We start from the raw sequence: 64,390 nt of genomic DNA on the forward strand, positions 1-64,390 counted from the left end.
ATGAGACAGGGGAGCATGTCTTGTATTTTTAGCACTAAACCCAACGACATATAGGCTAGCAGTCAACCTTTTCTGGATCATGCATGGGCCCATTTGAAAATGTCAACTCAAAAGTGTTCATGACCCAGCCATGTGTCCACTTAACACGGCAGCCAGCAGACGTGACAAGTATGGTCAGTATTGGTGGGCCGCATGCACTTTCACTTTATTTTAATGATTAAAAAAATCGACGGTGTTCTGTCTTAGATCACTGGAGCTAACATAAATTCCTATTTATCGGTATTGCCAAGGAAACTCATTTTCATGCAAGGTTTTAAATAACACATACAGATATATATATATATATATTATTTTACGTGTTTGCTCCAGCCCACAGTTTGGTAACCGCTGGTATAATGGCATGTATTCAATAAAGAGTCTTGAATCTTGACCTCTGCCCCTTCCCCACCCTCCTCCCTCCTGCGTCTCCTCTACTCCCCTCCTCTCACACACCTCGGGGCGCATCGATGGAGGCTGTGTAATTGGAATGATCAAACTGTGTTTTCCGATAGACACCCACCATGGCCTTTAATAAAGTGGATAGTGGCTCCGTATAGTGGGGCCAGGGGGCCGGGGGAAGGGGGCTTATGGGAAGTGCACCCAGAGTCTACCGCAGCTTTGTGCCATGACACCTTGAAAGGCGCCGTGGCCGCTGAGAGAGAACGCCTCATGGGCTGAGGAGCGCCGTGGATATCACGTCCATATAGCGCTCAAATACAGTGTTTATTAACACCCACATCCCCTCACCGCGCAGACCGTCGCCCCCCAGGCAGTCAGAAGTATAGACGGAGTGATAATAACACTGGTGGTGGATTGTGACAAAGTACATTCCAAGTAAAGTCCAACTAAAGTCCAATACAAGTATTGGACTTGCGTATCATTTTGAGGTACTTTTACTTTACATGATGAACGATGATGATGATGCTCAAAACAGCTTTTCCCCTACCATTCCCCCTTAAAATAGTGAAAATTGCCCACAAGGTCTCATGATGTGAGGCTTGTGGATGTGCTATTTTCTCTACTTTTGTGTCTTGTATGATGAATGGATGGATGGATGATTTTATTTTCTCATTAAACACAAGTGTACCACAAAAACGTCTTGATGGCATCAATCCAATGCAAAAGGAGTGACAGAATGCATAGATGTTAAGTAAAGTAGGCCTACTGTTAAAAGCATAGATGTTAAGTAGACTTAATGTAACTGTAGCAGCATCTGTACTGATAAATACATAAACGATAACAAAGTCAGCATACGGTATATGTAGTATGTACAGTGACGAGTTCATTACTCTGGGGGGTTTTGGGTATGTGTCGAGTATATCACTTTACGGTTAAGAGTTCAACAAAATAATAACAGAGGGGAAAAGGCTGTTCTTTGATCTGGTGGATGAGGTCTTGAGACATCTTCGCCTCTTAAGGGCCTTAAACTGACAGCGTTGTTGGTAGATATAGACTTGATTGATGGTAATGAAGAGCCTATGATATGCTGAGCAGTTTTCACCTCCCTCTGCATTGATTTCCGGTCCAAAACAGGACCGGAACAATTTTTATACCAAGCTGTGATGCAGTAAGTACTTTCAATTTGGTGCTACTGTGAGCTTGTAGTAGTACTACTGTATATAATATATATAGTCCATTTGGTTCCATTTGTATACTCTCAGAGTTACAGACCCATAAGGGTCCATTTGTACCCCCTGGTGGGCCCTGGACCATACACTAGGTCCAGAAACTGTGAAATATATAGTGCTTTTGCTGCTGCGTCCATGTGCATATAGATTTATAGTTGAGTTCAGTAGCACATACATACTTGCATTACGAGCATTAATGAAATATTATGGGGGCTGTGCATGGTAATTTAATTAGTAATACCAATCACATTTGTATAACTATTTACATTCGATTAGTGCAATTGCGTTTGCTAAAGACATTATAATAACGCATATAGAATCTCTCACTGAATCATTAATAGCCTATCGTCACTGTCGGGGGGGGGGGGGGGGCTTCGTGTATATCAAACCAGTTCACCCGGGTGTGATTTAATTACGTCAGAAATTATTTTGAACATAGCAACCATGGTCATTTTTTTATGCACACAAAAGCCAGTTGTAGGAGTGGTTTACACCACTCAAAAAGTATGCGGAAAGGTCAATTTTTAATACTTTAATACTTTTCATTGGTTCAAAATTTATTTTATTTTTATCCCACGATTTTGTAGCCCATTTCTCACCCGGAGCCAATTGCCTAAACTGTAATCCGGGGCGCTACTCTCCTTCTGCCAACCTGGGGAGAGCCCCAAACTGATCTCACCCTTCCTTCAATGCATGAGGAGTGAGCAGGCCACTTCTCATCACCTGACAGGGGGGAGTTTCCCCGGTAGGATGTAGCGCGTGGAAGGAACATGTTATTCCAACCAGTTCTCCATCAGGCTCACAGGGGGAGGCAGTATAGAGACCAGGATTACTGCATGTTCTTTGTGAGGGTACAATTCCCTAGGGACGCGGGAAGAACATGCAAACTCCACACAGAAATGCCCTTTTGTCAATATTTATTAAATCCACCGGCCTGGGCCATGGCTCAGTGTTCCAGGCACCTTGGCTGGTAACCCAGTCTGGCAGTGTGCCGCGGGTTTGACTCCAGATCCCGACGGCCTTTACTGCATGTCACCCCCCCATCTCTCTCCCCATTTCCTGTCAGCCTACTGTCTATCCCTCCATAAAAAATATTAAATAAAGGCGAAAGCCACAAAAAAAAACATTTAAAAATCCAGACACGCTTTTGATTTACATTCTTCGATGTGATCAGATGCATTGTGAGCGCGTTGATCAGCAATATTTTGTTAATTTTGCCTCACACTCTTGTATGTCAAAGTAGGACATTCATTTACCGACCCCCACCCCAACAAAAACAAAAAACAAAACATAAAATGCTGAAATACGGAGATACATTAACGCCATACTGTAAGTAATCTGAAGTCAGTGGCTTCAGCGTATAGTTCCCCACCCCCATCCCTCCCTCCCTCCCTATATGATTCACCGGCAGCCAGGCAGTGTGTTGGCACGCTACTACAGCTCCATTTGTAGCGTCGGACTGTCTGAACGCACAGCTTGTTAACGGCTCCAGGCCAGCGAGCTTCACCGCGGTGCGCTGAAGAGACGGCAGGCACGGTAGCAGCAGGACGACGAGCTCCACTGGCCCAGTCTTAATGGTCATCGTACAGACAGACGGACGCCCCAGTCAGACAGACATAGAAACAAGAGACACAGTGGTTGGTAGTGTCTATCAATTAGACACTCCATGAAACATTGAATTTGTGGAGATTTTTTTATTTTATTTTATTTTCGTATTCCTAAGCCAATAATTCAATAGTCATCGGTGAATAGGCTACCGGAGACTCCACTGGTCATCAAAGTATTGACATAGGAATGCGACAAAAAAAACAAGAAAAGGACGACTTAACCCGTTTACAACATATCTTCGTACAATTGGTGCTCACCAATGCTCATTATAATAATGGTAAAACATTGTTCTAGTACTCAATCTGTGTCTCGGAGGATCGAGGGCTGTGAACCAGTGTTGCCATGTCGGCTTATTATAAGCGACTCTGGGCTTCTTTTTCTGTAAAATTGCGTGTAAATATTGGTATTGTGGGTTGTGTTTTTTTGGCTTATTCCTTATTCCGAATGTCGTTTAAACCAGTGTTTCCTAATGTTGTTTAAACCAGTGATTCTGACACATTTTCGAGGACCCCCAGATTGATGTATTTGTAACAGGATTTGTCCCCATACAAGATTCGTGTTTTTTTTGCATGATCATTTTGAAAATAGCAGATCTACAAGCTCACAACACATCGCATTGCGACGTGTTGTGAGCTTGCAGATCGGCTATTTTCAAATAGCCTAGTCAGGCTATTTGCTTATTTCTCTTTCTTGCTTATTTCTCTCACAATCTTATTTATTTTACCGCATTGCCCGCACACTTCTGTAGGCCTACAGCACTGACGTGACAATAAAGTCTTGATTCGTCTACTTTTTACTTCTACTCCATACTACCATTTGGACTTACACTGGTTCAAATTGTAGAGCTCTGCAGGAATTAATGGCCGTGAAATTATGCTCTGTTCAGTTGCAATTCAACTTTTTAGATCAGAAAAGTACGGCTTACACAAACAGATACACATTGAATGATTTCTTTCTAATCTAGTCGGTGTGTGAAAGTGCGCTGAAAGGTATTCTCATCATTGTCAAAATGAAAAAGTTATTGAATAGCGCTCTCAATCACAGTGCTGTTCGACGAATATTGTATTGCAGGTATGGACGTGCTTTTATTAAAAATAAAATAAAATGCGTAGCCTCACATTTATTCAGCCTATAAGCCCGACGTCTTCATTCCTTAAATGAACCTGAATTCGACCCTGAATCTTCTTACAGGTTTCCGTCACGCTCCAGTTCACACTCGATCAAATGACTCCCCACGCAGGGAGTATAATTAGCAAGGTGTTACTGTAAGTGTTCCTTACTTTTTCAATACGGTACAAAAGCGGTTGCTGTTATTATCTCACAATTGCAGCTTCAGTTTTTTGTAAATAGCCACAACACAACATATAATTCACCAGTCTTTCTGTTCCCACGGGGCCTCTTGTCTGCCAGATAATGCTTACACTGTCTATTGTTGCCCAACAATGTTCGACATATGGACGCTAATGTACAAATTAGCTTCTCTCTCTCTGTGTGTGTGTGTGTGTGTGTGTGTGTGTGCGTGCGTGCGTGCGTGCGTGCGTGCGTGCGTGCGTGTGTGTTGTGATGAAAATGTTATGCCTGATATAGGCCTGTGCTTCGTTGTATGACGAACATATCCGATCTACAAACTCACGACGCGTGCAGCCTCCAGATCGGATATTTGGTCACACGACACCATTGTACAAAGACTCGCTGTGCGTGCGACTCTCCCACTTCCCCCGGTGCTCTTTGCATAGTCAATTACAGTGATGTAGTGCGTTACACAACAACAAACACATTTTCCCTTTGTTTAGTGAGTCAGAATTCCCCAAATCCCATGATAAATGTTGGCTTTGATAATAAACCTAGCAGGAGGCGCAGTTCAACTATAACAAAAGTATTGTTGAATACAGCGATTCTTTCAAGCATTAATAATTCTCGCATTATTGATTTTTTGTATTTTTTATTTTTAGGGGGTGGGCGTTTGAGGTGCTTTTACCTTTCTGCAAGGCTCTCTCTGGCAAAACTCTGGAAAATTGCAGACTAAGCTTATAAAATGATTGCAATGCACCCCATCAAAAGTGAGCCTTACATTATTTATTAGCTATTTGAAGACAAAGTAGTTGTATTTGTTAACTATTTGAAGTTACAATAGCTTTTGAGGACACTGTCTTTTGTACTGAATTATTGGGATATTTTGTTTTTATGCTGTTGTTTTTGTTTTTTGTTTTCAAAAAACATTTTGTTCAGAGACCCTTAATAGGTGGTTAAGTGTGGACTGGCTCAATTATTTGAATGGAGAAGTTATGTATGCAAAAATGGGAGATAGCATGTTTTTGCCACAGATAATGAGAGGGGACGTGCAGACAGCTCCCGTCTGCCGAAGGGAGAGGACCAGATAAGGGATAATATTGCTCTGAGGGCTTCTGAGAACTCAAAATCGTCCTCTTTTTGCTCTATCTCAGTTTTGCCTTTCAGTGTACTAGATTCATGCTACTGCCAGAAATTCAAAGAGTCTCCCCCCCCCCCCCCTCAGAGAGAGGGGGGGGTCTCCATGCACTCCTGGAATCTGACGCTTTGCCTTGATGGATTTGCTTTCTTTGGGCAGATGGAGGGAGGAAGAGACTCTTCTCAATAGAGCAGATGCACTGCATTTAGGCAATCAACTCCCGCTCTGAGTTGGACTGACCACTGCACTCCAAACTATGACGTGACCAAGGTTTTAAGCAACGAAACAGCTTTGAAGGATAAAGACAGATTCATATTAAGACATCTTGGTCCAGGTGAATTCCTACCGTAGCTGATATCATTAAAAGTTGTCATGGTTTTTGTCATTTTCTTCATTTCTTCTTTTGCTTTTTACCCCATACCGGGCCGTTAATATATATAACAATATTTTTGGGGTTGTTAAAGGCATACAGGAAACGGGTAGAGAGATGGGGGAATGTCACGCAGCAAAGGTCGTCAATGGAATTGAACCCAAGACTCGGCTGCATTTAGTCGTTATACCAATTTATTCCTCACCATGCACACACATTTGTGTGTTGTCACTTCCGTTTGTATCCTACTGGCTCACCTGCCAGTGAGGACTGAGGAGCCCCCACCAGGAGGACGTCTAGACAGACAGAGCCTACGTCCTACTCCTCCCGCCTAACACTCCCTGCTAGGTGCAGCCTAGCCTCGGTCCCAGGCTTACTTATCTGCAAAAAGAAAAGCCTGGTCACAACGTAAGGCAGAGAAGGTATCGGCGGATGTATCCTCCGGAACATCCGTCAGATGTATTTCCCCAGGATACGATATTTTCCCGACCAATCACAACACTTGTTTCAATCGCGGATAATGTAAACTGATTTGTAAAGCATCAACGTAATTTCCTTGGGCGATACTTCCGCTAAAATCCTGCAAATTCCGCCCAAACAAATGATAGTCTTTACAGCGTAGGTCTTGCCCAGGGTGGGTGCCGCCCCAGCCTGTAGTAGGAGTGTGTGCAGTGACAAACATCACCCTTCCCCGCCTGGGGTCCCTCCCCGAATGCGGCCCAATCGTGTTCGTATATAGACAGTCGACAAAGCCGGATCATCCGGATGCACCACGTGGATTGGAACCCAAAGCATGAGCAGATACTTTACCACAGCACCACCCGAGGATCTCTTTATTTCGAAGGAAACTCGCTGGTACCAAACTCACTTCTCCAATCTGTAAACTCTCAATCAGACACCCCGATGTCTGCCAGTTTTTCAACTTGACAACGCCATTTGAGTCTATCGAAATAATATTTTCCCCCAGCCTCAGTGATGCCATTGTCCATTTTGGAGTATGATGAGATTTGCCCCGAAGCCTAGGAGATAATGACATCTGTACAAGATGAGTTGGGGCTAGACCACTGAAAAGAAAATGCCCAACCATTATTATTAAATTATGTCATTTAATGTTATTTTTTGTCATTTGTCGGCAAACAATTCTGGGTTATAGTGCACAGTTTTCTCAAGGATTATTCTCTGCATTCCATACCTTCCATTGTAGGACTGTAAGACTATAAAGGCCTATTCATAGTCTGGATTTTCGGTGGTGAGGTGACCCCCCGGTGGTGAGCTGACCACTGGAGCTGAAATAACGTTGAGCGGTGGTGAGTAAAAACAGAGAGAAGGGCTGGAGCGGTGGCGGTGGTTTGCTCGTGACGGCTCGTGACGTCATGTTGTAGTTCTGTGGTCACCCCACCACCGAAAATCCAGACTATGTATGAGCCTTAAGCATAATTATCTTTATAGAACAGGACATTTGCTTCAATTAGCTTTACGGGGGTGTTTTTCCGTTGATATTGACTAGTTGTTTTATCATTCTCTATAAAGATGGAGTGGGAAACACAAACGAGAGTCATTATCTTCACCAAAATGCTATGCTCTTAAGTACCCGCTCCCTTTTCTTCCACCTATTTGTTGTATTTGCTGCCACCTCTCTCAAGATTGAGCGCTTTGCATTAAAAACTGGGCCACCGTGGCAGGCTGACAAATGAAGGCAATAGCATGTTTAGAGACACCTCATGCAACAGTTATTGAAGTTGATAACTTATAATTTGCATATAGATAAGGCATTCTTACTAGCTAAACTAAATGTTTAGCATATAAAGTAGAATGGCATTCTCTCTCTATCTCCCTCTCTCTCCCCCTCTCCTTTGAAACTGAGTGCAATTGAAAAATCATGCCGGTGGTATTCATAGGGGGATTGATGTGAAACTTTGGGTAGCACTCGGAAATTTGGTTGAAGGTGAGGATGTCGGTGTGCCACATCCAGACATAATCACACTGGACAAATACTTATCAGCGCTTAAAGAGAATATGCCAGAATGTCCTCTTCCATCTAATGTGCAATTACCTAATCACATGAAGCCTCAATGTCAGTACGTAAATACCAGTGTTCTAGGATGAGTCACGCATGAATTGGCTGGAGACTAATGCCCAAATTACGCTCTGTGGTACGACAGTATCGCATGCAAAAATAGCAGATCTATAAGATCACACTGCGTCGCAGATACAGTATGATGCACTGTGAGCTGAATTATAATTGTGGGCTATATTATAAATCAGGCTTAATACATAAACACTAGCAGTGAGGGAGGGGCCTTTAACCCCGTTACAACCAGGAAAGCATCTGTGTCAGCTAGATTTGAGCTATATATATATATATATATATATATATATATATATATATATAGCCTAGATATATATAGATATATAGATATACAGTATATGTGTGCAAATCTTTGAATATACTGTCTGTAATATATTTTAAAGTGAACATTTTTAACTAATCTTTGCTTAACCCATGTTGGGCGGGAACCCCTTTTGGTGTTTTAAACATTATGTTATACTTTAGCTATTGAAAAATAGCAGATCTACAAGCTCATAGCGCACCACCGAGTGGCGCGCTACGAGCTTGTAGGTCTGCTATTTTTGAAAAATCGTGAAAATATTTATTTCAGAAAACTGGAGGATTTAGAAGATTTTTTTTAAATTTCGAGGTCAGGCCTAAATGGGTTAATACAGTAAACACAGTGGTTCAACAAACCATGTGCAACCCAGATTTGGCTCAAACAAGGGATTAAATTAATTCCTCTCTTATGCCAATAAAATGTGGAACGCCGTACCAACAGCCATTAAGACATATTAATCCCTAGACTCCTTCAAAACCGCTCTCAAAGAGCACCTGCAATTCGAAACTTCCCCATACTTTACACGCTTTTCCCTTTTTTAATATGATGAACGATTTCCTGTTTTTCATAGAAGTGCATATTTGTACGTCTTTAAATGTTCTGATGAATTGAAAATGGAGGACCCTGATGTAAACAAGTATTAGTGCTTTTCATGGTTTCATCCTCGTAGCAGTTTTTGTATTGACTTGTGCTTTCGTTTGAAATGTAGGCTACCCATTCTACATACTGTGAATAAAATGCTCAATCAATCAATCAAACAAACAAACAATCAATCAATCAAACATTAGCAGTGAGGGGCCTTTAAGCTATTTGCTCACATGCTGAACTCTAAAACAATATCCACTGAATATAGCCTACTGTATAAAGTAGGCTAATACCCACTTTCATAGGAGCTCGAACCATAATGTTGTGTTCCCATCTCGGTTGCAGCCGAAGTCGTTTGTTAGTTAGTGTTTGATAGTGTTGCTGCTGGTTTGGCTTTTCCACGGGTCTTGATACGGGAATTGCCCTCCAAAGTAAAAAGTCATTGGGCGGGCTAGGAGGGATAAGGAGCTCATCAGACTCAGCGGGGATAAGCCATGGTTAATACCCATGAACTAAACATTAAACTGTTAAACTGTTAACCCATTCAGGCCTGACGTCAAAATTTAAAAAAAAAATTTTTCTAAATCATGACAATTTTCGGAAAGATTTGAGGCACATTTTAACGATTTTTCAAAAATAGCAGACCTACAAGTTCATAGCGTGCCACTCGGTGGCGTGCTATGAGCTTGTAGATCTGCTATTTTTCAATAGCTAAATTATAACAATGTTTAAAACACCAAAAGGGATTCCCGCCCCAAAATGGGTTAATGGTTAATGTGGTTAAACGCTAACGTGACATGGATGCGTTCCAGGTCTCAATGGATTAAGCACACTGCTATTTTACACACTGCCAAGGATGTGGACATTGCCACCTGAGTGCAACTGTCAGGAAAAAAGAACTGCATCCAATCCAATCCACTTTATTTACAGAGCACATTTAAAACAGCAGTGTTGAACTAAAGTGCTGTACACTCAGAAACCTGAAAATGGTATTGAGCCCAGGCTAGTTGAATACAAATTATCAACAAGCCTGATCTCACAGCAAATTTATACCAAATACTGTACCTTTTTGTGTGATATACTGTACAGTACAAATCAAACACACTGTTTTAACTCAAACCAGAGTTTTGACAATCAACTCAAATTAAAACCTTATAACCATAATCAAATTAACTTTACTTTTCTTTTTGTTGATTTGACTAGTATTGCCTGATAGCTTGGATGGGTCGTGGATGTTGGGTAGGACGTAGTGTTGTAGTCGAGTATGTCCACCTAAAGCGATTCCAAGTCAAGACCAAATGGAGGGGGGAGCGAGTCGAGACCGAGACCAGGTTTTATTTTTTATTTTCTGTATAACTATTTGATAGTTATACAGAAAATGCAGGCGCATCAGCTGCGCTCTGTTACTTAAAAAGATAGCGGTTTATAAGCGCCAGACAGCTGACTTATAATATTATTTCATTGCATTGTAGTCACTCACTCGTGACTCGGATGGACTCGTGGGCGAATGGTCCCGAGTCCTTTAGTCAGAGACAGAGTCAAGACTGAGTCCAATTATAGGCGAGCTCAAGATGAGACAGAGTAAATGAAAATATGGACTCGAGACAAGTCAAGGACTCGAGTACTACAACACTAGGACGTGAAATGTACGGATTCCAGCTTCATGGCACTGTTATTATCATAAATTATTTCCGCACCTGACATGAAATGTGCCAGTGAACATCTGCAGTCTTGCTCCATGTTGACACAGCTGTTCAAATTAAGCATGTTTTTGTCAACAGGAGAATTGCAGAGCACTTGAATTAAAATGTAATCACTCAATACATATAGCTTGCATTTCCACGCTGGAGCGCTGCCCTTTAGCTGTATATGTCTATGATGGAACGGGGAGAGAGGGAACCTTGAAGGAATGCTTTGGCCTGAAAGAGGTCATTAATGCTTTGGTGTTATTCAGAGTCAACAACCTTACCACCTCAATTTGGCAACACCAGCCAAAGTACTGTAGATGAAATATGAATACTGCATGCTCTAGGGAGCATATTTACACCGACTGTATTTCCCACATGATAGAGAGATGATAGAGAGAGACAGACAGATGGACAGAAAAGATAAACAGAGAAAGAGAGAAAAGACAGACAGAGAAACAAGGGGAGATGGAGATATAGACAGACGGATACAGAGAGACGACAGACGCAGAGAGAGAAGATTGACACAGAATAGCTTGAGTCAGAGGCCAGGACTCACAGGTAGTTGGCTTGAGCTGATGTCAAATGGAATACAAGCACCTTAAGGAATACAAATCATAGTGTGTACACTGTTTATACCCTACACTGTTTACAGTGAATGTAAAAACATTCAATTACTGCTGTCAACTTTCAAAAGTATAAAGCTAACTCCTATAATGGATGTACCAGTATAACTATCTCTGACAGAAAATGCACAATCTTTTTACCTAAAACACAGTACTGTTTACACCTTTTCTCATGCCAATAAAGCTCCTTTGAATTGAATTGAATTGAGAGAGAGAGAGAGAGAGAGAGAGAGAGAGAGAGAGAGAGAGAGAGAGAGGCGGAGGGGGGGATCGAGAGGGGGAGAGGGAGAGAGAGCAGGCTAGTGATGTCATCATGAGAGCTACAGAGCAGGCTAGTGATGTCATCATGAGAGCTACAGAGCAAGCTAGTGATGTCATCATGAGAGCTCTGTAGCTCTCATGATGACATCACAATATGTTGTTTCTGTGTATTCTATGAACCAACTGAACCCCAGCAGTTGTTTAACATTGTTTAATGCAATCAGATAGGACTTTTCTGATTGGATGTATGGGCTGTCAATCAGATAGGACTTTTCTGATTGGACGTATGGGCTGTCAATCAGATAGGACTTTTCTGATTGGATGTATGGGCTGTCAATCAGATAGGACTTTTCTGATTGGATGTATGGGCTGTCAATCAGATAGGACTTTTCTGATTGGATGTATGGGCTGTCAATCAGAGAGGACTTTTCTGATTGGATGTATGGGCTGTGAAGGCCAGAAAGTAGTTTGCCACTCAGTAGACCACCACATAACTTCTGGGTATGATGATGATGTCATATGCATACCCTCTATGATGTCATATGTATACCCTCTATTTTTGGAGCAAACCACTCCAACAACTAGCTTTGTTTGTACCCGTGTATGTGTGTACCTGTACGTGGGGCCACGTACAGATGAGCACGTTGCTATGGTTAGTGTGTGACGTCACTGCACCACTCAGTTCACACGGGTGTGATTTTTTTTAACCAAAAATAGCAGATCTACAAGCTGTGAACTAGTCTTTTTTTAAGATGAAAGAAGTGAGACACAGACACCGTAGGATATTTAAAAGTAGATTACATTTTACTATATTAAAAGTAGATTACATTTTACTATATTAAAAGTAGATTACATTTTACTATATTAAAAGTAGATTACATTTTACTATATTAAAAGTATAATACATTTTACTATATTAAAAGTGTCTGAATAATGTCAGAATGAAGACAATACAATTATTGTACAAACAGAAATACTCTATCATGATGCAAAGGATTTCAAAGGACGACCATTGGCTCTATCAGAACATTAGGTGGTCTGACATCTGGACTATCAGAACATTAGGTGGTCTGACATCTGGACTATAAGAACATTAGGTGGTCTGACATCTGGACTATCAGAACATTAGGTGGTCTGACATCTGGACTATAAGAACATTAGGTGGTCTGACATCTGGACTATAAGAACATTAGGTGGCCTGACATCTGGACTATCAGAACATTAGGTGGTCTGACATCTGGAGTATCAGAACATTAGGTGGCCTGACATCTGGACTATCAGAACATTAGGTGGTCTGACATCTGGACTATGAGAACATTAGGTGGTCTGACATCTGCTTCTCCTGAAAGATGGGAGAGAACTGAAGTCACGTTGCATCTGTTAAGACCTTGAGATGGAGGGTCCTTGGCTGAGTGGTTTTTACCAAGGTAGGACAGGTTTGGGTCAGTGAAAGTAGAGGACAGGTCAGTGAATGTAGAGGACAGGTCTGGGTCAGTGAAGGTAGAGGACAGGTCTGGGTCAGTGAAGGCAGAGGACAGGTCAGTGAAGGTAGAGGACAGGTCTGGGTCAGTGAATGTAGAGGACAGGTCAGTGAAGGTAGAGGACAGGTCAGTGAAGGTAGAGGACAGGTCAGTGAAGGTAGAGGGACAGCTCTGGGTCAGTGAAGGTAGAGGACAGGTCAGTGAATGTAGAGGACAGGTCTGGGTCAGTGAACGTAGAGGACAGGTCAGTGAAGGTAGAGGACAGGTCTGGGTCAGTGAATGTAGAGGACAGGTCAGTGAAGGTAGAGGACAGGTCTAGGTCAGTGAAGGTAGAGGACAGGTCTGGGTCAGTGAAGGTAGAGGGACAGCTCTGGGTCAGTGAATGTAGAGGACAGGTCTGGGTCAGTGAAGGTAGAGGGACAGCTCTGGGTCAGTGAATGTAGAGGACAGGTCAGTGAAGGTAGAGGACAGGTCTGGGTCAGTGAATGTAGAGGACAGGTCAGTGAAGGTAGAGGGACAGCTCTGGGTCAGTGAAGGTAGAGGACAGGTCTGGGTCAGTGAAGGTAGAGGACAGGTCAGTGAAGGTAGAGGACAGGTCTGGGTCAGTGAAGGTAGAGGACAGGTCAGTGAAGGTAGAGGACAGGTCTGGGTCAGTGAATGTAGAGGACAGGTCTGGGTCAGTGAAGGTAGAGGGACAGCTCTGAGTCAGTGAAGGTAGAGGACAGGTCTGGGTCAGTGAAGGTAGAGGACAGGTCTGGGTCAGTGATGGTAGAGGACAGGTCTGGGTCAGTGAAGGTAGAGGACAGGTCTGGGTCAGTGAACGTAGAGGGACAGCTCTGGGTCAGTGAAAGTAGAGGACAGGTCTGGGTCAGTGAAGGTAAAGGGACAGCTCTGGGTCAGTGAAGGTAGAGGACAGGTCTGGGTCAGTGAAAGTAGAGGACAGGTCTGGGTCAGTGAAGGTAGAGGGACAGCTCTGGGTCAGTGAAGGTAGAGGACAGGTCTGGGTCAGTGAAAGTAGAGGACAGGTCTGGGTCAGTGAAGGTAGAGGGACAGCTCTGGGTCAGTGAAGGTAGAGGACAGGTCTGGGTCAGTGAATGTAGAGGGACAGCTCTGGGTCAGTGAAGGTAGAGGACAGCTCTGGGTCAGTGAACGTAGAGGACAGGTCTGGGTCAGTGAATGTAGAGGGACAGCTCTGGGTCAGTGAAGGTAGAGGACAGCTCTGGGTCAGTGAACGTAGAGGACAGGTCAGTGAAGGTAGAGGACAGGTCAGTGAAGGTAGAGGACAGGTCAGTGAAGGTAGAGGACAGGTCAGTGAAGGTAGAGGACAGGTCTGGGTCAGTGAAGGTCTATTCAGACTCCAGTTTCAGGTGAAGAGGTGGCCACCTTTTCGGTGGTCAACTTTGATTGACTGAATAGTTTGGTAATAAGCAACAGAGTCAAACACTCAGTCCAAATTGGGATAGCACCTTGCAGTCTTGTTTCCATTTAGGTCCTATGCAATCAATTCACAGACATGAAGAACAACAACTAAATTCAATATCATTAATAACAACCAAAAAAAATAAACTTGACCACCGACGAGCGGTGGTCAGGCAAGTGGTGAATAGGCCTCAAAGCTCTGGACATGTGGGACAAATCAGGAAGCTATAATTCTGTACAGTCGTACACTGACAAAAACATAATGATTATAACATTGATTATATGTTGGGACCATAAAATAAGCAATTAAGCAATAAAACAGATTAATAAAATACCTATTGAATATTCTCTCAAGATTAAAAAGATGCCAGCAACCGCTGGTCCGGAGGCGAGTTCCACATCAGAGCGGCAGCTGTGGAGAAAGCTCGGTCACCCATGGGGGGCGGCTTTGGGGAGGGGGGGGGGGTTCCAGAGTGGAGGCTCCACTCGCAGGCTCCACTACTTCTAGTGTTAGACCTTTCATTGTGTCCAATAGGAGATGAAGCCAGTGAGTAGAGTGGGTGTATTGTGTCCAATGGGAGATGAAGACAGTGAGTAGAGTGGGTGTATTGTGTCCAATGGGAGATGAAGACAGTGACTAGAGTGGGTGTATTGTGTCCAATAGGAGATGAAGACAGTGAGTAGAGTGGGTGTATTGTGTCCAATAGGAGATGAAGCCAGTGAGTAGAGTGGGTGTATTGTGTCCAATAGGAGATGAAGACAGTGAGTAGAGTGGGTGTATTGTGTCCAATAGGAGATGAAGACAGTGAGTAGAGTGGGTGTATTGTGTCCAATAGGAGATGAAGACAGTGAGTAGAGTGGGTGTATTGTGTCCAATGGGAGATGAAGCCAGTGAGTAGAGTGGGTGTATTGTGTCCAATAGGAGATGCAGACAGTGACTAGAGTGGGTGTATTGTGTCCAATAGGAGATGAAGACAGTGAGTAGAGTGGGTGTATTGTGTCCAATGGGAGATGAAGCCAGTGAGTAGAGTGGGTGTATTGTGTCCAATAGGAGATGAAGCCAGTGAGTAGAGTGGGTGTATTGTGTCCAATAGGAGATGAAGCCATGTGAGTAGAGTGGGTGTATTGTGTCCAATAGGAGATGAAGACAGGGCAGTGAGTGGAGAATGGGTGTGATGTGTTCGTATTCACGCCGCTCTCTCTCTCATCAGGAGCGTAGCTGTTCTGGATGAGTTGGAGCTTTTGGAGGCTCTTTCTTGGGGACCTGTATCTCCTTCAGGCAGATGGTGAGTGTGGATGAAGGTGATGACAATGGAACTGAATATTATGTAAAGTTGTGTGTCATCAGCATAGCAATGGAAAGATATTCCATGCCTGCTGATGACTAGGAGCATTTACAGAGTGACTGTATGTATAACAGGACCCCCTCTAAAACGAGATGCAGCTTCTCAAGGGGCCATCCTCTCAATAAAATTCTGACACATGCTGACAAATTCTTTCACGTCTCTGCTCCTCTCCTCCAGCTCAAACTCTCTCTGCTTCTGCATCTGTCTCTGCCTCTTCATCTTTGAGGCCATGATGTCGCTGACCATCTCAGGAAGGAGTCTCTTCATCAGGTCTCTCTCTGCTTCCGTCCTGGCTTCATAGATCTTTCTCATCTCCTCTAGTTTCTGTCTGTGTTTCTCCTCCATCTCTCTCTTCTCTCTCTCTCTCTCCTCTTTAATTGTCTCCAGCTCTCTCTCCATCTCCTCTCTTCTCTCATACTCCTTCCTCAGCTCTTCTTTCAGCTCCCTTTTCTTCTCTCCATTTGTCTCCTCCCTTAGTTGTTTCTCCAGTTCAGCCACTTTATCCTCAATCTCACTGATGTGTGCCTTAAGTTCTAGGATGGTTTCCTCTTTCCCCACCAGAGACTCCATAAGCTTCTTCTCCAAGCTCTCCCTCTCCTGCTCTGCCTTGTGTTTCCTCTCCTCACTGTCCCTTTGAATCGTCTTCTCGGCCTGGGCTTCTGCCTCCTGGAGGGTGATGTAATAATCATGCAGGAGTTCACTAACGTAAGGGTCCAGCTGTTGAAGGATGGCAATCATTTCTGAACTTGCATCGTTTCCCTTGTTCCTCACCATGTCAATAACTCTCCGTGCTTTTTCTGACTTGAGTTTTTCCCCTCTGAGTGCCTCCATCTCCTCATCATTGATTACGTTCTTAGTCAGAAGTTTGTCGATTAAAGAATTCAGATTGGCCTCCGAGACTCTCTTAACGAACTCATCCCTCACAGTCTTCAGATATTTCTCTGCTTCCTGGATCTTTATCTTTGTCAGAATTTTCTGAGTTGTGGAATAACCTTGAAGACAAGATGGGGAGTTGGTTTTATTATTTGTGGTATAATGATGTAATAATGACATTTACAATATCTATTAAGGTTACCAGACTAGTTATAATGATGTAATAATATATAATATTATTAACACTAGTTATAATGACACTACATGTGTTTAATTTACTGACTAATGTGGAGTCAAGTCTATGCTGTATTTAAGCTACACTGATTGGTGGGATTGAACAGTATATCTTGTATGGGATATAATGACAATATGTCATGGCCTGGGTTGAGTAATTGCTTTCATAAAATATGGCAACATGAACATTTAAACTAGTTTTATTACAAATGCCATTACAATAATGACGTCTACAATTGCATCTAATTCAGTCTTCAGGTTACAGCTCTGCTGAGCTGCAATCACACACAGGTTGAAGATTTACATTTTGTCCAATCATCAACATAACAGTCATCTAGTGAGACAATGTTTAAGGATCTAAATCTCACCAAGTTGTGGGTGTTCACCCAACTCCTTCTCCATCACCCTCAGCTCTTCACATTTCTGTTCCAGTTGCTTGTCTTTTTCAGTCAGTAGTCGATTACTTTCCTTCAGTTGGTTGTCTTTTCCTGTCAGTTCTCTCTGTCTTTCCTTCAGTAGCTGGTCTTTCTCCTGCATTGTCTTGTCTTTCTCTGTCTTCATCTTCTCCAGTTCACTCTGTCTTTCCTCCAGTAGCTGGTCTCTCTCTTGTATTTTCTTGCCTCTCTCTATCAGTTCTCTCTGCATGTCTTCCAGTTGAACAGTGATCTTCTCTACTTGGATTCTCTGTTCCTGAAGGTCCATGCTCGGTTTGTCTTGTTGTTTGTTGCTCTGCTCAATGACATCAGCACATTCCTTCCAGCTCATCTTCAGCTCTTCACTTTTCTGTTCCAGTTGCTTGTCTTTTTCTGTCAGAAATTTATTCATTTTCTTCACTTGGTTGTCTCTTTCTGTCATTAGTTGTTTGTCGCTCAGCTCCATCATTCTCTTGTTGTTCTGCAGTTCTTTCTCTTGCTCTATCAAGTTTTGGGTCATATCCAGAAACAGTTTCGGATTCTGGGTCATTGTCTTGAACAGTTGTCTCTGATCCTGGGTCATTTCCTGGAACTGTTGTCTCTGATCCTGGGTCATTGTCATGAACAGTTGTCTCTGATCCTGGGTCATTGTCATGAACTGCAGTCTCTGATCCTGGGGCATTGTCATGAACAGTTGTCCCTGATCCTGGGTCATTGTCATGAACTGCTGTCTCTGATCCTGGGTCATTGTCATGAACTGCTGTCTCTGATCCTGGGTCATTGTCATGAACTGCAGTCTCTGATCCTGGGTCATTGTCATGAACTGCTGTCTCTGATCCTGGGTCATTGTCATGAACTGCTGTCTCTGATCCTGGGTCATTGCCATGAACAGTTGTTTCTGATCCCGGGTCAGACTGTGTGTTTCTATTATAGAACATAATAGAAATCATAGATATGTAACATTAGAAACCATAGACAACATCCTCATTATATCATATTGTGTCTGTATCTGAAATACAAACAGATGCACACAATGCATCTATAGGTGTACAGTTGTACACACACACACACACACACACACACACACACACACACACACACACACACACACACACACACACACACACACACACACACACACACACACACACACACACACACACACACACACACAGACTAGAGCCCTGCACAGGCCTAAAATATAGGCCCTGGCCCGGCCCGGGCAGAAAGCAAAGCAAAGCAAAGTTCTTTGTTTACCCAGGGTAAGTGGACTAAGCTCGAGATGCTTGTTTACAGCCACGCCCTGCTCATAGAACATTTCATGGTTGGGGTTCAATGCCTTGCTCAAGGGCACTTCAGCGGTGGTAATTTGAACGTGCCGGTCCGGGGATTCGAACTGGCGACCTTCCGGTATCAAGACCGCTCCGCAAACCGTTCGGCCACCGCCGTGGAGTTAAGACCCGGCCCGGCCCTAAGCCCGTTGGTAAAGTCAAGAAACGGCCCGAGCCCGGCCCGAAGCCCGAGATATTTTTATTTAATATTTCAACGCCGCCGTGGTCGTTCTATTGGTGCACGGACGTTTTCTCATGCCAATAAAGCCCTTTGAATTTAATTGATTGTGTGTGTGTGTGTGTGTGTGTGTGTGTGTGTGTGTGTGTGTGTGTGTGTGTGTGTGCGTGTGCGTGAGATATTTTTATTTAATATTTCAACGCCGCCGTGGTCGTTCTATTGGTGCACGGACGTTTTCTCATGCCAATAAAGCCCTTTGAATTTAATTGAATTGTGTGTGTGTGTGTGTGTGTGTGTGTGTGTGTGCGTGTGTGTGAGTTGCGCTCATAAGGTTGCGCTGCATAATAATTAGGAGAGAGAGAGAGAGGACGAGAGTTTAGGCGCGGAGCGAGAGAGAGAATGTAAAACGTTGTTTCAAAGTCTTTATAGTTTTTACCAGATTTGAGTGTGCTTGTGTGTGTGTGTGTGGGGGGGGGGGGGGGGGGGGGTTATTGTCACGTCACTATGGAGCAGACAGCAGCATGCTGCCGCTGCTGAAGCAAGTCCAGTCTGGGTGAAATTCACATCGAAAAATGAATATAACGGCGCGTGAGCCTGCCCGGCTCAGGAGGTAGAGCAGGTCATCCAATGATCCATGGGTCGGCGGTTCGAATCCCGGCTCCTCCTGTCTACATGTCGAAGTGTCCTTGGGCAAGACATTGAACCCCAAATTGCTTCCGATGTGCTGGTTGGTACCTTGCATGGCTTCCGCCGCAATCGGTGTATGAATGGGTGAATGTAATGCACAATCTATGTAAAGCGCCTTGGATAAAGGCGCTATATAAATGCACAATTTTTTTTTTATTGATGAATGCACATTACGAAGTTAACGTACAGTTTTCATGTCGTCTATTCTATCATCTCTCATACTTACCAAGCTGAAGAGCTGATTCCTTTCTGCTTTCCCTCTGCTCTGGTGTCTGCTTTCTGAGGACCTCTTCAGTAACTATAACCACATAAAGACAGTTAAGATGTTTTAACAACAACTCTTCATCATATAACCTTTAACCACATAAAGACAGTTAAGATGTTTTAACAGCAACTCTTCATCATATAACCTTTAACCGCATAAAGACAGTTAAGATGTTTTAACAACAACTCTTCATCATAACCTTTAACCATAAAGACAGTTAAGATGTTTTAACAACTCTTCATCAGATTAACACGTCATAGGCTACTGAATGGACAATGCATTTGATATTAAATCACATTCAAGTCTTGGATACATGATGAAGAACACGCAGCTTTAAATGAATATAATACATCAGATAATCATAAACCTTTTATTTTTAATATAAATGTAAATTTGAGCTGAATTTCTGCTTCCTGTGTATTATGATGATGTCACTCACAAATGCTCAACCACAAGCATTTGTTTGACGTGATACCGTATTGTGAATTATAATATAAGTACGATAGTTTGTTAATATTATAATATATATTAATTCAAGTAATTTAAAATGTAAATGTGCGTTACAACTGAACGCTAGGATTGCTGTGTGGTCTCTTTGTAATAATGTGACTATTTTAAAGCTAAAATCAATCTCAGTTTCTGTGATCTCATGGTTGCATCTCTATGCAATGATGTAACTTTGTATTATTATTAATTAGATTATGGAATCTTCATCTCTATATGCAATGCTGTAACATTGTATTATTATTAATTAGATTATGGATACTTAAATCTCTATGCAATGCTGTAACTTTGTATTATTATTAGTTAAATTATGGATACGCCGCCAACTTTCTGTTATTTCCCAATAACTCAAGTTCTACACCACCTAGGATCTTGATTCTGGTGACTAATCCTACATTTTCAAGGATGAGGAATACAGTAGTACTATTTAGATTTATTTTTTAATGGCAGCCATTTTCAAAAATCCATATTTTCTACCCTCTCAAAGTTATAGACCTGTAAGGGTCGGGGGCCATTGGTTCCAATTGTAAATTCTCAGAGTTACAGACCCCAGGGGTAGCTGGGGACCCCCTGGAACCCCTCAAGGACCTCATATTGTATTCAAACTGCAGACTAAAACATCAGTACAAGAGATGATTTGTTATCCTCATAACCTTAAAAATAATTAGTGGGATTTAGTGAAAATCTAACATTTGGGGTTATGTATGAATCTGAAATCTGAAAAAACATTGGAGTACATAAAGTAGAATAGATTTGATACTCACAATCTGTAGTCATGTTCCATTCATGTTCATAATTCATGAAAAGACAAAACACATTCATAATTAGAAAAAATATACTTCACATACAGAAATATGACTCATCATTTACAAATAGTTATTGTGGCATGAAATCGCACATTTTAAATGAATCTGTTATCTCAATAATTTAACTCAATGATATTGATATTATGTCAAGTAATCTAATTATTCCCATAAGGGTCCATTTGGTTCCATTTGTACACTCTCAGAGTTACAGACCTGTAAGGGTCCATTTGGTTCCGTGTGTACACACACAGTTACACCCGTAAGGGTCCATTTGGTTCCATATTTTCTACACTCTCAAAGTTACAGACCTGTAAGGGTCCATTTGGTTCCATTTGTAAATTCTCAGAGTTACAGACCCGTAAAGGGTCCATTTGGTTCCATTTGTTACACTCTCAGATTTACAGACCAGTTCGGGTCCATTTGGTTACTAACTATCAATCATTTAGCTGGGGACCCCCTGGAACCCCTCAAGGACCTCATATTGTATTCAAACTGCAGACTAAAACATCAGTACAAGAGATGATTTGTTATCCTCATAACCTTAAAAATAATTGGTGGGATTCAGTGAAAATCTAACATTTGGGGTTATGTATGAATCTGAAATCTGAAAAAACATTGGAGTACATGAAGTAGAATAGATTTGATACTCACATTCTGTAGTCATGTTCCATTCATGTTCATAATTCATGAAAAAACAAAGCACATTAATAATTAGAAAAATTACACTTCACATACAGAAATATGAGTCATCATTTACAAATAGTTAATTGTGGCATGAAATCACACATTTTAAATGAATCTATTATCTCAATAATTGAACTCAATGATATTGATATTATGGTCACGTAATCTAATTATTCCCGTAAGGGTCCATTTGGTTCCATTTGTACACTCTCAGAGTTACAGACCTGTAAGGGTCCATTTGGTTCCGTGTGTACACACACAGTTACACCCGTAAGGGTCCATTTGGTTCCATATTTTCTACACTCTCAAAGTTACAGACCTGTAAGGGTCCATTTGTAAATTCTCAGAGTTACAGACCCGTAAAGGGTCCATTTGGTTCCATTTGTTACACTCTCAGAGTTACAGACCAGTTAGGGTCCATTTGGTTCCATGTGTTATACTCTCAGAGTTACAGACCTTTAAGGGTCCATTTTGGTTCAATGTGTTATACTCTCAGATTTACAGACCAGTTCGGGTCCATTTGGTTACTAACTATCAATCATTTAGCTGGGGACCCCCTGGAACCCCTCAAGGACCTCATATTGTATTCAAACTGCAGACTAAAACATCAGTACAAGAGATGATTTGTTATCCTCATAACCTTAAAAATATTGAATGCCACAGACGAAAAACAGTCTAAGTCCACACTATTTATCCATAATGTATAAATTATAGATAAGGGGTCAGGACAACGAGGCCTTTTCGTGGAGGGGTCAGAATGAAATTTGGACTTAGACTGTTTTTCGTCTGTGGTACTCAGTGGGATTTAGTGAAAATCTGACATTTGGGGTTATGTATGAATCTGCAATCTGAAAAAACATTGGAGTACATGAAGTAGAATAGATTTGATACTCACGCCCTATAGTCATGTTCCATTCATGTTCATAATTCATGAAAAGACAAAACACATTCATAATTAGAAAAAATATACTTCACATACAGAAATATGACTCATCATTTACAAATAGTTAATTGTGGCATGAAATCGCACATTTTAAATTAATCTGTTATCTCAATAATTTAACTCAATGATATTGATATTATGTCAAGTAATCTAATTATTCCCATAAGGGTCCATTTGGTTCCATTTGTACACTCTCAGAGTTACAGACCTGTAAGGGTCCATTTGGTTCCGTGTGTACACACACAGTTACACCCGTAAGGGTCCATTTGGTTCCATATTTTCTACACTCTCAAAGTTACAGACCTGTAAGGGTCCATTTGGTTCCATTTGTACATTCTCAGAGTTACAGACCCGTAAAGGGTCCATTTGGTTCCATTTGTTACACTCTCAGAGTTACAGACCAGTTCGGGTCCATTTGGTTACTAACTATCAATCATTTAGCTGGGGACCCCCTGGAACCCCTCAAGGACCTCATATTGTATTCAAACTGCAGACTAAAACATCAGTACAAGAGATGATTTGTTATCCTCATAACCTTAAAAATAATGAATGCCACAGACGAAAAACAGTCTAAGTCCACACTATTTATCCATAATGTATAAATTATAGATAAGGGGTCAGGACAACGAGGCCTTTTCGTGGAGGGGTCAGAATGAAATTTGGACTTAGACTGTTTTTCGTCTGTGGTACTCAGTGGGATTTAGTGAAAATCTGACATTTGGGGTTATGTATGAATCTGAAACCTGAAAAAACATTGGAGTACATGAAGTAGAATAGATTTGATACTCACCATCTATAGTCATGTTCCATTCATGTTCATAATTCATGAAAAGACAAAACACATTCATAATTAGAAAAAATATACTTCACATACAGAAATATGACTCATCATTTACAAATAGTTAATTGTGGCATGAAATCGCACATTTTAAATTAATCTGTCATCTCAATAATTGAACTCAATGATATTGATATTATGTCAAGTAATCTAATTATTCCCATAAGGGTCCATTTGGTTCCATTTGTACACTCTCAGAGTTACAGACCTGTAAGGGTCCATTTGGTTCCATGTGTTATACTCTCAGAGTTACAGACCTTTAAGGGTCCATTTTGGTTCAATGTGTTATACTCTAAGATTTATCTCAATAACTCAATGATATTGATATTATGGCAAAGTAATCTAATTATTCCCGTAAGGGTCCATTTGGTTCCATGTGTACACTCTCAGAGGTACAGACCAGTTAGGGTCCATTTGGTTCCGTGTGTACACTCACAGTTACACCCGTAAGGGTCCATTTGGTTCCATATTTTCTACACTCTCAAAGTTACAGACCCCTAAGGGGCCATTTGGTTCCATTTGTAAATTCTCACAGTTACAGACCTGTAAGGGTCCATTTGGTTCCATTTGTTACACTCTCAGATTTACAGACCAGTTAGGGTCCATTTGGTTCCTAACTATCAATCATGTAGCTGGGGACCCCCTAGAACCCCTCAAGGACCTCATATTGTATTCAAACTGCAGACTAAAACATCAGTACAAGAGATGATTTGTTATCCTCATAACCTTAAAAATATTGAATGCCACAGACGAAAAACAGTCTAAGTCCACACTATTTATCCATAATGTATAAATTATAGATAAGGGGTCAGGACAACGAGGCCTTTTCGTGGAGGGGTCAGAATGAAATTTGGACTTAGACTGTTTTTCGTCTGTGGTACTCAATGGGATTTAGTGAAAATCTGACATTTGGGGTTATGTATGAATCTGCAATCTGAAAAAACATTGGAGTACATGAAGTAGAATAGATTTGATACTCACGCCCTATAGTCATGTTCCATTCATGTTCATAATTCATGAAAAGACAAAACACATTCATAATTAGAAAAAATATACTTCACATACAGAAATATGACTCATCATTTACAAATAGTTAATTGTGGCATGAAATCGCACATTTTAAATTAATCTGTTATCTCAATAATTTAACTCAATGATATTGATATTATGTCAAGTAATCTAATTATTCCCATAAGGGTCCATTTGGTTCCATTTGTACACTCTCAGAGTTACAGACCTGTAAGGGTCCATTTGGTTCCATGTGTACACACACAGTTACACCCGTAAGGGTCCATTTGGTTCCATATTTTCTACACTCTCAAAGTTACAGACCTGTAAGGGTCCATTTGGTTCCATTTGTAAATTCTCAGAGTTACAGACCCGTAAAGGGTCCATTTGGTTCCATTTGTTACACTCTCAGATTTACAGACCAGTTAGGGTCCATTTGGTTCCTAACTATCAATCATGTAGCTGGGGACCCCCTAGAACCCCTCAAGGACCTCGTATTGTATTCAAACTGCAGAATAAAACATCAGTACAAGAGATGATTTGTTATCCTCATAACCTTAAAAATATTGAATGCCACAGACGAAAAACAGTCTAAGTCCACACTATTTATCCATAATGTATAAATTATAGATAAGGGGTCAGGACAACGAGGCCTTTTCGTGGAGGGGTCAGAATGAAATTTGGACTTAGACTGTTTTTCGTCTGTGGTACTCAGTGGGATTTAGTGAAAATCTGACATTTGGGGTTATGTATGAATCTGAAATCTGAAAAAAACATTGGAGTACATGAAGTAGAATAGATTTGATACTCACCATCTATAGTCATGTTCCATTCATGTTCATAATTCATGAAAAGACAAAACACATTCATAATTAGAAAAAATATACTTCACATACAGAAATATGACTCATCATTTACAAATAGTTAATTGTGGCATGAAATCGCACATTTTAAATTAATCTGTTATCTCAATAATTGAACTCAATGATATTGATATTATGTCAAGTAATCTAATTATTCCCATAAGGGTCCATTTGGTTCCATTTGTACACTCTCAGAGTTACAGACCTGTAAGGGTCCATTTGGTTCCATGTGTTATACTCTCAGAGTTACAGACCTTTAAGGGTCCATTTTGGTTCCATGTGTTATACTCTCAGAATTACAGACCTTTAAGTGTCCATTTTGGTTCAATGTGTTATACTCTAAGATTTATCTCAATAACTCAATGATATTGATATTATGGCAAAGTAATCTAATTATTCCTGTAAGGGTCCATTTGGTTCCATGTGTACACTCTCAGAGGTACAGACCAGTTAGGGTCCATTTGGTTCCATGTGTACACTCACAGTTACACCCGTAAGGGTCCATTTGGTTCCATATTTTCTACACTCTCACAGTTACAGACCTGTAAGGGTCCATTTGGTTCCATTTGTTACACTCTCAGATTTACAGACCAGTTAGGGTCCATTTGGTTCCTAACTATCAATCATGTAGCTGGGGACCCCCTAGAACCCCTCAAGGACCTCGTATTGTATTCAAACTGCAGAATAAAACATCAGTACAAGAGATGATTTGTTATCCTCATAACCTTAAAAATAATTGGTGGGATTTAGTGAAAATCTAACATTTGGGGTTATGTATGAATCTGAAATCTGAAAAAACATTGGAGTACATGAAGTAGAATAGATTTGATACTCACGCCCTATAGTCATGTTCCATTCATGTTCATAATTCATGAAAAGACAAAACACATTCATAATTAGAAAAAATATACTTCACATACAGAAATATGACTCATCTATTATACAATTGAAAACATGTACGCAACCCAATACCCAAAGCCACCAGCTACTACGTCACTGACACGCTGGGTACCGACGCCGAAGCAGGAGCAACACACACTGCAACAACACACTAAGACGTCACAGACTTACCCTCCGCGTCGCTCCACGGCTATCTCCTCATGTCGCGCCGCACGCCCACACTCAACACCACCCGCGTAAAAATTGTCATTGCACTGCCACTAAAGCCGGCTCCCGTCCAGACTCACAAACAATATCAATATCAATAATAAACACAAACACGCCACAAGCACCGACACCCCCGCCTAATTTGTTGCCACGTCTATGAAAACAAGCACAGAAAAAATGCCATTCAACACGCTACTTACACACACTACCACTCGCTTACAATACGCGGACCTGGCAACACTACATTCCCTCTCCCATTTGCTCCAAGCCCACCACGTGACCCACACAGGGAGGGAGACAGAGAGAAAGGGATAGAGAAAGACACAGCTTTCCAGTCCTTACCTTTTTCCTCAAATTCACCCGCAGAAAAGTGAGCAAACTATAATCCACATTGTTAGACAAAGTAGTGTGCCCTGAAACTTTCTGGGAAATTTGCATGTTGCCTGCAGTGGCAGCCAGCAGCGATGTAAGATGAGCCTGTGCATTTCACGGTTTTCACCCTATATAACTTGCACGCATAGGCAATCAAGTCAAGACCATTAATTCATGACAGCTGTGTAGGGGTGACGATTGCGTGATGCTTCTATGTACAGGATTCTATAGGTCACCACTTTTGGTGTGACACACACATTGCTTCTGTTTACAATGCGTTGTCAACACGTGCTGAGTTGACAAACATTGACACATTTCGGAGAAGACTGATAGTTTCTCCTTTAGTAATTAGGCTGTGGAAGTATTCACACTAGGCTACTTTTGGATTTATTGGGATTGGCAATTTGGGGAAAGGAGGAGGAGGAGGAGGTGATCAAGCTCCACAAGACCACATTGGTAGGTAGGCTCAAGGCTGCATTTATTTTCCTTCTTTTTCCTCTCGAGGGTGCATGGGATGATGTGAACCCCTCCAGCAGGCTAGGGAGCACCGCTCACGTTAGCGGAAAATGACCGCGGGGTGCGGGTTGCCAGGTTTTTTTTATAAGTAAAGTATTTAAATTCAATTAAAAAAAATATATATAGGCGCATATGGATATATGGATAAGAACAACAACACTACACGCGCGCTGCAACACAAAACAGCTGCATACAACGCGTGTCACTGTGCACTTCTGTATCTGTGGACTTCTGTATCGCAACGCGGGGCAACGCAACTCTGGGATGAGCGGGCCGAAGGCGTGCGAAATTCTAGTCATTTACAAATAGTTAATTGTGGCATGAAATCGCACATTTTAAATTAATCTGTTATCTCAATAATTTAACTCAATGATATTGATATTATGTCAAGTAATCTAATTATTCCCATAAGGGTCCATTTGGTTCCATTTGTACACTCTCAGAGTTACAGACCTGTAAGGGTCCATTTGGTTCCGTGTGTACACACACAGTTACACCCGTAAGGGTCCATTTGGTTCCATATTTTCTACACTCTCAAAGTTACAGACCCGTAAGGGTCCATTTGGTTCCATTTGTAAATTCTCAGAGTTACAGACCTGTAAGGGTCCATTTGGTTCCATTTGTTACACTCTCAGATTTACAGACCAGTTAGGGTCCATTTGGTTCCTAACTATCAATCATTTAGCTGGGGACCCCCTGGAACCCCTCAAGGACCTCATATTGTATTCAAACTGCAGACTAAAACATCAGTACAAGAGATGATTTGTTATCCTCATAACCTTAAAAATAATTGGTGGGATTTAGTGAAAATCTAACATTTGGGGTTATGTATGAATCTGAAATCTGAAAAAACATTGGAGTACATGAAGTAGAATAGATTTGATACTCACAATCTGTAGTCATGTTCCATTCATGTTCATAATTCATGAAAAGACAAAACACATTCATAATTAGAAAAAATATACTTCACATACAGAAATATGACTCATCATTTACAAATAGTTATTGTGGCATGAAATCGCACATTTTAAATGAATCTGTTATCTCAATAATTTAACTCAATGATATTGATATTATGTCAAGTAATCTAATTATTCCCATAAGGGTCCATTTGGTTCCATTTGTACACTCTCAGAGTTACAGACCTGTAAGGGTCCATTTGGTTCCGTGTGTACACACACAGTTACACCCGTAAGGGTCCATTTGGTTCCATATTTTCTACACTCTCAAAGTTACAGACCTGTAAGGGTCCATTTGGTTCCATTTGTAAATTCTCAGAGTTACAGACCCGTAAAGGGTCCATTTGGTTCCATTTGTTACACTCTCAGAGTTACAGACCAGTTAGGGTCCATTTGGTTCCATGTGTTATACTCTCAGAGTTACAGACCTTTAAGGGTCCATTTTGGTTCAATGTGTTATACTCTCAGATTTACAGACCAGTTCGGGTCCATTTGGTTACTAACTATCAATCATTTAGCTGGGGACCCCCTGGAACCCCTCAAGGACCTCATATTGTATTCAAACTGCAGACTAAAACATCAGTACAAGAGATGATTTGTTATCCTCATAACCTTAAAAATAATTGGTGGGATTCAGTGAAAATCTAACATTTGGGGTTATGTATGAATCTGAAATCTGAAAAAACATTGGAGTACATGAAGTAGAATAGATTTGATACTCACATTCTGTAGTCATGTTCCATTCATGTTCATAATTCATGAAAAAACAAAGCACATTAATAATTAGAAAAATTACACTTCACATACAGAAATATGAGTCATCATTTACAAATAGTTAATTGTGGCATGAAATCACACATTTTAAATGAATCTATTATCTCAATAATTGAACTCAATGATATTGATATTATGGTCACGTAATCTAATTATTCCCGTAAGGGTCCATTTGGTTCCATTTGTACACTCTCAAGAGTTACAGACCTGTAAGGGTCCATTTGGTTCCATGTGTAAATTCTCAGAGTTACAGACCCGTAAGGGTCCATTTGGTTCCATTTGTTACACTCTCAGAGTTACAGACCTGTAAGGGTCCATTTGGTTCCATGTGTAAATTCTCAGAGTTACAGACTCGTAAAGGGTCCATTTGGTTCCATTTGTTACACTCTCAGAGTTACAGACCAGTTAGGGTCCATTTGGTTCCATGTGTTATACTCTCAGAGTTACAGACCTTTAAGGGTCCATTTTGGTTCAATGTGTTATACTCTCAGATTTACAGACCAGTTCGGGACCATTTGGTTACTAACTATCAATCATTTAGCTGGGGACCCCCTGGAACCCCTCAAGGACCTCATATTGTATTCAAACTGCAGACTAAAACATCAGTACAAGAGATGATTTGTTATCCTCATAATCTTAAAAATATTGAATGCCACAGACGAAAAACAGTCTAAGTCCACACTATTTATCCATAATGTATAAATTATAGATAAGGGGTCAGGACAACGAGGCCTTTTCGTGGAGGGGTCAGAATGAAATTTGGACTTAGACTGTTTTTCGTCTGTGGTACTCAGTGGGATTTAGTGAAAATCTGACATTTGGGGTTATGTATGAATCTGCAATCTGAAAAAACATTGGAGTACATGAAGTAGAATAGATTTGATACTCACGCCCTATAGTCATGTTCCATTCATGTTCATAATTCATGAAAAGACAAAACACATTCATAATTAGAAAAAATATACTTCACATACAGAAATATGACTCATCATTTACAAATAGTTAATTGTGGCATGAAATCGCACATTTTAAATTAATCTGTTATCTCAATAATTTAACTCAATGATATTGATATTATGTCAAGTAATCTAATTATTCCCATAAGGGTCCATTTGGTTCCATTTGTACACTCTCAGAGTTACAGACCTGTAAGGGTCCATTTGGTTCCGTGTGTACACACACAGTTACACCCGTAAGGGTCCATTTGGTTCCATATTTTCTACACTCTCAAAGTTACAGACCTGTAAGGGTCCATTTGGTTCCATTTGTAAATTCTCAGAGTTACAGACCCGTAAAGGGTCCATGTGGTTCCATTTGTTACACTCTCAGAGTTACAGACCAGTTCGGGTCCATTTGGTTACTAACTATCAATCATTTAGCTGGGAACCCCCTGGAACCCCTCAAGGACCTCATATTGTATTCAAACTGCAGACTAAAACATCAGTACAAGAGATGATTTGTTATCCTCATAACCTTAAAAATAATGAATGCCACAGACGAAAAACAGTCTAAGTCCACACTATTTATCCATAATGTATAAATTATAGATAAGGGGTCAGGACAACGAGGCCTTTTCGTGGAGGGGTCAGAATGAAATTTGGACTTAGACTGTTTTTCGTCTGTGGTACTCAGTGGGATTTAGTGAAAATCTGACAATTGGGGTTATGTATGAATCTGAAATCTGAAAAAACATTGGAGTACATGAAGTAGAATAGATTTGATACTCACCATCTATAGTCATGTTCCATTCATGTTCATAATTCATGAAAAGACAAAACACATTCATAATTAGAAAAAATATACTTCACATACAGAAATATGACTCATCATTTACAAATAGTTAATTGTGGCATGAAATCGCACATTTTAAATTAATCTGTTATCTCAATAATTGAACTCAATGATATTGATATTATGTCAAGTAATCTAATTATTCCCATAAGGGTCCATTTGGTTCCATTTGTACACTCTCAGAGTTACAGACCTGTAAGGGTCCATTTGGTTCCATGTGTTATACTCTCAGAGTTACAGACCTTTAAGGGTCCATTTTGGTTCCATGTGTTATACTCTCAGAATTACAGACCTTTAAGGGTCCATTTTGGTTCAATGTGTTATACTCTAAGATTTATCTCAATAACTCAATGATATTGATATTATGGCAAAGTAATCTTATTATTCCCGTAAGGGTCCATTTGGTTCCATGTGTACACTCTCAGAGGTACAGACCAGTTAGGGTCCATTTGGTTCCGTGTGTACACTCACAGTTACACCCGTAAGGGTCCATTTGGTTCCATATTTTCTACACTCTCAAAGTTACAGACCCCTAAGGGGCCATTTGGTTCCATTTGTAAATTCTCACAGTTACAGACCTGTAAGGGTCCATTTGGTTCCATTTGTTACACTCTCAGATTTACAGACCAGTTAGGGTCCATTTGGTTCCTAACTATCAATCATGTAGCTGGGGACCCCCTAGAACCCCTCAAGGACCTCATATTGTATTCAAACTGCAGACTAAAACATCAGTACAAGAGATGATTTGTTATCCTCATAACCTTAAAAATATTGAATGCCACAGACGAAAAACAGTCTAAGTCCACACTATTTATCCATAATGTATAAATTATAGATAAGGGGTCAGGACAACGAGGCCTTTTCGTGGAGGGGTCAGAATGAAATTTGGACTTAGACTGTTTTTCGTCTGTGGTACTCAGTGGGATTTAGTGAAAATCTGACATTTGGGGTTATGTATGAATCTGAAATCTGAAAAAACATTGGAGTACATGAAGTAGAATAGATTTGATACTCACCATCTATAGTCATGTTCCATTCATGTTCATAATTCATGAAAAGACAAAACACATTCATAATTAGAAAAAATATACTTCACATACAGAAATATGACTCATCATTTACAAATAGTTAATTGTGGCATGAAATCGCACATTTTAAATTAATCTTTTATCTCAATAATTGAACTCAATGATATTGATATTATGTCAAGTAATCTAATTATTCCCATAAGGGTCCATTTGGTTCCATTTGTACACTCTCAGAGTTACAGACCTGTAAGGGTCCATTTGGTTCCATGTGTTATACTCTCAGAGTTACAGACCTTTAAGGGTCCATTTTGGTTCCATGTGTTATACTCTCAGAATTACAGACCTTTAAGTGTCCATTTTGGTTCAATGTGTTATACTCTAAGATTTATCTCAATAACTCAATGATATTGATATTATGGCAAAGTAATCTAATTATTCCCATAAGGGTCCATTTGGTTCCATGTGTACACTCTCAGAGGTACAGACCAGTTAGGGTCCATTTGGTTCCGTGTGTACACTCACAGTTACACCCGTAAGGGTCCATTTGGTTCCATATTTTCTACACTCTCAAAGTTACAGACCCCTAAGGGATCATTTGGTTCCATTTGTAAATTCTCACAGTTACAGACCTGTAAGGGTCCATTTGGTTCCATTTGTTACACTCTCAGATTTACAGACCAGTTAGGGTCCATTTGGTTCCTAACTATCAATCATGTAGCTGGGGACCCCCTAGAACCCCTCAAGGACCTCATATTGTATTCAAACTGCAGAATAAAACATCAGTACAAGAGATGATTTGTTATCCTCATAACCTTAAAAATAATTGGTGGGATTTAGTGAAAATCTAACATTTGGGGTTATGTATGAATCTGAAATCTGAAAAAACATTGGAGTACATGAAGTAGAATAGATTTGATACTCACGCCCTATAGTCATGTTCCATTCATGTTCATAATTCATGAAAAGACAAAACACATTCATAATTAGAAAAAATATACTTCACATACAGAAATATGACTCATCATTTACAAATAGTTAATTGTGGCATGAAATCGCACATTTTAAATGAATCTGTTATCTCAATAATTTAACTCAATGATATTGATATTATGTCAAGTAATCTAATTATTCCCATAAGGGTCCATTTGGTTCCATTTGTACACTCTCAGAGTTACAGACCTGTAAGGGTCCATTTGGTTCCGTGTGTACACACACAGTTACACCCATAAGGGTCCATTTGGTTCCATATTTTCTACACTCTCAAAGTTACAGACCCGTAAGGGTCCATTTGGTTCCATTTGTAAATTCTCAGAGTTACACACCTGTAAGGGTCCATTTGGTTCCATTTGTTACACTCTCAGATTTACAGACCAGTTAGGGTCCATTTGGTTCCTAACTATCAATCATTTAGCTGGGGACCCCCTGGAACCCTCAAGGACCTCATATTGTATTCAAACTGCAGACTAAAACATCAGTACAAGAGATGATTTGTTATCCTCATAACCTTAAAAATAATTGGTGGGATTTAGTGAAAATCTAACATTTGGGGTTATGTATGAATCTGAAATCTGAAAAAACATTGGAGTACATGAAGTAGAATAGATTTGATACTCACAATCTGTAGTCATGTTCCATTCATGTTCATAATTCATGAAAAGACAAAACACATTCATAATTAGAAAAAATATACTTCACATACAGAAATATGACTCATCATTTACAAATAGTTATTGTGGCATGAAATCGCACATTTTAAATGAATCTGTTATCTCAATAATTTAACTCAATGATATTGATATTATGTCAAGTAATCTAATTATTCCCATAAGGGTCCATTTGGTTCCATTTGTACACTCTCAGAGTTACAGACCTGTAAGGGTCCATTTGGTTCCGTGTGTGCACACACAGTTACACCCGTAAGGGTCCATTTGGTTCCATATTTTCTACACTCTCAAAGTTACAGACCTGTAAGGGTCCATTTGGTTCCATTTGTAAATTCTCAGAGTTACAGACCCGTAAAGGGTCCATTTGGTTCCATTTGTTACACTCTCAGAGTTACAGACCAGTTAGGGTCCATTTGGTTCCATGTGTTATACTCTCAGAGTTACAGACCTTTAAGGGTCCATTTTGGTTCAATGTGTTATACTCTCAGATTTACAGACCAGTTCGGGTCCATTTGGTTACTAACTATCAATCATTTAGCTGGGGACCCCCTGGAACCCCTCAAGGACCTCATATTGTATTCAAACTGCAGACTAAAACATCAGTACAAGAGATGATTTGTTATCCTCATAACCTTAAAAATAATTGGTGGGATTCAGTGAAAATCTAACATTTGGGGTTATGTATGAATCTGAAATCTGAAAAAACATTGGAGTACATGAAGTAGAATAGATTTGATACTCACCATCTATAGTCATGTTCCATTGATGTTCATAATTCATGAAAAAACAAAGCACATTAATAATTAGAAAAATTACACTTCACATACAGAAATATGAGTCATCATTTACAAATAGTTAATTGTGGCATGAAATCACACATTTTAAATGAATCTATTATCTCAATAATTGAACTCAATGATATTGATATTATGGTCACGTAATCTAATTATTCCCGTAAGGGTCCATTTGGTTCCATTTGTACACTCTCAGAGTTACAGACCTGTAAGGGTCCATTTGGTTCCATGTGTAAATTCTCAGAGTTACAGACCCGTAAGGGTCCATTTGGTTCCATTTGTTACACTCTCAGAGTTACAGACCTGTAAGGGTCCATTTGGTTCCATGTGTAAATTCTCAGAGTTACAGACCCGTAAAGGGTCCATTTGGTTCCATTTGTTACACTCTCAGAGTTACAGACCAGTTAGGGTCCATTTGGTTCCATGTGTTATACTCTCAGAGTTACAGACCTTTAAGGGTCCATTTTGGTTCAATGTGTTATACTCTCAGATTTACAGACCAGTTCGGGACCATTTGGTTACTAACTATCAATCATTTAGCTGGGGACCCCCTGGAACCCCTCAAGGACCTCATATTGTATTCAAACTGCAGACTAAAACATCAGTACAAGAGATGATTTGTTATCCTCATAACCTTAAAAATATTGAATGCCACAGACGAAAAACAGTCTAAGTCCACACTATTTATCCATAATGTATAAATTATAGATAAGGGGTCAGGACAACGAGGCCTTTTCGTGGAGGGGTCAGAATGAAATTTGGACTTAGACTGTTTTTCGTCTGTGGTACTCAGTGGGATTTAGTGAAAATCTGACATTTGGGGTTATGTATGAATCTGCAATCTGAAAAAACATTGGAGTACATGAAGTAGAATAGATTTGATACTCACACCCTATAGTCATGTTCCATTCATGTTCATAATTCATGAAAAGACAAAACACATTCATAATTAGAAAAAATATACTTCACATACAGAAATATGACTCATCATTTACAAATAGTTAATTGTGGCATGAAATCGCACATTTTAAATTAATCTGTTATCTCAATAATTTAACTCAATGATATTGATATTATGTCAAGTAATCTAATTATTCCCATAAGGGTCCATATGGTTCCATTTGTACACTCTCAGAGTTACAGACCTGTAAGGGTCCATTTGGTTACATTACATTACATTACAGTCATTTAGCAGACGCTTTTATCCAAAGCGACTTACAATAAGTGTATTCAACATAGGTAGGTTCCGTGTGTACACACACAGTTACATCCGTAAGGGTCCATTTGGTTCCATATTTTCTACACTCTCAAAGTTACAGACCTGTAAGGGTCCATTTGGTTCCATTTGTAAATTCTCAGAGTTACAGACCCGTAAAGGGTCCATTTGGTTCCATTTGTTACACTCTCAGAGTTACAGACCAGTTCGGGTCCATTTGGTTACTAACTATCAATCATTTAGCTGGGGACCCCCTGGAACCCCTCAAGGACCTCATATTGTATTCAAACTGCAGACTAAAACATCAGTACAAGAGATGATTTGTTATCCTCATAACCTTAAAAATAATGAATGCCACAGACGAAAAACAGTCTAAGTCCACACTATTTATCCATAATGTATAAATTATAGATAAGGGGTCAGGACAACGAGGCCTTTTCGTGGAGGGGTCAGAATGAAATTTGGACTTAGACTGTTTTTCGTCTGTGGTACTCAGTGGGATTTAGTGAAAATCTGACATTTGGGGTTATGTATGAATCTGAAATCTGAAAAAACATTGGAGTACATGAAGTAGAATAGATTTGATACTCACCATCTATAGTCATGTTCCATTCATGTTCATAATTCATGAAAAGACAAAACACATTCATAATTAGAAAAAATATACTTCACATACAGAAATATGACTCATCATTTACAAATAGTTAATTGTGGCATGAAATCGCACATTTTAAATTAATCTGTTATCTCAATAATTGAACTCAATGATATTGATATTATGTCAAGTAATCTAATTATTCCCATAAGGGTCCATTTGGTTCCATTTGTACACTCTCAGAGTTACAGACCTGTAAGGGTCCATTTGGTTCCATGTGTTATACTCTCAGAGTTACAGACCTTTAAGGGTCCATTTTGGTTCCATGTGTTATACTCTCAGAATTACAGACCTTTAAGGGTCCATTTTGGTTCAATGTGTTATACTCTAAGATTTATCTCAATAACTCAATGATATTGATATTATGGCAAAGTAATCTAATTATTCCCGTAAGGGTCCATTTGGTTCCATGTGTACACTCTCAGAGGTACAGACCAGTTAGGGTCCATTTGGTTCCGTGTGTACTCACAGTTACACCCGTAAGGGTCCATTTGGTTCCATATTTTCTACACTCTCAAAGTTACAGACCCCTAAGGGGCCATTTGGTTCCATTTGTAAATTCTCACAGTTACAGACCTGTAAGGGTCCATTTGGTTCCATTTGTTACACTCTCAGATTTACAGACCAGTTAGGGTCCATTTGGTTCCTAACTATCAATCATGTACCTGGGGACCCCCTAGAACCCCTCAAGGACCTCATATTGTATTCAAACTGCAGACTAAAAGATCAGTACAAGAGATGATTTGTTATCCTCATAACCTTAAAAATATTGAATGCCACAGACGAAAAACAGTCTAAGTCCACACTATTTATCCATAATGTATAAATTATAGATAAGGGGTCAGGACAACGAGGCCTTTTCGTGGAGGGGTCAGAATGAAATTTGGACTTAGACTGTTTTTCGTCTGTGGTACTCAGTGGGATTTAGTGAAAATCTGACATTTGGGGTTATGTATGAATCTGCAATCTGAAAAAACATTGGAGTACATGAAGTAGAATAGATTTGATACTCACGCCCTATAGTCATGTTCCATTCATGTTCATAATTCATGAAAAGACAAAACACATTCATAATTAGAAAAAATATACTTCACATACAGAAATATGACTCATCATTTACAAATAGTTAATTGTGGCATGAAATCGCACATTTTAAATTAATCTGTTATCTCAATAATTTAACTCAATGATATTGATATTATGTCAAGTAATCTAATTATTCCCATAAGGGTCCATTTGGTTCCATTTGTACACTATCAGAGTTACAGACCTGTAAGGGTCCATTTGGTTCCGTGTGTACACACAGTTACACCCGTAAAGGGTCCATTTGGTTCCATATTTTCTACACTCTCAAAGTTACAGACCTGTAAGGGTCCATTTGGTTCCATTTGTAAATTCTCAGAGTTACAGACCCGTAAAGGGTCCATTTGGTTCCATTTGTTACACTCTCAGAGTTACAGACCAGTTCGGGTCCATTTGGTTACTAACTATCAATCATTTAGCTGGGGACCCCCTGGAACCCCTCAAGGACCTCATATTGTATTCAAACTGCAGACTAAAACATCAGTACAAGAGATGATTTGTTATCCTCATAACCTTAAAAATATTGAATGCCACAGACGAAAAACAGTCTAAGTCCACACTATTTATCCATAATGTATAAATTATAGATAAGGGGTCAGGACAACGAGGCCTTTTCGTGGAGGGGTCAGAATGAAATTTGGACTTAGACTGTTTTTCGTCTGTGGTACTCAGTGGGATTTAGTGAAAATCTGACATTTGGGGTTATGTATGAATCTGAAATCTGAAAAAACATTGGAGTACATGAAGTAGAATAGATTTGATACTCACCATCTATAGTCATGTTCCATTCATGTTCATAATTCATGAAAAGACAAAACACATTCATAATTAGAAAAAATATACTTCACATACAGAAATATGACTCATCATTTACAAATAGTTAATTGTGGCATGAAATCGCACATTTTAAATTAATCTGTTATCTCAATAATTGAACTCAATGATATTGATATTATGTCAAGTAATCTAATTATTCCCATAAGGGTCCATTTGGTTCCATTTGTACACTCTCAGAGTTACAGACCTGTAAGGGTCCATTTGGTTCCATGTGTTATACTCTCAGAGTTACAGACCTTTAAGGGTCCATTTTGGTTCCATGTGTTATACTCTCAGAATTACAGACCTTTAAGTGTCCATTTTGGTTCAATGTGTTATACTCTAAGATTTATCTCAATAACTCAATGATATTGATATTATGGCAAAGTAATCTAATTATTCCCGTAAGGGTCCATTTGGTTCCATGTGTACACTCTCAGAGGTACAGACCAGTTAGGGTCCATTTGGTTCCGTGTGTACACTCACAGTTACACCCGTAAGGGTCCATTTGGTTCCATATTTTCTACACTCTCAAAGTTACAGACCCCTAAGGGGCCATTTGGTTCCATTTGTAAATTCTCACAGTTACAGACCTGTAAGGGTCCATTTGGTTCCATTTGTTACACTCTCAGATTTACAGACCAGTTAGGGTCCATTTGGTTCCTAACTATCAATCATGTAGCTGGGGACCCCCTAGAACCCCTCAAGGACCTCATATTGTATTCAAACTGCAGACTAAAACATCAGTACAAGAGATGATTTGTTATCCTCATAACCTTAAAAATAATTGGTGGGATTTAGTGAAAATCTAACATTTGGGGTTATGTATGAATCTGAAATCTGAAAAAACATTGGAGTACATGAAGTAGAATAGATTTGATACTCACGCCCTATAGTCATGTTCCATTCATGTTCATAATTCATGAAAAGACAAAACACATTCATAATTAGAAAAAATATACTTCACATACAGAAATATGACTCATCATTTACAAATAGTTAATTGTGGCATGAAATCGCACATTTTAAATGAATCTGTTATCTCAATAATTTAACTCAATGATATTGATATTATGTCAAGTAATCTAATTATTCCCATAAGGGTCCATTTGGTTCCATTTGTACACTCTCAGAGTTACAGACCTGTAAGGGTCCATTTGGTTCCGTGTGTACACACACAGTTACACCCGTAAGGGTCCATTTGGTTCCATATTTTCTACACTCTCAAAGTTACAGACCCGTAAGGGTCCATTTGGTTCCATTTGTAAATTCTCAGAGTTACACCGTGATACTTTACCTGCTATTTCTCCAGTCGACACCATGGCTCAATCAACCCCACCAGAGCCCTCAACAAACCTGGACGAGGGACCCCATCCCCCACTCCCGCCACCCCACGACGACCCCCACGCACCCCCCACCCTCCCCCCACGGCAACCCGCGGCTTCTACAGACATCAACAATGGCCCTCCGCTCCCCTACTTCACCACGGAGGAAATAAGCACCATAGTCAGAGCCAACGGACTTCATATCTTTCACCTGAACGTCAACAGCCTTGGACCCAAAATGGCTGAAATCAGGCATATGTTTCAATGCGGTAAGGCGAACATCATTAGCTTCTCTGAAACTAAACTTGATGAGTCAACCAAAGACCCAGAAGTTGAAATAGAGAACTATTCTTTGATCAGAAACGACAGAAACAGGCATGGTGGTGGCGTGTGTATTTATATTCACAAAGACACTGAATATGTTACTCGTACTGACTTACAGCATGATGAAATTGAAACTGTGTGGGTTGAATTAATTTTCAAAAAGGCTAAATCGGTATTAGTGGGCACCGTCTACAGACCGCCTGACCAACATGGGTTCTATGATATACTTGAGGGGTGCTTATCTGAGGATGAATGTGTAGAGAAAATCCTGATTGGCGACTACAATACAGACATGCAACGTAAGGAAGCACCTGTGTTTAAGTCATTCAGTAAGTTCTGTGATCTACATAGTGTCAGTCAGCTAATTACCCAACCCACTAGAGTGTGTGATTCTACTCAAACTGTCATTGATCTCATTCTGTCCTCGGACAAATCCAGAATCTCCAAGAAAGGGGTTATTGTATGTGGGCTTAGTGATCATTTTATGATATTCTGTACCCGCAAAATACAAAAACTTAAGACCGGCTGCCACAAAACAGTCATATCAAGGGACCTCAAAACCTACTCTAGTGAGGTTTTTAACCAAGTATTGGAGAGTCTGGATTGGTCCGATGAGCTTAAAAGCACACTTGTCGAAGAAGCTTGGCTTGGCTTCAAAACCAAATTTACATCAATACTGAACAACATGGCTCCTTTGAGAACCACCAGGGGCAAAACCCGCTCGGAACCATGGATGAATTCGGACATACTGGCTGCAATGAAAGCCAGACACAAAAAATGCTCTGAATTTCTAAAATGCAAGTCAAAGCTAGCCAAGCGCTTCGACAGTGTTCGCCAAGCTCGTTTGAACAACCTAAATACCCAACGAATCAAGCTACGAAACAATGTAACTGCCATGACCAAATCAGCTAAAAGTAACTTAATTAATGATAAAGCTCAGGAAAACAAAAACAATCCTCATGAGCTCTGGAAGCTACTAAACAATCAACTAAGCTATGGTCAGAAACTAAAAACCAGATTTTCAAACATAAACATCAAATCGGACAACACTCTCATCACTGACAACCTTGATGTGGCCAACTACTTGAATATCTTCTTTACAAACATAGCAACAACTCTGGTTAACAAACTGCCCTCCCACTCTGGGCTCTTTGGTGTAGAGCACATTACAACCTTCTACAGAAACCTAGGTGTTTGTAAAGACGATTTTAAACTAGTTATGGTAACAACTGATGAGGTAATTAAGAAACTGAGTGCCCTCCAACCCCACAAGGCCACAGGCCATGACAACATTCCCTCCAAATTTCTCAGAGACTCAGCCATCTCTATAGCTCCAATCATCACCCACATAGTAAACCTCTCCATCAAACAGGGACAGGTCCCCCAAGATTTCAAACTGGCCAAAGTAACCCCCTTGCACAAGAAAGGGAGTAAATTAGACCCCGGCAACTACCGCCCTATTTCTATTCTTAGTTCCATCTCGAAAGTGATGGAAAAAATAGTCTATGAACAGGTTGAAAAGTATCTTGCCACTAATAAATTATTGTACGAGTTCCAATCTGGCTTCAGAACATCCCACTCCACTGACACATGCCCTCTCTATTTGAGCGACCACATCAAACAAGAGGTGGACGCTGGCAAATACTGCGGCATGGTCATGCTGGACCTCCAAAAGGCTTTTGACACCGTGAACCACTCCATACTGGTTAACAAGCTAAAAGCAATTGGTTTCGATAGCACATCAGTGAGCTGGATGCAATCCTACCTGGAGGGGAGAGAACAGATGGTGGAAGTGAACGGAACACTGTCCCCCCCCTCCCAGTGAGCTGTGGCGTTCCACAAGGAAGCATACTAGGGCCTCTACTGTTCCTAATATATGTAAACGACATGACTTCAGCTTGTGACTGCAACTTGTTCCTGTTCGCAGATGACTCAGCACTGCTGGTCTCGGACAGGGACAAACTGCAGGTTGAAAATGCCCTCAGCTCTGAACTCGGTAGAATCTGCACCTGGCTCGCTGATAACAAACTATCTTTACACCTGGGAAAAACTGAATCCATTCTCTTTGGCTCTATTAGTAATCTCAGCAAGGCAAATGGCTTCTTGGTTAGAGTGGGTGACAATGTTATCACACGTAAAGATGAAATTACCTACCTAGGTTCCATCCTGGAGGCTAATCTTTCCGGTGATAAAATGGCCACCAACGTAATCAAAAAAGTCAACCATAGAACAAGATTCCTCTACAGGATCTCCTCACTGGTCAACAAAAACACCTTGAAGACCTTAACAGGAGCCCTTGGACAGGGTTTCTTTGACTATGCATGCACCTCCTGGTACCACAGCACCTCAAAGGCCCTTAAAACCAGGCTCCAGACTTCCCAAAACAAACTGGTCAGGCTCCTACTTGATCTAGCCCCCCGAACCCACCTCACCCCTGCCCACTTCGACAGGCTGGAATGGCTTAGGGTCGACGACAGAGTACAGCATCTTGCAATGGGTCTGGTCCACAAGATTCGATACACCACCAAGATACCCATGTACCTGTCTAGATACTTCCTTAATGTTAACGAAGTCCACACCCACAACACCAGAGGGAGTGCAACGAACCATGTACAACCCAGATTCGGCACAAACAAGGGACTAAATTCTTTTCGCTCCTATGCCACCAAAATGTGGAACGCCCTACCAACTGTCATTAAGACATGCAAATCCCTTGACTCCTTCAAAACCGCTCTCAAAGGGCACCTACGGATGGCTGCAATTCGAAACTGGCCCCCGTAAAATCTGAATCCCCCCCCCCCCCCGCCCCCCCCTTTTTCCCCTCACTGTATATATTTCTTTTCCCTTTTTACCTCCTTTATGATGAATTCCTGTTCTGTCTATAGAAGTGTCTATTTGTACGTCTCTAAATGTTTTGATGATTTGAACATGGTGGACCCTATTGGAAACAAGTGTAATGCTTAATTGGGTCGTCCACTCACAGTTAACAGCCTTTGTATTGAGTTTGTGCTTGAAATGTACTGTAATTCTGCAAACTGTTAATAAATTCTTCAATCAATCAATCAAAACAGACCTGTAAGGGTCCATTTGGTTCCATTTGTTACACTCTCAGATTTACAGACCAGTTAGGGTCCATTTGGTTCCTAACTATCAATCATTTAGCTGGGGACCCCCTGGAACCCCTCAAGGACCTCATATTGTATTCAAACTGCAGACTAAAACATCAGTACATGAGATGATTTGTTATCCTCATAACCTTAAAAATAATTGGTGGGATTTAGTGAAAATCTAACATTTGGGGTTATGTATGAATCTGAAATCTGAAAAAACATTGGAGTACATGTAGAATAGATTTGATACTCACATGCTGTAGTCATGTTCCATTCATGTTCATAATTCATGAAAAGACAAAACACATTCATAATTAGAAAAAATATACTTCACATACAGAAATATGACTCATCATTTACAAATAGTTAATTGTGGCATGAAATCGCACATTTTAAATTAATCTGTTATCTCAATAATTGAACTCAATGATATTGATATTATGTCAAGTAATCTAATTATTCCCATAAGGGTCCATTTGGTTCCATTTGTACACTCTCAGAGTTACAAACCTGTAAGGGTCCATTTGGTTCCATGTGTTATACTCTCAGAGTTACAGACCTTTAAGGGTCCATTTTGGTTCAATGTGTTATACTCTCAGAGGTACAGACCAGTTAGGGTCCATTTGGTTCCTAACTATAAATCATTTAGCTGGGGACCCCCTGGAACCCCTCAAGGACCTCATAATGTATTCACAATGCAGACTAAAACATCAGTACAAGAGACGATTTGTTATCCTCATAACCTTAAAAAATAATTGGTGGGATTTAGGTAAAATCTAACATTTGGGGTTATGTATGAATCTGAAATCTGAAAAAACATTGGCGTACATGAAGTAGAACAGATTTGATACTCACCACCTATAGTCATGTTCCATTCATGTTCATAATTCATGAAAAGACAAAACACATTCATAATTAGAAAAATTATACTTCACATAGAAATATGACTCATCATTTACAAATAGTTAATTGTGGCATGAAATCACACATTTTAAATTAATCTATTATCTCAATAACTCAATGATATTGATATTATGGCCAAGTAATCTAATTATTCCTGTACGGGTCCATTTGGTTCCATTTGTACACTCTCAGAGTTACAGACCTGTAAGGGTCCATTTGGTTCCGTGTGTACACTCACAGTTACACCCGTAAGGGTCCATTTGGTTCCATATTTTCTACACTCTCAAAGTTACAGACCCGTAAGGGTCCATTTGGTTCCATTTGTAAATTATCAGAGTTACAGACCTGTAAGGGTTCATTTGGTTCCATATTTTCTACACTCTCAAAGTTACAGACCCATAACATGACTGTCTCTGATCTAGAGAAAAACATCACTGAATATACTATAAAAAAGCGTTTTTTTAGCTCATCTGCAGCCAACGAGTTCTCTCGTCATCTGGGCCCCCCCCTATCCGATACTCCCCCAGTGAATGATATGGTCCAAATGTTTAATCTTAAACTAGAGTCAGCTCTTGACATAGTGGCTCCTATGAAAACTAAAAAGAAACAGAACACCAGAGTAACACCCTGGATAAATGAGCATACACGTTCACTGAAGCAAGATTGTCGTAGAGCTGAGCGAGCTTGGAGAAAAAACAAACTCACCATCCACCTAGAGATTCTTAAAAAGTCAACAGTCACATATAACAAAGCCCTGCGTCTGGCAAGGCAGGCTTATTTCTCTGGCATTATTAATGAGAACAAGAAAAATGCCAGAGTCTTATTCTCTACCATTGAACGACTTTTAAACCCCCCCCAGTCCTACAAGCAGTCGTTCCCGGCCTCTAAAGCTAAGTGTAATGAGTTTGCATGCTTTTTTGATAACAAAATTTGTAACATTAGAGCTGATATTATGAATGGTGCTGCTGCTAGCTCAAGCCCTCTAACAGCAGCTAATGGTGCCAGGGTTGATCTCTCCAGGGGGAGCCTATTGTCTTTCTGTACAATTGATGAAGACGAACTCCGAAAAACCATATCTCAGATGACATCATCCTCCTGTTCATTGGACACAATTCCCACCACCTTTCTCAAAGAGGTTTTAGACAGTGTGATTGGAGATATCCTAAAAATTGTAAACAGCTCTCTACAATCAGGCGTCTTTCCAGACTCACTGAAGACGGCTGTAGTTAGGCCCTTACTCAAGAAACACAATCTTGATCCCTCTGTGATGGGTAACTACCGACCCATTTCTAATCTGCCCTTTCTGGGCAAGGTTTTAGAAAAATGCATCTTTCATCAATTGGATGTGTTTCTACAGAACAACAATGTGCATAACAAATTCCAATCTGGCTTTAGGAAAGGCCACAGCAGGGTGTCTGCTGACAAGAAACATGTTTCCGTTCTTTTACTTCTAGATCTAACGGCTGCATTTGACACGATTGACCATTCAATTTTAATACAGCGTCTGGAGCACTGGGTAGGCCTGTCTGGCACGGCCCTGTCCTGGTTTTCCTCCTACCTAACAAACAGAAGCTATTTTGTCAATCTAGCTGAGTTTGACTCAGACAAACACAACATCAGTTCTGGTATTCCACAGGGCTCAATTCTTGGTCCTCTGTTATTCTCCCTGTACATACTGCCATTGGGAGAACTCATTACCAATCACGGAGTCAATTTTCATTTCTATGCTGATGATACCCAACTATATCTTTCTGTAGATCCAGATGATCTCTGTGCCTTAGACCCGCTGTTGACCTGTCTGTCTAGCATTAAATGCTGGATGAGTGAGAACTTTCTCAAGCTAAATGAGGATAAGACAGAAGTTCTCATAATCGGTTCTAGTGAGCAGAAAGAATCGATAAAAAGCAGACTTGGCAACCTGACTGTAGAAAGTAACAGTACAGTAAAGAACTTGGGGATCACTATTGATTCTGAACTGAATTTTAATTCACACATTAATCATGTTACCAAGATTGCCTTTTTTCATCTTAGAAATATTGCACGAATCAGAGCCTATTTGTCACTGGACGATGCAAAAACGCTAATCCACGCCTTTGTTTTTTCTCGGCTTGATTACTGCAATGCACTTTTTTCTGGATTGCCTAAGAAATCAACTGACAGATTACAACTTGTCCAAAATGCAGCAGCCAGAGTCTTAACTAGAACTAAGATGAGAGAACATATTACTCCAGTCTTGGCCTCATTGCACTGGCTTCCGGTTGTTTTTAGGATTGATTTTAAAATTCTTTTACTTGTTTATAAAGCTCTCAATGGTCTCGCTCCTTCCTACCTACATGACTGCCTGCCGAAATATGTCCCAAACCGCCCCCTAAGGTCTTCCACTGCTGGCCTGCTCGCTTTGCCTAAAAAAATGGCAACTAAAAAATACGGGGAAGCAGCTTTTTGCTTCTACGGGCCGACGGCGTGGAACAAACTCCCACTGTACCTTCGACAGGCAGCCTCTGTAGACATTTTTAAAGCTCAGCTCAAGACCCACTTTTACACCCTTGCTTTTAATTGATTTATCTGTCTTTTAAAAAAAAAATTATTCATGTGCTCACTGTATTGTTTATGCCCTGCTTTTCTTTTCTTTTTTGTGTAAAGCACTTTGAGCTGCATTTCATGTCATGAAAGGTGCTATACAAATAAAGTTTTATTATTATTATTATTATTATAACGGTCCATTTGGTTCCATTTGTACACTCACAGAGTTACAGACCCGTAAAGGGTCCATTTGGTTCCATTTGTTACTCTCAGAGTTACAGACCAGTTAGGGTCCATTTGGTTCCATGTGTTATACTCTCAGAGTTACAGACCTTTAAGGGTCCATTTTGGTTCAATGTGTTATACTCTCAGATTTACAGACCAGTTCGGGTCCATTTGGTTACTAACTATCAATCATTTAGCTGGGGACCCCCTGGAACCCCTCAAGGACCTCATATTGTATTCAAACTGCAGACTAAAACATCAGTACAAGAGATGATTTGTTATCCTCATAACCTTAAAAATACTGAATGCCACAGACGAAAAACAGTCTAAGTCCACACTATTTATCCATAATGTATAAATTATAGATAAGGGGTCAGGACAACGAGGCCTTTTCGTGGAGGGGTCAGAATGAAATTTGGACGTAGACTGTTTTTCGTCTGTGGTACTCAGTGGGATTTAGTGAAAATCTGACATTTGGGGTTATGTATGAATCTGCAATCTGAAAAAACATTGGAGTACATGAAGTAGAATAGATTTGATACTCACGCTCTATAGTCATGTTCCATTCATGTTCATAATTCATGAAAAGACAAAACACATTCATAATTAGAAAAAATATACTTCACAAATACAGAAATATGACTCATCATTTACAAATAGTTAATTGTGGCATGAAATCGCACATTTTAAATTAATCTGTTATCTCAATAATTGAACTCAATGATATTGATATTATGTCAAGTAATCTAATTATTCCCATAAGGGTCCATTTGGTTCCATTTGTACACTCTCAGAGTTACAGACCTGTAAGGGTCCATTTGGTTCCATGTGTTATACTCTCAGAGTTACAGACCTTTAAGGGTCCATTTTGGTTCAATGTGTTATACTCTCAGAGGTACAGACCAGTTAGGGTCCATTTGGTTCCTAACTATAAATCATTTAGCTGGGGACCCCCTGGAACCCCTCAAGGACCTCATAATGTATTCACAATGCAGACTAAAACATCAGTACAAGAGACGATTTGTTATCCTCATAACCTTAAAAAAGAATTGGTGGGATTTAGGTAAAATCTAATATTTGGGGTTATGTATGAATCTGAAATCTGAAAAAACATTGGAGTACATGAAGTAGAATAGATTTGATACTCACCACCTATAGTCATGTTCCATTCATGTTCATAATTCATGAAAAGACAAAACACATTCATAATTAGAAAAATTATACTTCACATAGAAATTTGACTCATCATTTACAAATAGTTAATTGTGGCATGAAATCACACATTTTAAATTAATCTATTATCTCAATAACTCAATGATATTGATATTATGGCCAAGTAATCTAATTATTCCTGTACGGGTCCATTTGGTTCCATTTGTACACTCTCAGAGTTACAGACCTGTAAGGGTCCATTTGGTTCCGTGTGTACACTCACAGTTACACCCGTAAGGGTCCATTTGGTTCCATATTTTCTACACTCTCAAAGTTACAGACCCGTAAGGGTCCATTTGGTTCCATTTGTAAATTATCAGAGTTACAGATCTGTAAGGGTTCATTTGGTTCCATATTTTCTACACTCTCAAAGTTACAGACCCATAACGGTCCATTTGGTTCCATGTGTACACTCACAGAGTTACAGACCCGTAAAGGGTCCATTTGGTTCCATTTGTTACACTCTCAGAGTTACAGACCAGTTAGGGTCCATTTGGTTCCATGTGTTATACTCTCAGAGTTACAGACCTTTAAGGGTCCATTTTGGTTCAATGTGTTATACTCTCAGATTTACAGACCAGTTCGGGTCCATTTGGTTACTAACTATCAATCATTTAGCTGGGGACCCCCTGGAACCCCTCAAGGACCTCATATTGTATTCAAACTGCAGACTAAAACATCAGTACAAGAGATGATTTGTTATCCTCATAACCTTAAAAATACTGAATGCCACAGACGAAAAACAGTCTAAGTCCACACTATTTATCCATAATGTATAAATTATAGATAAGGGGTCAGGACAACGAGGCCTTTTCGTGGAGGGGTCAGAATGAAATTTGGACTTAGACTTTTTTTCGTCTGTGGTACTCAGTGGGATTTAGTGAAAATCTGACATTTGGGGTTATGTATGAATCTGCAATCTGAAAAAACATTGGAGTACATGAAGTAGAATAGATTTGATACTCACGCCCTATAGTCATGTTCCATTCATGTTCATAATTCATGAAAAGACAAAACACATTCATAATTAGAAAAAATATACTTCACATACAGAAATATGACTCATCATTTACAAATAGTTAATTGTGGCATGAAATCGCACATTTTAAATTAATCTGTTATCTCAATAATTTAACTCAATGATATTGATATTATGTCAAGTAATCTAATTATTCCCATAAGGGTCCATTTGGTTCCATTTGTACACTCTCAGAGTTACAGACCTGTAAGGGTCCATTTGGTTCCGTGTGTACACACACAGTTACACCCGTAAGGGTCCATTTGGTTCCATATTTTCTACACTCTCAAAGTTACAGACCCGTAAGGGTCCATTTGGTTCCATTTGTAAATTCTCAGAGTTACAGACCTGTAAGGGTCCATTTGGTTCCATTTGTTACACTCTCAGATGTACAGACCAGTGTAATATAGCTGGGTAACAGCTGTCAGGACGTAATATTTCAAATATCAATATTCATAATTTATGAATATGAATTATTAAAATATTACAATATAATCATTATATTGCTCACGTCACTGTAATGTAACATGAATTCTTGGACAGACTTGCATTAAATATTCCAATACTGTATTGACCATAAACATATGATACATAGGACACAACCACTTCTTAATTCAAATAATCAATTTATTAAAAATAAACAAATGTAAAACATGGGTAGAAAGAATCAGGTTTAAGTGGTACTTTTGGTCATAGTAAGTGTCAATTAATGCGTTTATGGACAGGCAAGGCCTGTCACCAAAGGCATGATCACATCTCTGATGCTCTCATCAAAATCCTCTTTTGAGTTAGAATTAAGTGAGACACATCAGTTTTGAAATAAAAATAAAATAAAACTAATTTAGTACGCCCACCGGAAGTAGGCTAAAGTGTTAGTAAAATAAGGTAAACTTTAGTTTAGGATATCGTGTGGAGAAAGAGAACAAACAGATCTTGGCCGGGTAGGCTAACAGTTGCTTATGGATAAGCTGTAGTGGTGAACTGAGGAGAGACAGAATGTCCGCCCAGAGGCGCGAACCAACACATTCATATTCCCATTCGTTGTGTGCCATAACTTCATGTTCAGTTTCATACAACCTTTTCGCCGGGTATCAGAGGCTGTCGGCATGTGGCGTCGGTTTTGCTCATGGGTTGAGCAGTGTCCCCTGACTCTAAACTGTAGTGTACCCCCAGGGGTAACCAGTGTTTTGAAGGCAGTGGCCTGTTGTAGCCGGAGGGGAGAACCGTCCATATTCTTCCACAGCCATTTTGCCACTGTGGACCGGGGCATTCCGAGAGCGTGCACAGGAGAGACGGCAGGAGAGCCGTCGTAGGTCGTTGGCAGGCTGGTGACATGGCCGCAGAGAGAGTAGAGCAGGGCGTTGTCAGTCTGGAGCATGGCTTTTCCGGTCAGTCCGCCGTCTCCTGTGAGTGGCATCTCGCAGGGTTGTAGAAGGTTGCGTGGTGATTGCAGTAGAAAGAGGGTGACAGCCGGAGCGGGTCAGAGCATCAGCAGGCCTGACTCGGCTGCACGCTGACCTCATGGGGCAGGATTGAAACCCAGGCAGGGCCTAGTGGGGCTTCCCCTATAGGCACGTAGTGTTCAGACAAACGTTCACCAGGACAAGAGAGAGAGGAGAAGGATTGTCACAGTCTTTGCCCTGCTTTGGGGGCTCACAGCAGACCCCCCTCCTTAGCATATCAGATACAGGTGTTGGTATTCCTGCTGGGCATTTCTGCCTGACGCACCTCCTCCAGTGCCTTTTGAACAGGTGTGCTGTGACACCTCACTGAACACCTCTGTGGGCCTAAACGGGTCATCAGCTGGGGACCACCATTCATCAACGTTTTGCTCCTTTAACCCCAGTACGTCTCATGGTGGCGGAGCGGTGGCAGGGATCTCTCCCTGCCACCCCCTGCTGATGCCCTAGGTGTTTGTCCCCCAACTCCTATGCTTCCTCCTTAGCCACAGCCAGAAGCTGCCTTTCTCCGCCTCCTCAGCCAGCTCTTTCATGGCTTTCCGATGCCCCGCTCCTGTGCATCCCATGTCGCGGAGTAGGCGAGCAGTTGAGGAACCTACGAAGCCCCTACACCCCACTTCCACAGGACAGATAACAGCTTTCCAGCCAGCCTCCCTGCACTCTGCCGCCAGGTCTGAGTACTTGGCTCGCTTCCGCTCATAAGCAGCCTCCAAACCTCCCTCCCATGGGACGGTGAGTTCGACCAGAAGGACTGTCTTGCAAGCCTCTGACCACATGACTAGGTCTGGCCGCAGCGATGTTTCCACGATCTCCCTGGGGAACTGGAGCTGCTTCCCCAGGTCGACCCTCATGGTCCACTCATTTCCCGGTGAGAGGAGTCTTGCAGTATCTCTCTGGCGGGAGGGTTTGACACCCTCTCCAGCCCTCGCAAACTGGATGGGATGTCTGCCTGGAGCGGAAGGTCTGCTGTTTGCTTCCTTTCTGCATGACTCTGACACCTCTGCCAGCTTTTTCAGAACTTGGTCGTGTCGCCATCCGTAGCGGCCTTGGGACAGCGCTGTCCTGCAGCCCGACAGGATGTGCTGGAGGCTTGCGTTGATGGTGTTGCAAAGGGGACAGGTCTCTTCGGCACCGAACCATTGGTGGATGTTTCGGGGACAAGGCAAGGTGTCATATGTTGCTCTGATCAGGAAGCTGAGCCTAGCTTGGGGGATCTTCCACAGGTCAGACCATGACATGGATCTGTCTGTGAGGCCTTCCCATGACGTCCAACGTCCTTGCTGGCCCTGGGACACCGCTTTGATGTTAAGGCGCTCCTGCTCAGTTCTTGCCACTTCTGCCACCACCATGGCTCTTCGGTCTTCTTTGGAAGCCTTTGACCAGAACAAGGGAGTGTCGCCCCTCCCAAGGCCTGCTCGACCCTCCTGGACTCTGCCAACCACCTCGCGGTGCTTCAGTCTGCCGATTGCCATGTCGACCTCTTCTTGGGCTTTCCACTTTCTTCCTGTTCTTATCTGGGTGCCCGCTGCTCTCACCAGCTGGTCAGTGGATTCCCTCAGCTCCAGCACCAGCCGAGCCTTCTCTTGCTTGTATCCCATGCTGATGGATCGCAGTGGTAGTTGTAGCGTGTTCCTACCAAAGAGGCCTACGTCTGAAAGGCATCTTGGTAGTCCCAGCCACTTCCTGATGAATGAGTTAGCCAGCCCGTCCATCTTGCTTACCACTGAAGAGGGGATTTCGCTCATCTTCAGTGGCCACATTACCCTTTGGTACAGTATGAACTGGTAACACCATACTTTGTACTTCCCAGGGAGTTGGCTTTGATTGATCTTAGCCAGGCCATCTGCGAGCTGCTTCCTCACTGTCTGCCCCATCTGCCTGTCAGAGAGCTCTGCTGTGTAGGTACGACCCAGGCTACGAACAGGTTGATCTGCCAGCAATGGGATATTCTCACCGCCTGCAACAAAGATGGTCTTGTCGCTTCTGACTCCTTTCCTGATAGACAGACTGCGTCATTTGGGGGGTTTGATCTTCATCCTCGCCCAGCCCACAAGCTCGTCTATCCTCGTCAGCAGTCTTGTTGTGCATGCTGCTGTCTGGAGTACGGTGGTGATATCGTCCATGTAGCCTCTCACTGCTGGTAGCCTTTGACCTGAAGGCAGTTTCACTCCTCCGACCATCTTCCTAGCCCCTATGAGGATGATCTCAAAGGCTGCGACAAACAAGATGGGCGAGATTGAGCATCCCATGGCAATGCCTACTTCCAGCTGTTGCCAGCCTGTTGTAAAGTCCTGATGGGTGCAGCACATCTGGAGGTCTCAAAAGTACTTGGCTATCAGGGCTCTAATGCAGACTGGGACATGGAAGAAGTCCAAGGCGAACTCGATGAGTTGGTGGGGGACAGACCCGTATGCGTTGGCAAGGTCCAGCCACACAACATTCAGGTCACCTCTCTCTCTTTTCGCCCTTTGGATCTGCTCCCATATTACTGCAGAGTGTTCCACACACCCTGGGAAGCCTGGCACACCTGCCTTCTGGCAGCTGGTGTCGATGAACCCGTTGCTTGTGAGGTAGCTGGTCAACCTCTTGGCCAGGATGGAGAAGAAGATCTTCCCTTCGGCATTCAGGAGAGCAATGCTCCTAAACTGGCTGATCGTACTGGAGTTCTGCTCCTTCGGGATGAAAACTGTGACAGCTCTTTGCCACTCTGAAGGGATGACTTGGTTTTTCCAAGCCACTCTCAGCAGGTTCCAGAGGTATCTCAGGACCCCTGGGCAGTACTTGTACAGCTTGTATGGTATCCCGTTAGGGCCTGGGGCTGAGGCTGCTCTTGCCTTCCGGACCACTTCTGCTACCTCGCTGAGTTTGGGGAGGGCAGCATTAAAGAGGACGGCTGGTGGAGCTGGGCGAGGAACATAACCAGGGGATCCCAGCGGAGTTGACTTCGCTGGGTCACTGTACTGCTCCTTGATGTGATTCTCCAGCTCAGATTTGGTAATCTCCAGTTTTCCGCTCCTCTTGTCCTCTAGCAGCTGTCTCGCATGCTTGAAGAGGTTTTTGAAGAAATTGCTCCTCTCTTTCTCCTTCCGCCTTCTGCGTTTGCGAATGCGCTCTGCCCTCCGTAGGCCGGCAAGATTTTTCCTCACCTCGTCCCACAGTGGCTTCAGGCCCTCCTTCTCCTCTTTGCTTGCCTTCCTCCACTGTTTTCGGAGTTGACGCCGCCTCTTCACCAACTGCTCGATCTCTATCTCCCTCCTCCCCTTCTGCATTGGGCAAGATCTCCGCTTTTCAGCAGTCACTCCAAATCTGCCTCTGCATTCCTCATACAGGATGTCTCCAATGCGGTTCAGCTTGGTTTCCACCTGGCCACGCAGTGAATGCTCCAGGATAAGGCTGAGGTCATTGTCGAGCTTCTGCCAGACTGCAACCTCGTTTGCTTTAGGCCATTTGACCAGCTGCCTCCTTCCAGGTTCTTTCCTCTCTGTTCTCTGGCTTTGCTCCTGGTTGTTGGGGTTGCTTTGTGTTCTGTGTGTGTCTTCACCAGTGCCACTCTCAGAGGCATTGGTGTCCACCGAGGGCCCTCCTGTGTCCTCCACCTGCCTTTCTTCAGCAACGGTGGATCCCTCAGCGCTGTGGTTTGCGACCTGGCTTTGGGTTCCTCTTGTCTGACCTGCGGTTGCAGTGCAATGTTGCTGATGGCCTCCCTCTTCGCACTTTTTCCTTCCCTGGTGGATCCGCAAACCTCTGAAAGTGGTCACCTTCTCCCACCCACACCTGCATCTTCTCATAATCCAAGAATCTTTGTCTGTGTCCGTTCCAGTCGTTACCAAGAAATCCGTCAGTTTTGGCCGTTCTTCCATCCCGCCTCTCGGAGGGCCATCGGGTTGTTTTTTCTTATGTCTTTTCGTAGTAAGTTTAGGGTGTCCCTTTTATGGGACTAGGTGCAGACTTTCCTGCAGTCATCCAGTCTTTCCTGGCTGTCTTCCAGACTTCCCAGGATGCCAACTGCCCTTTCACAGTAGTCACTGGATGCCTCCAGATTGAACATATCAGATACAGGTGTTGGTATTCCTGCTGGGCATTTCTGCCTGACGCACCTCCTCCAGTGCCTTTTGAACAGGTGTGCTGTGACACCTCACTGAACACCTCTGTGGGCCTAAACGGGTCATCAGCTGGGGACCACCATTCATCAACGTTTCGCTCCTTTAACCCCAGTACGTCTCATGGTGGCGGAGCGGTGGCAGGGATCTCTCCCTGCCACCCCCTGCTGATGCCCTAGGTGTTTGTCCCCCAACTCCTATGCTTCCTCCTTAGCCACAGCCAGAAGCTGCCTTTCTCCGCCTCCTCAGCCAGCTCTTTCATGGCTTTCCGATGCCCCGCTCCTGTGCATCCCATGTCGCGGAGTAGGCGAGCAGTTGAGGAACCTACGAAGCCCCTACACCCCACTTCCACAGGACAGATAACAGCTTTCCAGCCAGCCTCCCTGGACTCTGCCGCCAGGTCTGAGTACTTGGCTCGCTTCCGCTCATAAGCAGCCTCCAAACCTCCCTCCCATGGGACGGTGAGTTCGACCAGAAGGACTGTCTTGCAAGCCTCTGACCACATGACTAGGTCTGGCCGCAGCGATGTTTCCACGATCTCCCTGGGGAACTGGAGCTGCTTCCCCAGGTCGACCCTCATGGTCCACTCATTTCCCGGTGAGAGGAGTCTTGCAGTATCTCTCTGGCGGGAGGGTTTGACACCCTCTCCAGCCCTCGCAAACTGGATGGGATGTCTGCCTGGAGCGGAAGGTCTGCTGTTTGCTTCCTTTCTGCATGACTCTGACACCTCTGCCAGCTTTTTCAGAACTTGGTCGTGTCGCCATCCGTAGCGGCCTTGGGACAGCGCTGTCCTGCAGCCCGACAGGATGTGCTGGAGGCTTGCGTTGATGGTGTTGCAAAGGGGACAGGGAAAAGGGCTGTCTTTTCCAGTCATAATGTTACACCCACTTTGAACTGCTGTCTCATGGACCTGATCAATTTAACCTCTTTATTAATTAAACTATCATGCAGAAAATTAATACATCTGACCATGGATCCAGACTCTGCATACACTTGGTTTTAGTGTGCTACCAAACATGACAGGTTGATGTCAACTAGAAAGTCAGTAAGGAAGCAATGTAATTAACAAGAGAAAAATCGCATTTAAACTGTCACAGTTAAGATATTGTTGCAGTACAGTGAACACCATGACAATGGAATATTCTCAGATCACAGAATATTATAGCATATGCAGTTTTCATCACATTCTTTGTTCTTCCATTGTGCTTGGTCAGAGCCAATACTGTGACGCGATGCGCATTCCACAGAGGGGAAATGAAATGTCCAGGGTTCCAGTGAGGTGTCTTATCTAGACTTCTGTCTCTTTTACGCTGATTGATAGGGGTCTTGCTTGGGCAAGGAGGGTCATTGTAAAGTCAGCTAGAAGGCAGGAAGGAGGTTCGCTGAAGTGTGGGCTTAGGAAGGAGGCCTGGTTAGCTAATTATGACCAATATCCATTGATATTTAAAATTATACAAGATACAATTTTGGGCAACCATGTATTGACTGCAGCATGCCGGCTACACCAGTTAGGGTCCATTTGGTTCCTAACTATCAATCATTTAGCTGGGGACCCCCTGGAACCCCTCAAGGACCTCATATTGTATTCAAACTGCAGACTAAAACATCAGTACATGAGATGATTTGTTATCCTCATAACCTTAAAAATAATTGGTGGGATTTAGTGAAAATCTAACATTTGGGGTTATGTATGAATCTGAAATCTGAAAAAACATTGGAGTACATGTAGAATAGATTTGATACTCACATGCTGTAGTCATGTTCCATTCATGTTCATAATTCATGAAAAGACAAAACACATTCATAATTAGAAAAAATATACTTCACATACAGAAATATGACTCATCATTTACAAATAGTTAATTGTGGCATGAAATCGCACGTTTTAAATTAATCTGTTATCTCAATAATTGAACTCAATGATATTGATATTATGTCAAGTAATCTAATTATTCCCATAAGGGTCCATTTGGTTCCATTTGTACACTCTCAGAGTTACAGACCTGTAAGGGTCCATTTGGTTCCATGTGTTATACTCTCAGAGTTACAGACCTTTAAGGGTCCATTTTGGTTCAATGTGTTATACTGTCAGATTTACAGACCAGTTCGGGTCCATTTGGTTCCTAACTATAAATCATTTAGCTGGGGACCCCCTGGAACCCCTCAAGGACCTCATAATGTATTCACAATGCAGACTAAAACATCAGTACAAGAGACGATTTGTTATCCTCATAACCTTAAAAAATAATTGGTGGGATTTAGGTAAAATCTAACATTTGGGGTTATGTATGAATCTGAAATCTGAAAAAACATTGGAGTACATGAAGTAGAATAGATTTGATACTCACCACCTATAGTCATGTTCCATTCATGTTCATAATTCATGAAAAGACAAAACACATTCATAATTAGAAAAATTATACTTCACATAGAAATATGACTCATCATTTACAAATAGTTAATTGTGGCATGAAATCACACATTTTAAATTAATCTATTATCTCAATAACTCAATTATATTGATATTATGGCCAAGTAATCTAATTATTCCTGTACGGGTCCATTTGGTTCCATTTGTACACTCTCAGAGTTACAGACCTGTAAGGGTCCATTTGGTTCCGTGTGTACACTCACAGTTACACCCGTAAGGGTCCATTTGGTTCCATATTTTCTACACTCTCAAAGTTACAGACCCGTAAGGGTCCATTTGGTTCCATTTGTAAATTATCAGAGTTACAGACCTGTAAGGGTTCATTTGGTTCCATATTTTCTACACTCTCAAAGTTACAGACCCATAACGGTCCATTTGGTTCCATTTGTACACTCACAGAGTTACAGACCCGTAAAGGGTCCATTTGGTTCCATTTGTTACACTCTCAGAGTTACAGACCAGTTAGGGTCCATTTGGTTCAATGTGTTATACTCTAAGATTTATCTCAATAACTCAATGATATTGATATTATGGCAAAGTAATCTAATTATTCCCGTAAGGGTCCATTTGGTTCCATGTGTACACTCTCAGAGGTACAGACCAGTTAGGGTCCATTTGGTTCCGTGTGTACACTCACAGTTACACCCGTAAGGGTCCATTTGGTTCCATATTTTCTACACTCTCAAAGTTACAGACCCCTAAGGGGCCATTTGGTTCCATTTGTAAATTCTCACAGTTACAGAGCTGTAAGGGTCCATTTGGTTCCATTTGTTACACTCTCAGATTTACAGACCAGTTAGGGTCCATTTGGTTCCTAACTATCAATCATGTAGCTGGGGACCCCCTAGAACCCCTCAAGGACCTCATATTGTATTCAAACTGCAGACTAAAACATCAGTACAAGAGATGATTTGTTATCCTCATAACCTTAAAAATAATTGGTGGGATTTAGTGAAAATCTAACATTTGGGGTTATGTATGAATCTGAAATCTGAAAAAACATTGGAGTACATGAAGTAGAATAGATTTGATACTCACGCCCTATAGTCATGTTCCATTCATGTTCATAATTCATGAAAAGACAAAACACATTCATAATTAGAAAAAATATACTTCACATACAGAAATATGACTCATCATTTACAAATAGTTAATTGTGGCATGAAATCGCACATTTTAAATGAATCTGTTATCTCAATAATTTAACTCAATGATATTGATATTATGTCAAGTAATCTAATTATTCCCATAAGGGTCCATTTGGTTCCATTTGTACACTCTCAGAGTTACAGACCTGTAAGGGTCCATTTGGTTCCGTGTGTACACACACAGTTACACCCGTAAGGGTCCATTTGGTTCCATATTTTCTACAATCTCAAAGTTACAGACCCGTAAGGGTCCATTTGGTTCCATTTGTAAATTATCAGAGTTACAGACCTGTAAGGGTCCATTTGGTTCCATGTGTTATACTCTCAGAGTTACAGACCTTTAAGGGTCCATTTTGGTTCAATGTGTTATACTCTCAGAGGTACAGACCAGTTAGGGTCCATTTGGTTCCTAACTATAAATCATTTAGCTGGGGACCCCCTGGAACCCCTCAAGGACCTTATAATGTATTCACATTGCAGACTAAAACATCAGTACAAGAGATGATTTGTTATCCTCATAACCTTAAAAAATAATTGGTGGGATTTAGGTCAAATCTAACATTTGGGGTTATGTATGAATCTGAAATCTGAAAAAACATTGGAGTACATGTAGAATAGATTTGATACTCACATGCTGTAGTCATGTTCCATTCATGTTCATAATTCATGAAAAGACAAAACACATTCATAATTAGAAAAAATATACTTCACATAGAAATATGACTCATCATTTACAAATAGTTAATTGTGGCATGAAATCACACATTTTAAATTAATCTATTATCTCAATAACTCAATGATATTGATATTATGGCCAAGTAATCTAATTATTCCTGTACGGGTCCATTTGGTTCCATTTGTACACTCTCAGAGTTACAGACCTGTAAGGGTCCATTTGGTTCCGTGTGTACACTCACAGTTACACCCGTAAGGGTCCATTTGGTTCTATATTTTCTACACTCTCAAAGTTACAGACCCGTAAGGGTCCATTTGGTTCCATTTGTAAATTATCAGAGTTACAGACCTGTAAGGGTTAATTTGGTTCCATATTTTCTACACTCTCAAAGTTACAGACCCATAACGGTCCATTTGGTTCCATTTGTACACTCTCAGAGTTACAGACCTGTAAGGGTCCATTTGGTTCCATGTGTTATACTCTCAGAGTTACAGACCTTTAAGGGTCCATTTTGGTTCAATGTGTTATACTCTCAGATTTACAGACCAGTTAGGGTCCATTTGGTTACTAACTATCAATCATTTAGCTGGGGACCCCCTGGAACCCCTCAAGGACCTCATATTGTATTCAAACTGCAGACTAAAACATCAGTACAAGAGATTATTTTTGATCCTCGTAATCCTCGTATCCTCGTAATTTGTGGGATTTAGTGAAAATCTAACATTTGGGGTCTATGTCTAATCTATGTAAAGGTGTGTGAATGTGTATGTGAATGGGTGAATGTAATGCACAATCTATGTAAAGCGCCTTGGATAAAGGCGCTAAATGCACCATTTACCATTTTAAACCATCACAACATATAGGATATTAATTTTTTTGACAAAACATAAAATAATAAATATGGAGAGATGCAAGGTTTGTGCCCGACAGCCACAATATAGAACATAATGAAGACTCAGATTAATTTAAACAATTCTAGACATTATATGAAAAGTTGAAAACACAATTTAATTTATTCATAAAGAGATAATCATGATCACATCCTTCATTGTACATGTCAAGGTTATTTAATAATATTTCACTGTGACAGACAGTACATCACTTACCTATTAATTCCACAGCAGTCTCCACCTCCTGTTCTCCATGTTGGACCTGACAGAGGTAAAGATCATGATCTGCTTCTCTGCAGTTCTTCAGTGTCAGAGACACGTTGCCCCTCTGCAGCCAATCTGTGTTCAGGGTCAGTCTATCCTCGTAGCCCCTCCCCTCGGCCACCTGACCGTTCTTATACAGGTAGATACACTTTGTCTCCTTAAACCACCTGATCGTCATAGAAACCGCGTTGGTCTCAGGAGAGAGCTGACAGGAGAGGGTGACATTTTTACCTGTCTTATCCTGAAGAGGGCCTTTAGGGATGAGTTTAAAGCCACCTGTTGGAGTAAATGAAATAATTGTTTGCATAATGAGACGTGTTCATTTAGACATATTTACTTTGTTATACAGATAGTAGAGATCTACAAGCTCACAACACATCATTTGTTTACATTTTGATCATGTTTTCTTTTATAAATGTATTTGTATTTCTTTTAATGCTTGACAAAATAATGTTGTCCTGGAATGGCATGTCTAGAGCAGGGAGAGCAGGTTGAGAAGACATGCAGTGGTGGAACCAACAGCTATCAATAGAGAGGGAAAGAAAGAAAGAAAGAAAGAAAGAAAGAAAGAAAGAAAGAAAGAAAGAAGAGAGAAAGAAAGAAAGTTGTGGCCTCGGGGCCACATGAGGCCCTCAGGTTAATATCAACTGGCGGCCTGGGGTCCACATGCGGCCCCCACCTTCACTTAATCAGGCCCTCTGGTTAATATCAACTGGTGGCCTGGGAGCCACATGCGGCCCCCACCTTCACTTAATGTGTCCCTCAGGTTAATATCAACTGGTGGCCCAGGGGCCACATGCGGCCCCCACCTTCACTTAATGAGGCCCTCAGGTTAATATCAACTGGTGGCCCGGGGGCCACATGAGGCCCCCACCTTCACTTAATGAGGCCCTCAGGTTAATATCAACTGGTGGCCCGGGGGCCACATGAGGCCCTCATGTTAATATCAACTGGTGGCCTGGGGGCCACATGAGGCCCTCAGGTTAATATCAACTGGTGGCCTGGGGGCCACATGCCGCCCAGGCCACCAGTTGATATGAAGCTCAAAACGCGTCAAAAACACGTAAGTTAACAGTATTGTCACCTTCATGTTGACCTCTGAACTCTGCCATGGCTCCTTCATGTTGACCTCTGAACTCTGCCATGGCTCCTGTATGAAGACAAACAGATTAATTAATATCTTAATACAATAATCAATACACATTAATACATGATTATGTTAATACAACAGTGTTGTAACTAACGCCCTTACATCACGTTACGTTACCTAACGGCGCTACTTTTTGCAGTAACTTGTAACCTAACGCTTTACATTTCCCCATTCCATAACGGCCTTATAGTTATTGTGCGAGCGTTACCCGCGTTATAGCGTCATGTTAACTTATGTGATCTGTTACGTTTCCTTCATATATCTAGGGGTACTTAAAGGACGCAACAAGGCTGGCAAGTGAATTTGTCTTTATTTGCACCACTTCAATAAGGCTTTATACAATAGACAGAAGGTATATATATACAATTAAGACAATAGTATAACATGAATATATATATATAATCCCGCTATATATATATATCAGTAACCTCCTGTCTAGACAACCTGTAAGCGACTAATAACGGTAGTTTCTGGGTTTCCAACCAACTTAAAGTTTAGGGCTGAGCCCTCCCGAGCTGAGCCCGGTTACAAGATCAACTTAAAGATTATTTACTTTATATAATGAAACAAAAAAGGCTGTATGGGGCAACTCAGGGAAAACAACAAAACAGACTAAACCTATCCTAATGGAAACAGAACCCTCTAGCTAATCCTAACCATCAACAGAAAAAGAAAGGTTACAAATTATCAACCTATCTAAACTCTCTACTCTTTCTAGTCCTAACCAAAATACAAACCGTTTACAAAAATCAAGCTCCCACACTCCCGATTATTACAACACAGTATAACTTCTTGTAACGGTACCACAGCAAGGTGGGTTAGATTGTTGGTAATCACGCAGAGCGCTCCACACTGGAGTCCCTCGTGAATGTTAGACTCTTTACACAGCTCCTTGGACAAGGTGCCCTCAGTATGTCAGACTGAGTCACAGTGCCAACGAGCTGGCATCACAGCTGCTCTTAAGTAGTCTTCCTCTGGCTGGCCTTCTGATGATGATAGGCTCCCGTTGACGAGGTGGGCAGGTGGAAGGTAAGTCTCCGCCTCAGAGCACCAGCCAGACCTGTGACTGAGAACTGCAATCAGCACTCCATACTATGCAACAGCATATGACCGACAACTCCATACTATCATAATCACTGTATACTGTATAACATAATATATATATATATATATATATATATATATATATATATAAATACCCCTTGTATAATATACAATATATAGAAATATAGTCACGGTCTCATATATAATACATATAAATATACAATCCTCGAGTATGTAACACCCCCACCCCCAAAATCAAACAAAGTTTGACCCTATCTCTACCACCCTCTAGACAGGGCATCTGCCCCCTTTTTGTGTCGAATTTCCAAATTGTAATCCTGAATGAGAATTGCCCATCTCATGAGCCGCTGGTTGTGATTGCGCATGCGCTGCAAGAATACCAAGGGGTTGTGGTCCGTGTAACAGACCACCGGCAACGGACTCGACCCCACGTACACTTCAAAGAACTGCAGCGCAAACAATACAGCCAAGGCCTCTTTCTCCACGGTTGCATATTTCACCTGGTATTTGTTGAATTTCCGGGAGAAATAGCAAACGGGATGGACAAGTCCACTCACGTCCTCCTGCTGCAGGACAGCTCCAGCACCCACACCACTCGCGTCCACCTCCAGGGTAAACGGGCGACTGAAGTCGGGAGCAGCCAAGACCGGCGCACTACACAGGAGAGATTTGACAGTTTCAAATGCATAACGACACTCGAGAGACCAGATAAAGGGTTTCGTAGGACTCAATAAATTGGTGAGGGGATAAGCAACAGTCGAGAAGTTTCTGCAAAACCCTCTGTAGTAGCCAGCCATGCCAAGGAACCGGCGCAACTCTCGAACCGTAGTGGGAGCGGGGTAGGCGGTGATGGCAGCGACTTTAGCCTCAATAGGTTGCACCTGCCCCTGGCCTACCTGCCGTCCCAAATACGTCACGGTAGCTTTGCCGAATTCACATTGGCTAGATTCAACGTTAACGCAGCTTTAGCTAGACGAGTGAACACTGTGTACAAGCGTTCAATATGCTCGTCCCAACTCCCTGAATAGACGATCAAATCATCTAGGTATGCATTGCAATTATGGCATCCCAGGCCGGGTGCTGAAGGTATGTGCAGCCCAGCTAGCAGGAGTGTTCACGACCATCTTCAACCTCTCCCTCTCCCAAGCTGTGGTCCCGTCTGGCTTCAAGTCATCCATTGTGGTACCGGTTCCCAAACACTCCAAGGTGGCGTGTCTGAACGACTGGAGACCGGTGGCCCTCACTCCGATTGTGAGCAAATGTTTTGAAAGACTGGTGAGAGACTATATTTGCTCTGTGCTGCCGGCCACATTGGACCCATGGCAATTTGCATATCGTCAGAACCGATCCACCGACGATGCAGTTGCCCTGGCGCTACACTCTGCACTCACCCACCTGGACAGGGGGGGCAAGAACAGATGTGTCCGAATGCTCTTCGTAGATTATAGCTCTGCTTTTAACACCATAATTCCCACCAGACTAGACGCAAAGCTCAGGGATCTAGGACTGCACCCGGTCATGTGCAGCTGGATACTGAACTTTCTATCAGATCGCCGTCAGGTGGTGAGAATGGGAAACATTACATCGGACCCCCTGACCCTCAACACAGGAGCACCCCAGGGCTGTGTGCTGAGCCCTCTCCTCTATTCCCTGTACACACATGACTGTACGACCACACACAGCTCTAACGTCATCATTAAGTACGCAGATGATACTACAGTGATGGGCCTCATTGAAAACGATGACGAGACGGCCTACAGAGCTGAGGTTGACACACTGACACAGTGGTGTCAGGAAAACAACCTCGCTCTCAACGTCAGTAAGACCAAAGAGCTGGTCGTGGATTTTAGGAGACAGGAGAGAGAGCATGCACCCATCTTCATCGACGGCGTTGCAGTGGAACAGGTCACTGACTTTAAATTCTTGGGGATACACATCTCCAAGGACCTGAAGTGGGCCACACACACCAAAACAGTGGTGAAAAAAGCCCAACAGAGACTTTATTGCCTCCGCCGCCTGAAGAAGTTCAGAGTGAGCCCACGCATCCTCAGAGCGTTCTACAGCAGCACCATAGAGAGTGTCCTGACAAGTGGCAGCACCGCGTGGTTTGGAAACTGCACCGCTGCGGAACGCAGATCACTGCAGAGAGTGGTGCGAACAGCACAGCGCATCGTGGGGGTGGAGCTTCCCCCCCTCCAGGGAATACATGAGAGACGCTGCGTGGCTAAAGCGGAAAGTATCATCAGGGACATTCACCACCCCAGCCACAGCCTGTTCAAGCCGCTGCCGCACCCACGG

General features: G+C 41.6%; 1 protein-coding gene across 1 annotated transcript; it reads right to left on the bottom strand.

Annotated features, from left to right (window-relative positions):
* Nucleotides 1-15,968: 15,968 nt before the first annotated feature.
* On the bottom strand, nucleotides 15,969-50,325 carry LOC306921147 (uncharacterized protein; the record flags this gene model as incomplete). Its single annotated transcript, XM_079498258.1, has 4 exons — nucleotides 15,969-16,858; nucleotides 17,342-18,310; nucleotides 19,809-19,880; nucleotides 50,076-50,325. The coding sequence occupies 4 exons, from the start codon at nucleotides 50,323-50,325 to the stop codon at nucleotides 15,969-15,971; spliced, it is 2,181 nt and encodes a 726-aa protein (XP_079354384.1).
* Nucleotides 50,326-64,390: the final 14,065 nt, after the last annotated feature.

The sequence above is a fragment of the Electrona antarctica genome (assembly GCF_951216825.1).
Source record: "Electrona antarctica genome assembly, chromosome: 4".
In the NCBI taxonomy this organism is placed as follows: domain Eukaryota; kingdom Metazoa; phylum Chordata; class Actinopteri; order Myctophiformes; family Myctophidae; genus Electrona; species Electrona antarctica.